Source organism: Blennius ocellaris (assembly GCF_963422515.1).
Source record: "Blennius ocellaris genome assembly, chromosome: 17".
Classification (NCBI taxonomy): domain Eukaryota; kingdom Metazoa; phylum Chordata; class Actinopteri; order Blenniiformes; family Blenniidae; genus Blennius; species Blennius ocellaris.
In genome coordinates, this window is record NC_137666.1 from 19,524,891 (window position 1) to 19,593,781 (window position 68,891).

General features: G+C 45.2%; 7 protein-coding genes across 8 annotated transcripts; 6 read left to right on the top strand and 1 right to left on the bottom strand.

Moving 5' to 3' along the window:
- The first annotated feature begins 1,229 nt into the window (after nt 1-1,229).
- Nucleotides 1,230-14,973, top strand: LOC308142342 (oxidation resistance protein 1). Its single transcript, XM_080512691.1, has 15 exons — nt 1,230-1,320; nt 2,097-2,275; nt 5,411-5,478; nt 7,329-7,430; nt 7,848-7,961; nt 9,171-9,302; nt 9,450-9,634; nt 9,736-10,025; nt 11,143-11,293; nt 12,028-12,196; nt 12,366-12,482; nt 12,952-13,104; nt 13,183-13,278; nt 14,166-14,239; nt 14,328-14,973. The coding sequence occupies exons 1-15, from the start codon at nt 1,259-1,261 to the stop codon at nt 14,461-14,463; spliced, it is 2,028 nt and encodes a 675-aa protein (XP_080368817.1). The 5' UTR covers nt 1,230-1,258; the 3' UTR covers nt 14,464-14,973.
- A 2,040-nt stretch (nt 14,974-17,013) lies between these two features.
- On the bottom strand, nt 17,014-36,098 carry rlf (RLF zinc finger; the record flags this gene model as incomplete). Its single annotated transcript, XM_080512707.1, has 8 exons — nt 17,014-21,929; nt 22,833-22,974; nt 23,055-23,191; nt 27,342-27,544; nt 27,637-27,772; nt 29,285-29,366; nt 32,405-32,559; nt 35,919-36,098. The coding sequence occupies 8 exons, from the start codon at nt 36,096-36,098 to the stop codon at nt 17,397-17,399; spliced, it is 5,568 nt and encodes a 1,855-aa protein (XP_080368833.1). The 3' UTR covers nt 17,014-17,396.
- A 1,492-nt stretch (nt 36,099-37,590) lies between these two features.
- On the top strand, nt 37,591-39,150 carry znf593 (zinc finger protein 593). 2 transcript variants are annotated; one of them, XM_080512708.1, is made up of 4 exons: nt 37,591-37,648; nt 37,833-38,047; nt 38,677-38,739; nt 38,822-39,150. In XM_080512708.1, exons 2-4 carry the CDS (start codon nt 37,848-37,850, stop codon nt 38,946-38,948), a joined length of 390 nt encoding a protein of 129 aa, XP_080368834.1. In that variant the 5' UTR covers nt 37,591-37,648; nt 37,833-37,847; the 3' UTR covers nt 38,949-39,150. The 2 variants fall into 2 exon arrangements, with proteins under 2 accessions (XP_080368834.1, XP_080368835.1); XM_080512709.1 differs by lacking the exon at nt 37,591-37,648 and adding an exon at nt 37,721-37,733.
- A 1,887-nt stretch (nt 39,151-41,037) lies between these two features.
- selenon (selenoprotein N) lies at nt 41,038-49,389 on the top strand. The gene is made up of 12 exons (XM_080513136.1): nt 41,038-41,402; nt 42,565-42,682; nt 42,772-42,902; nt 43,499-43,711; nt 43,791-43,915; nt 45,705-45,842; nt 45,932-46,013; nt 46,584-46,772; nt 46,883-46,988; nt 47,176-47,288; nt 47,418-47,519; nt 48,144-49,389. Exons 1-12 carry the CDS (start codon nt 41,214-41,216, stop codon nt 48,306-48,308), a joined length of 1,671 nt encoding a protein of 556 aa, XP_080369262.1. The 5' UTR covers nt 41,038-41,213; the 3' UTR covers nt 48,309-49,389.
- A 2,033-nt stretch (nt 49,390-51,422) lies between these two features.
- zmpste24 (zinc metallopeptidase, STE24 homolog) lies at nt 51,423-59,581 on the top strand. Its single transcript, XM_080513148.1, has 9 exons — nt 51,423-51,756; nt 52,475-52,621; nt 54,018-54,221; nt 54,335-54,487; nt 54,610-54,751; nt 55,750-55,925; nt 56,077-56,181; nt 58,028-58,171; nt 58,304-59,581. Exons 1-9 carry the CDS (start codon nt 51,649-51,651, stop codon nt 58,526-58,528), a joined length of 1,404 nt encoding a protein of 467 aa, XP_080369274.1. The 5' UTR covers nt 51,423-51,648; the 3' UTR covers nt 58,529-59,581.
- Nucleotides 59,582-59,971: 390 nt separating this feature from the next.
- Nucleotides 59,972-60,999, top strand: atp5if1b (ATP synthase inhibitory factor subunit 1b). The gene is made up of 3 exons (XM_080512453.1): nt 59,972-60,097; nt 60,522-60,634; nt 60,713-60,999. The coding sequence occupies exons 1-3, from the start codon at nt 60,029-60,031 to the stop codon at nt 60,852-60,854; spliced, it is 324 nt and encodes a 107-aa protein (XP_080368579.1). The 5' UTR covers nt 59,972-60,028; the 3' UTR covers nt 60,855-60,999.
- A 1,861-nt stretch (nt 61,000-62,860) lies between these two features.
- Nucleotides 62,861-65,498, top strand: rpl13a (ribosomal protein L13a). Its single transcript, XM_080512410.1, has 7 exons — nt 62,861-62,912; nt 63,399-63,471; nt 64,120-64,185; nt 64,391-64,492; nt 64,839-64,924; nt 65,094-65,153; nt 65,243-65,498. The coding sequence occupies exons 1-7, from the start codon at nt 62,892-62,894 to the stop codon at nt 65,450-65,452; spliced, it is 618 nt and encodes a 205-aa protein (XP_080368536.1). The 5' UTR covers nt 62,861-62,891; the 3' UTR covers nt 65,453-65,498.
- The last annotated feature ends 3,393 nt before the right edge of the window (nt 65,499-68,891 follow it).

Below are 68,891 nucleotides of genomic sequence, written 5' to 3' on the forward strand. Positions count from 1 at the left end.
GGGTGGAGCCCGTCCCTCTCTGCTGCTGCTGCTGCTGCTGCTGCTGCTGCTGCTGGCTGCAGTGAGATCAACACTGCAACATGGATGGAGATGCTCGTCTGACTGCAGCCACGTCTCCACCACGACTCACTCGCAGGTCAGTTTACCTCCTTCTCTGTCCGCTGCGGGCTACTTCGTGTCGTCACACCTGCTTCGTGTCGTCACAGCTGCTTCATGTCACTCACACCTGCTTCATGTCGTCACACCTGCTGTCTCTATCAGCGTGATGCGCTGCAGTGTGACTGATGCTGGGAGGGTTTGCAGGTCTGAGCTAAGATTACCATGATTCCAGTCTCTCTCTCTCTCTCTCTCTCTCTCTCTCTCTCTCTCTCTCTCTCTCTCTCTCTCTCTCTCTCTCTCTCTCTCTCTCTCGCTCCCTCTCCCCTTTCAGTAACGAGTACTCTAACGTGTTGCTATTTCCAAAATAGCAATCAGAATAAAGTTGCTTATCCAAATCGCTGTACGTTACTCTAGCAGCATCTTGCTGGACTAGTTTCTTCACCTCACTGGTGTCAAAACCAGCTACACTATGCATATTAGAGCAAACTACACGGATTTCAAAATAAAAGTGACGTTTCAATGAACAAGATCACGCCTACATTCAGGTAGTTAATAAAACACAAATGACCTCTGATCAAGATGAGGATGAGGTGAAAAAAATAATCTTCATGCACTTTTTTTTTTTTTTTTAGCCCTAATACTCTTCCGTACTTTACATCACTCTTACAGATCTTAAAAAAGTTCCACAGGTCCGACATGTTTGTTGTTGATGTTTGCAGCCGCGCGCCTGCACAGTGTGAAGGAAAGGGGGCGGGTTTTTTTTTTGTGATCGGCATTAAAAGGCTTTAATTACAGATATTTTGCACGAAGATCGGCCGATAACTATCGATCAGAGCACCACAAGCGCTCGTACATTTCTCATAGGAATTCCTACGCGAGGTTTTATAAATGAGGCCCCTGGTCCGTAGACCAAACTCTGAATCTGACTCCATCGTTCGGCTTCTCGCTGCAGGTCCACTCAGTGTTTTCTCACATCTCCGCCTTGCTGCTCTGCTCTTGTCTGTTTGTGCCTCACGCAGGTGAATGTAACTGAAGCTGCAGGGTGGCATGGGGGAATAAGAGGAGGAGAAAGGCTGCAACCTGAACTGCTATCCTCTCCTCCCAGCTGCAAACGCCAGAAGATGCTCGTCTGCGTGGAGCAGTGAGAGTCGAGAGGGCCATGGACGGAGCATCGCGGGGAAACAGGGCGAGGAGCAGTTACTTAGGCAACATGAACGCCAGGTCAGGGTGTGAGTTTCTCCATCGTGGGTGTGTAACGACAGACGTGACCCATCACACTCTTCAACACTCAAACTGTCAATAGCAGGATGCAGGATGCAGGATGCCCGTCTGGCTCCGTCCACTCAGTCACTACTAAAAGTGCCCTGCTAGAAAGAACTTGAATTGGTTCTCGAGTGTGGGAGCTGACCTCTGGTCTCCGTGGGGACTAGTGTATATTTAAAGGTTGGTGGACTGTACAGCAAAGCTGTTCCATCCGCCATCAGCATTTTAATAATACGTTTAGAAGGCAAACAGTCGTATTTACTTATTTTTGGATCGCGGATTCAGCAGAAACATGAATGACTGTGATATCTGTGTGGACTCTACCCTATTTAAGTAATTATATATTTGACTGCATCTCAAACACACAGCACGGCTTTATGCAGGCAGCTGCTCATCACAAGATTCATCACGAAGGAATTAAACAAATATCAGGTTTATTCGTCATTAACATGATATCAACATTCATAATATACATGAAAAAAAAATCATGTTCTGTATGTAAACCAACCTGTACTACAATCGCAGTTCACTTCATTATTTCAACATTACATGAGTCATCAAGATCACCTCAGCTTTTTTTTTTTTTGCTGTGTGCGGTGGATTTAAATCTGCTGAGTCATGTCTCATGTGCTGGATGGAGCCCCGCTGGGTGACTGGTGTGTGTATGGTATGTCATCGTGTTTTCTGGTGAAACACGGTTGTGTGGTTGAACCTGTGCTGAATCTGTGTTGAAGGTTTGGATCCAAGCTGCCCCCCGGGGTGACTCAGCCTCCACAGTTTGCCAAACGGCCCTGGGAGAGACCGGAGCCGGCCCCGTCGCTGCAGGGGCCTCGCAAGCAGCCCGCGGCGTGCAGCCCGCTCAGCCACACCCCGCACATCAGAAACCCCCAGCTGAGGCAGTACTACCTGCAAGGTGTGCCACCACGGGGGGGGGGGCGCACAGTGGGGGGGTCAGGGTTAGGGTTAGGACTAGGGTTAACCCTGACTTTAAGTTTATCAAGTTGATCAGTATGATCTAGTTTTATAGATCTATTGGTTTAAGTTTGAGAGCCAAAAGTCTACAGACGATAACACCATTGATACGTCACTCATAAAGGACGTAACAGACTGTCTTTAAACCCTTCACTTCTAACAAATCATTTCAAACTGGTATTTTTTTCCAGAGAGGATGAAAATGGCTAAGGTGGTCCAAATCTGTTAAAACTAAGACAAACATATATTATCAAACATATCCACCTCAGTTTTCAATAATACTCAAAAGAACTGTTTGTAAATAGATTGAATAGAGAAATATGAGTTATTGAGTGACCATCAATATCGGTTCAGGAGTAACCGATCAACTTCCCTCGCTGTGATGGAGCTGTGATGGAGCTGTGATGGAGCTGTGATGGAGCTGTGATGGAGCTGTGATGGAGCTGTGATGGTGTTTTTATGGATCGACGTAAAGCATTCGACACAATTCATCATTCCTTACTTCTGCAGAAACTGAATCATTATGGCTTAAGAGGTGTTACACTAAATTGGATAAGAAGCTATTTAGACAATAGATATCAGTATGTAAAAATTTACAATACAGTGTCACATTATTAAAAAAAAGAAAGTAAAACTAAGTTATTTCTACTTTATTTAAATGATATTTGTACAGTATTTAATACATTGACATGTCTTATATTTGCAGATGATACAACTTTATAGTCCACAGGACCAGACATTAAAGAATTGTTGACAACCGTAGAAAAGGAGATGATCACATTAAAAGAGTGGTTTGATGTTAATAAGTTATCATTAAATGAAAATAAAACAAAATCTCTGGTGTTTGGTGGGACTCGGCCAAATTGTGACATTCAATTAATCCTGAATGAAGCAATTAAACCAAATTCCTGGAGGTAATCCTCAATGACACATTCAGTTGGAAGCCACATGTGGAATATACTGTATAAAAAAGATATGATCTAGAACTGTTGGTTGTGGAGGCTGAGAAAGAGGAGTCTTTCTTTAGTGCCTCCAGCAGCATGACAGATCACCTGTCAAACATTTCTTTATTAATATTTGTGCATGTTGTATTTCTCACTTATTATGCCACATATGACATATTGTGTTGAGGTTTGGAGAAATACATATAGACCCTATCATTAAACTCCAGAAAATAATTATTAGAAAAAAATCGACTCTTGCACCTTAAAATTCATAGATATTGTACTAAAAACATTAGAAATACTATTTCAAGTGAAGAATAAAAGTCTTCCCACAGCTATTCATTTTTTTTTTTTTTTTTTTTTTTAACTGAAGAGAAAATAATTAGAATTTAAGAGGATTGTATGTAATTGGTGGTGAGAGAACCAATGTTAAATATAGATGTGTTTCCTTTCTGGGAGTCATTTTATGGAATATTAGTGACGACTTAAAATTGTGTAAATCTTTGTTGTGCTTCAAGAAAAACAACCTAAAAAGTAAAAATAATTCATGGTTATAATGAAACATTATTTCTGTTGCTTTTGATTTGTTTTTCTCTTGTGTGCATAACTTGGTGTGCTTTGTTATGCATGTATTTTATTTAAAAAAATTTAATTGTTCTTCTCTCTGTTATGTTTAGTTTTTTCTGTTTGTTTGTTTTTTTTAATCTTGTATCACTGGTAACCTTTATGAGTTTTTAAGGGAGGAGCAAAAATAAGCCTTGGCTTCTGCCTCGACCCATTTCGGCTCCATAGTGTTAAAAAAAAAAGATGTGTGCGTGAACTTAAAAGCACTGTGAACTGAATGCACAAAAGTTCAACTTTGGCACGTTTAACTGTTTAACTGTCACCGAAATAAACCGTTCATTCGTTCATTTGTTCATTCATTCATTTGTGTGTCATCTGCATAGCAAGGGAAGTTTTGTTTGCTTTATACATCCCATGTTTCGCTGTGTATGTATACATGTTGATTCCTTTGTTTGTTTAGTATGTCTAATTGTGGATCATTGCTGGATTCAGGTTGGATATTAAATGTAGCAAAGTGCTCCATCATCTTCAACAATTAGGAGCTCATATTGTCTTTCTTCATAAAACTACAACATAAAGTTATATAATTTGAATAATAGTATGACGCAATGCCACATAGCTGGGAAACTTTGTCTTTGAGCTCCTCGGAAACCAGAACCAGCAGCTCCAAGCAGGACTGATCACAGGATAGAAATGTCCAGAGGTTCTAGATGATTCAACTCTACATTCATGAAACTGACCTGAACTTTCTTTTTAATAGTTTTATCGGCTTTAGGGATTTCTTTTTGAGCAGTTTTAGCTTTTCTTTGCTCTTTTACCCATTGGAATTGTTTCACCTTCAAGTTGTTGCTAATGCTTTGTGCCGTTTTAGAGCTTTTGACTTCAACTTTTTGGGGGATTGTCTCTCCAGTGAAATGAAAAGAATTGACTCACTTTGAATGAACCCTTCATAGAAATTCACAATTTAAATAATAATTATGAAACTTCTTCTGTTCTTTGTTGACTTCTGATTCTCATTTGTTTCACTGTCATTACTAAAAGTCTTCACATTTGACACAAATTATTGCTCATGACTCAAGTACAAAGGAAAATATCATTTTTTTCTTTAATTTAAATGAAACAGACATTGACTTTTATGGTTACCACATATATCTAAATGGTTTTTTTTTTGCATCTATTATTTTATCAGTCAACATGCAGCTGCAGTTATAACAGTCAAAGAACTAGTTTATGTGTAGCAGGTGTAGAAATAAAGCAATACATGTTTCAGTATATTTGAGTTTGTTGTTTTAAGAAATTCTATTTATTTGAAAACCCTGACTCAGGATTTTAAACATGAGCCCATCACCATGTTAGAATATGAACAATATTGTTTTTAGAGGTTATAGAAGGGGGAAAAAAGACATTGTACTGACAGTTTGTCCCCTCAGTGAAAAGTGAAAATGTGCATTTTCTTTCTGGGCCACAATCATTGAATGACATGGTGACCGTGTAACTCAGCATCGCTGGACCGTCACTCTGTTGTTTATCGTTCAGCACGTTCAGAAAGGTGTTTTCCTTCCTCTCAGGGACGTCCTGGGACCCCGGCAGAGCGGCAGCGACCAACCTGGCTTCAGGTGGCAGCACAGGCAGCCAGGTGAGTCCCACGGTTCGATTCCGGGAAGGTGGGCTGTGGGAGTTGAACCACAGATGGGAGTCTAGGCGGAGAAAGTTTTGTATTGACAATTATTCAGATTAATGTCTGACTGTACTCTGAAGTGAAAGCATTGAATTGAATGAAATAAACAGTTCTGGGTCACTATCTTGCTGTAAGATGAACCCCTGACTATCTGTCCTGGTCCTGGAGGACTGCATGTTACGTTCTGGACATGAGCGAGCAGGATGCTGGGCAGTAGTGGTTGGTGTGCTCATTGCCTCAAAAGCCGCCGTTCCTCCGGGTATGTACCAGAGCGGGATGAGCCACTGACAATAGATGTGGACAGTACTGAATGTACCATTATTAACCGTTACCGTTTTTTCGTAACCCCTTCGTTGAGGCACCATGCACATCGGTACGGTCCCATAAGGAGGAGCGTCAACGCTGCTGATTGGTCAGTGATGATCGTCAAACTGGACAAGCGCCAATATCTATAGAGCTCATCTGCCGCATAAACCCTCCCGTCGTTGTTCACATACGCTGCTTGTGTTTTGTTAACTGGTTTAGTGAAATGCCAGAAGGACCCCACAGGATTTCGTTGGGCCAGGATGCACTGGGTGTAAAAAGTAGTATGGCGATGATATTCACCAGTGTGTCTCTGTCAGATTTGCAACGACCAGAACGTGACATGGTGAAGACGGTGAAGGAGGTTAAATAAAAAGTTAAGTAACAATAAAAATAAGTTGTAAAGGTGATGGAACGGGTACCACAGCGGCTGCACTCACCAGCGCCGCCTTCCCACCTTTGGTATTGCTCATACCACAATATTGCTCATACCAAAGGGTATTGCGTGGTGCTGCAGGATGCTGTGGGAGCTGTTTTAGTTCAGGGTTCCTCTCAGTCTGTATCAGTCACTGACCCTGGATTCAGAAAAGCATCTTGCACAACCACTTGAAAATGGATATACATGCAAGGACCTGTGGAGCATCCATATGTACTTCTGTAAACAGCGTAGAGCCACGTGTTGCTGTGGAGCTATTTGTTGCTTTGGAGCGAATATGTGCAATATGATAAAATCTAGACAAATTTATGAGGGAAAGAAGGAGATTGAGAAAAAAAACAGCAGAGCTTTTAATGACGACTCTCAGTGGAGCAGCAGCTGTGGAGCCACATGTTGCCATAGAGCCACATGTTGCCATAGAGCCACATGTTGCTGATGAGTTACATTTTGCCTTAGAGCCACATGTAGTGTCACATGTTGTTTTGTCACATGTTGCTGTGGAGCCACATGTTGCTGCAGAGCCATATGTTGCCATAGAGCCACATGTTGCTCCGGAGCCACATGATTCCATAGAGCCAGATGTTGTCGTAGAGCCAGATGTTGTCGTAAAACCACATGTTGTCGTAAAACCACATGTTGTCGTAAAGCCACATGTTGTTGTTGAACCACATGTTGTGGAGTGTCACATATTGCCATAGAGCCGCATGTTGTCGCAGAGCCACATATTGCTGCAGAGCCATATGTTGTTGTAAAGCCACATGTTGCTGTGGAGCCACATGTTGCTATACAGCAGTCCTTTTAAAATAGTGGCATTGCAGGGGCACGATGCAATGCTCGGGGGAACCTCTGTACTTTTTTGCCACAACATCTTGACAGCCATACAGGCACTGAGCCCATGAAAATGTTGTACACTGTAAATAGCCAATTAAAAAGAAAGCAAATGTTAGGAACTGAACCTGCGTCTGCTGTTTAGAAGATGAAACTTCTACCAGGAGACCACCAGCAGAGTGACACAAGCATGAGCTGTTCAGGTGAGTGTATGACGACGTCGTTGTGTTTCTACACACAGGGTCTCCCCGGGGACGCCGTCTTCAGGGTCACCTCAGCGTCCGCCCATCAGTCCCCCAGCCAGCGGTCCCAGACCCAGTGTCTTCCCCTGGTCCACAGCGAGGTGAGCCGGACACTCCTCACGCCTCGTGGCACCGCTTTGTCTTCATCAGACACAAGTCAGACGAGGAAAGCGGCAGGGTTTACTTTCAGAGCTGTTCACTGAAAAGGCTTGTTTGTGTGTGTTTTGTGTCTGTCGCTCCTCAGAGCTGCAGCCCTCATGTTGTGGTGTGAGATGTGACGACAAACAAAGAGCCGCGTTGAAATGCAGAACTGTGTAAAGAGGAACTGATCTGTGTGTGTGTGTGTGTGTGTGTGTGTGTGTGTGTGTGTGTGTGTGTGTGTGTGTGTGTGTGTGTGTGTGTGTGTGTGTGTGTGTGTGTGTGTGTGTGTGTGTGTGTGTGTGTGTGTGTGTGTGTGTGTGCGTGTGTGTGTGTGTGTGTGTGTCACCGTTCCTATCATGGCGTCCTCGGTGAAGCAGCTGCTGCTCCATACGGAGGAAAACACTCCAGCAGTCCCTGACCTGGACTCTTGTCCGAAGCAGACGGAGGCAGATCAGTTGCCCTCACCAGAGGCAGAATATGACAAACTACTGGTAAGAAGGAGACACTCACTTCTCAGTCTGGGTCACCACAATCTGTAAAACAAACTTTCTGAAAAGGTAAAATTGTCTCACTGTTTCTAACCCACAGTTAAAGAAATTACATTTTTATCCCTTCCTTCTCTCTGAGCACATGTTAGATCCGCCCTCTGACCGAGAGGACTGACGCAGAAAGTAAAGATAATCAACCACATTTGTCTCTAGTTACAGTTCTGACTTTGATTCCGATTGCATAACAGCTGCAAGTCATTTATAAAAGTGACAGGTTTTCATATTTATACGCTGTTTCACATCCCCATTAGCACAGCTGTCGGCAAATCATCTGGAGCTTCCAAACATGTTCAAACAGCAAAATAAGAACAATGCATTTCATAAACCTGCAGTGTGAAGTTTGCGAGACGGAGCATGTTGGATTCTCTCCATTCTCTTTTTCACGAGTCACATTCATCACCACAAACTGAGAGAAACGCAAAGTCTAACAATCTGATGAAAATGTTTATCGACACCTGGTTCAGTGAGAGCTCCATGGAGTCACGACAGAGGACATGTAGAGTCAATAGAGGACATGTAAAGTCACTAGAGGACGTGTAGAGTCACTCAAGGACATATAGAATCACTAGACACGTAGAGTCGCGAGAGGACATATAGACTCACTAGAGGACATATAGAGTCGCGAGAGGACAAGTAGAGTCACTAGAGGACATATAGAGTCGCTAGAGAGCATGTAGAATCACATGGGGACATGTAGAGTCACGAGAGGACATGTAGAGCCACTACAGTGGGGACATGTAGAGGCACTAGAGGACATGTAGAGACATTAGAAGACATGTAGAGTCGCTAGAGGACATGTAGAATCACGTGGGGACATGTAGAGTCACTAGAGGACATGTAGAGTCACTACAGTGGGGACATGTAGTCACTAGAAGACATGTAGAGTCACTAGAGGACATGTAGAATCATGTGGGGACATGTAGAGTCACTGGAGGACATGTAGAGTCACTACAGTGGAGACATGTAGAGTCACTACAGTGGGGACATAGACTCATTTCCTCGGTGGCTCCACAGCTGCAGGTATCAGACCTACTGACTTCAATAAAAAGTCCCCGAATCCAAATTTTATGTTGCGTCCCAAAAGATTTAATGTCAAACATGTTTCATGAAGACTAATAAGGTTTTTAAAAAGACACATTTTGTTGTGGACAGGACGTGGAGGCGGTGCCAATGCCTGACGGACAGCTCTACCTATTGGCCCTCCCGCCTGAGTGCTGCCGGGGGGAGGGGCCAGAGGCCACGCCCTACCTGAAGCTGTTCTGTAGATACATCACCGACCGCAAGGTGGCGCTCAACAGACCACACACCCAGCACATCCAGGTCTGCACACTCACCGGACACTGTGTGTGTGTGTGTGTGTGTGTGTGTGTGTGTGTGTGTGTGTGTGTGTGTGTGTGTGTGTGTGTGTGTGTGTGTGTGTGTGTGTGCCAGGGTGTCATTTCAGGGATCCTGCTGGTGACTTCTAATAAGATCTTCTTTGACCCGTGTAAGACTCATCCTCTGGTGAGGGAGCACGGGTGTGAAGAATATCTTCTGTCCTGCTCTGTGGACGATCTGCAGTCCGTCTGCTTCTTCTCTGACATCTCACATGTTCACTTCAGCGCCTCCCAGCGGAGGTCAGCAGACAACTCACTTTCATACAACACACACACACACACACACACACTCTCCCGTCAAACCCTAATGCACACACACACACTCTCCTCTTTCACTTCAGGAGACAAGAAAATAACATTTTCCAGAGGTTTAAAGCTCCCAGAAGCTGCAGAGGCAGCCTCCCAGACCTCCCAGACGATCCACATCCGGATTCATTGGACCTGTGTGGTTTGGCCGAGAGGCTGAGGCAGGGGGAGGCGGAGAGCGGAGACATGCAGGAGGCGCAGTGGGAGCTGGACGACGGCCCTCTCAACTTCTGCTGTGGAGGTCAAGAGGCTGCCAATGAAGTGAAGACAGACCTGCTGCAGGCCGGTGAGGCAGAGGAGTCGTCTGTGAAGGATCAGACCTCAGGTTCACTTGAAGATCGTCTCACACTGCAGTTGTGTTCATGCTGGTACTCACTGGGGGCTTTTCCTCCAGAAAGAACCAGGAACCAGACTTAGCACCAGTTCTTTGTCTTTCCACCGCCAAAGGCCCGGCCTGTCAGGAGCTAAACCGGTACTACGCTGGCCCTACTTTGTTGCTGGGCCAGAGCAGGGTCTGATGTGTCATCAGCTGGGGGCGGAGTTTTCTCTGGAGTTCTCGCTACTTACAAGGCAGAAGAGACGCTGAACGGGCTTTCTGAAATGTACAGTGAACACAGAGCCCCGGAGTGGTTATAGAGGAAAAATTCAATAAAAAATAACACATGGGAACGATATAATAAGTCGTTCTCTGAAGTTAATAATAAGGGGGAACGAGATAATATAATCTGTGATAATTGAATCCGTGATAACGGCGCCGAGGCTCTCGAGACGCTCCGCTACGAGATGCTCCAATATGATTTTGGAACCCACAGAACTTTATAGTGAAACCACACTTTTGGTTCATCAGCAACTAAAAACCAAACTACATACTACATGTAAATGAAAAGCTGGATTTTGTTTTTGACCATAAAATTAGATTTTTAATGGTTGCCTGTAAAAGAGAACTTTAATCAGCATTTGTTTATGTAGGTTGCCATGGAAACAGCTGTAGAGCCACGTTTTATCATTGTACACCTCCATTCCTCCTGATGTTGAAGCATTTGATTCAGACACGTCCAGAAATAAAGTGAAAGGAGCAGAAATTCACTATGTAATGTTGAACTCTGACGTGAAAAAACACAAATAGAGCGACGAGGAGACTCAATGTTTTCTGTCTCTTTGGTCTGAATCGGAGGTTCAGGACTGACTATAGATGGAGTGACCCGGACCGAACAGATGAATACAGTCACAACATTCTTTGAGCACTACATTGGTGAAATCAGTGACGTATCACGTTTTTGGAATGATGTAACGACGTGGCTCTCATTTGGCTCCGTTAACGGTGGAAACAGAACCGGTTCTTTGGCGGCGCTCATTTAAGAACTGGCCCTGAACTAGAACCTGGTTCTTTCTGGTGGAAAAGCCCGAACAGCGAGTTCACGTTCGTCCTTTTACCTCCACAGCTCCCCCGGCGGGCCGCGCCGGAGCTCTGATGTTTGTGCGGCTGCGAGTTCATTCCTGCACAGGAAAACGGACTGGAGGAGGCCTTCACTTCGGCCCAAATAAACCTTCGTCCTCCAGGAGAGACGCCTGGCTGACTCTGTCACAGGAGAGGTAACCAAAAGGTTTACAAGAAAGGAGAAGGTCGGCACCAAGGTCAGAGATTAAAGGTCAGGGTTACACCAGAGGTGTGCAACCTGCAGCAGCTAAAAATTACTACAAAGTCACAAACACGATTAAAAAAAAACGTTGTTTTTTTTTAATAACAGAACTACACTTTAAAGGTTTGAACATGTTTTGATGTTCCAGATGGATATTATGTTTTATTTGGGGGAAAGATTTCAGATATCTTGTGTTTTTCCAGCCAGTTTGAGGTCAGAAGAAGAAGAAAAAGTAATGTTGGAACCTGAAATGTGTTGAAATCTCTTCAGCCTGCGATTTATCACACATGATCAACCGTGGTCACTTTTTAACTGGGCTGGAAAGCTTCATATATTTTTAAAGTTTATTATAATGAAATGAAATATTGTGTTTTATTGAAGAAATGGATGAATGTAACATGTTGGCGGGATTACAAATAGATGGAGAGAGTAGGATGTTCAGATGAGGAAACACGTGACGGGAGACTCTAAGAGTTTTAACTCCTGTGACGTCTGCAGGATGTGTACTGAAAGGATTTCCAAATATTACCGTTTCATTACCGCTTGTCAGTCGTTTATACTTTGAGCGCGTCTCCATCACCCTGGGAATACGTCACCCATTGACGCCGGCGAGTTACTGCTTAACTCAGCTTGAGGGAGCCCTGGCGCTCCGCGGCGCCTCGTCTGAGTCGGTGCTTCCTGCTGCAGCGCCGACGAGCTGCAGGCCTTTCTGAAGCGCTGCCGGCCCGACCTGCAAACCCGGCGGGGAGACCGGGAGGCCGGCGCGCTCCCCGACGACGAGGAGTTCGTCCTGGTGGAGGACAGCGACAGGGAGCAGATGTCCCAGCGGCACTGCAGCTCAGGGGAGGACTGGGAGGTGAGATTCACCGGACTTCCTGCTGGAGCACATTCAAAGCAGGCGCCCTGCTTTCTGTAGACTCACTCATTCATTTGAATCAGGCGTGGAGGAGCGGAGACACTTTGACCACAGCGGATGGCACATCTGAATTCCTGTTGGCGTTCACTATTGTCCTTGCCATTTTCAGATGGTGTCAATGGAAGACAGTCGAGAAAGACCACCGCCGCTTACTGACCGAGACCCCGAGGGACTCCATCAGGTCGTGGAGAGCAGTCACATTTTAGAGGCTTCACATGTCAGAGAGGTGGGGCACTGTGTGTGTGTGTGTGTGTGTGTGTGTGTGTGCATGCGTGCGTGCGTGCGTGTGTGTGTGTGTGTGTGTGTGTAGGTGGGTGAAGATTGTAAAAAAAAAAAAAAGGCATTCCTCATCCAAGATGGCAGACATACTGAATTTTGTGTGTGTGTGTGTGTGTGTGTGTGTGTGTGTGTGTGTGTGTGTGTGTGTGTGTGTGTGTGTGTGTGTGTGTGTGTGTGTGAAGAGTGAAGTGAATGAAGATTGTTAAAAAAATAAATGGCAGTCCTCATCCAAGATGGCCGACATACTGAACCTGCAGTCAGTAAGGCGTATGCCGTACTTACATTTTGACTGACTACTTTGTGCTGCTGACTATTCAAAAAACATTGAACATTTTCTGCGAGCATGAAAGACTTTTCCAGACATCGTGATCTCAGCCTTCACAGGTTGTCGGATGTCTCTTTATCCCCCCCGTCAGCTGTGTAAGGAGCTTCCTGCCAGGAACGTGAGTCAAGCATGGCAGCTGACCTACAGCACATCCCGCCACGGCGCCAGCCTCAAGTCTCTGTACAGGAAGCTTCAGGCCACGGACTCGCCCGGGCTCGTCGTCATCAAAGACGCCGGCGACGAGGTTCAGATACGATCCGCTTCGGCTCCGTTTGGCCTCAGATGGTGTGTTTTCATTGTGACTGCCGCTTGTCCCCACCAGATCTTCGGAGCCTTCCTCTCTCATCCTCTGAGGCCCAGTGAAGAGTTTTATGGGACAGGAGAAACTTTTCTCTTCATGCTGCATCCTCGCTTCAAGGTAATTCCCTCGGAGTTCACCTTTCAACACCCAGCTCGGGTCAGAGGTCAGAGGTCACCCCGTACTTCAGGTCTTCCTCATTTTGTTTCATTCTAATGATTAAAAACTCTTTTTTTTGTCACAGGCCCTTTAAAATCCACTTTCTTTTTAATTTCATGTCATGTTTCGATTACATTTTTGAAATACAATTAGTTCAGCATTTACTTTTCTAAGTGTGCATCAAATTATTTTTTAAAAGATTACCATGATGCTTAGATTAGATGAGGTGAGATGAGGTGAGATTTGCGGTGCCTTTAGTCAGGTTCACGGATAATCAGGCCAATTTTGGCCCATAATTCTCTCCTTCCAACAATCATCATAAGATAATCTTATCAGATATTGCTGCCGTGCGTTAAGACTGCTCTCATCTGCTCGGAAGGGGCCTAATAGTTGGATGAATACTAATAGGATGAATGGAGAGAGACAGAGAGAGCTTTATTCCTCCCCAGGGGGAAACACAAACTTACAACAGCTCAAGGTAAAAGGTGCAGAACTTATTGAAATTTTAAAATTAAAATATTTCAACATATGTAAATATCTAAACAAGAGCAAAAAAGAGCACAAAAAGTAGAATATGTAAAAATAAAAATAAAAATAAAACAATCCAGTAAAAATGGTAATGTATTTTTACACATAAAGACACTGTTTAAAATTGCAGTTGCAGAAGAAAAATAATGTCGGAGTAAAAACATTTGGACGACTTAATATAATAAGTGACATTTTAGTGGCCTAGGATACAAATCATTCACTTATTATATTAAGTCATCGAGCTGGGAATCGTCTATCTGGGAATCGTCTATCCGTGTGTTGCAATGCTTCCTGGGTCAAATAAAGTGCTTCTGTCGCAGTGTTTCAAATGGACCGGCGAGAACTCCTTCTTCATTAAAGGCTACATGGACTCCTTTGCCATCGGAGGAGGAAGGTGATTCTCTTCACTTCCACTGTCGTTTGTGCACGTTCTGGTAGAAACGGATGGTTTTGTGACTGACGTGTGTGTGATCTGTGCGCAGCGGCCACTTCGGCCTGTGGGTGGACGAGAACCTGTACCTGGGCCACAGCAGCCCCTGCTACACCTTTAATAACTGCTGCCTGTCGGAAACCAACGACTTCCGAGTGATGGAGCTGGAGGTGTGGACGTTCAGCTGACGGGACTCCGGCGCGTCTCAGATTAATCCTTCATTTGCACACATTCATCACAGGGCAGGATATCCTTAATTTCAACACCGCGACACAAACAGATGACAGATGTTCATCATTGTAGATGAAGGGACTGGAACAGAAACCCACAGCAGGATCACAGGGGCCCATTCGGAGCCCGAAGAGGGCCCACAGAGGGTCACGGGGGCGTAACAGGGCACTTGTACAAAGAAAAAAACGACAGATGGAGGCAGGAGACTCAAGCCCGTCAACACAAGCTAAAACTTTGTTCTAATAAAAAAAAAGTTCTCTCCTCTCATCACTACGAACAAGGCTCAAAATGATGTTGTACATATGCCAAGCCTTTAGGTGGCACTGTAACTCTGCCACAGAAATACACCAGGAATGGAGAAAAAGACGATGAAAACAAATCCCCGTATTGGAGAAATCCAACGTCTGGCCTTATTAAAGCGACTAGCATCAGTAGCTTCTGCAGCGCCACCTGGAGCATGTAGTCCGCCGCCGTTGTTGTTGTTGTTGTTGTTGTTGACAGAATATCTTTATTGTCATTGTAGTTAGGCACAGCGAGATTTGAAAGTGCCGACCCATCTGTACATCATAAAACCAATTAATAAAAACATACAGATAAAAGCTGTGCATCTAAAATCCATCCATGAAAACGTACAAAGACAAACTGCTGAAGATATAAATACGTGACGACGTTGAGTTTATTAACCGCCGGCAGGACTCGTGCAAATATGCAAGTCGCCATGAGACCATCAAGAGACTCAAACGTTGAGCTGCTGGTCCTTCACATTGATCGGAGCCACTCGAGGTGGTTGGTCTGATCAGGACGCCCCCTGGTGGCCTCCCTTTCCAGGTTTCCCAGGCACGCCTGACTGGGAGGAGGCGGGAGGAGTTCCCCCGGGGTCAGCTCAGGACTCCAAGAGGTCATGATCTCTGATTTGGCCTGGGAGAGGCTCGGGGGGGGGGGGGGGGGGGGGGGGGGTCCCCCCAGAAGAGCTGGAGGGGGACCTGTGGGGGACAGAGACGTCTGGACTTCACTGCTCTCTGCGCTGCTACCGAGAACCCAAATGGAGGGAGAAATTAAAGAGGACGGACGAATGGATGGATGGTAGGAAAACAAAACTATTTTCTTTCATGTGCGACACATAAAAACAAATGGATACTATCACTCATTCACATTTTTTCTGTGCTAAATAAAGTGGCTGCAGTATCACAGTTAAATATAATCTTTTTGATAAATGGAACTGCACCATCACATAACTTGCAATCATCCTCTGGCCCTGCTGTACACCTCTACTCCAGGTCCAGAGAGGAAGCCTCCAGGAGTGTGAGACAGGAACCGGTCCAAACGGGCCGGGACAAACTGACGACGGCCACCAGGGGAGCGGAGAGGAGCCACACTGGGAAGCTACATGTTTCCCAGTGTGGTGGAGGAGACGTTCTATCTATTCTACAGTCACATGTTGTCAGTGTTCCTCAGTCGGTGTGGAGGAGGAGACATGAGAGGAATCTTACTTCTGTTAGGGTGAAAGAATTACATTGAACCATCCAGCCTGGGCCACCTGGTAAAATGTGCCGGTCAATATCTGGTTTATTTCTACAATAGCATTATTTTTGTCAGTTGTGAACAAAGTCTGTGTTCTGGAACATGTGATGTTATAAAGTCAGTTGGACTGACGGCAGGTGAACCGACTAAACAAAGTGTCGCTCATGGTGGACAGAACAATACGTTTATATTCGCAAAATTCAAATAGTAATGTTCCATCTTATCTGTGAAAAGTAATCCCCCCCCTGAGAACTTGGGGTACGTCTGAAATGTCCCTCCTGTTCTCATCGACTGACTTTTCCTCAACACAAGAAGTGTTTTGCATCCATGAGGACCGTCTGAATTCTCAATAAGCAAAGGAAAGGAGACTTGTTGCTTCCTTTAGAACCTCCTTTTTAAATGAATTGGTGCCTTAATGAATTGACATTTCTATATTTAATTCCAATTTTAATGAGTGACATTTAATTATCTAATGGTGTATTTATTTATTCAGGGCACATTTAGATTATTTTTTTTTAACATAAAATGAATTGGTATTTTAAAGAATTCACATTTAATGACACATTTATATATTTAAATTAAATTTTCATAAATTCATGAGATTTAACTATTTCAATACATTTTGTCCTCCATACAGACCTGCAGTCAAATAACCTTTATATATTTCGAAGCAGTGTACGCCGAGGTGCTCATTGAAAGATGATTCACTGGAGAAAAATAAAAAAAGGTCAAACAAGAGAGTAGAACTGATCTCAGGGTTCATCTCATCATGGATCATTTTGCATCTGAAATTTAGGGAAAATACTGCAGGAAATGTTGAATTGACCAAATATGGCAACTTGCTCTGTAAACGAATCAATACGTGAATCTGCTGTCGGAGTCAGTGAAACACATCGGAAACAGGAAATGACACAGTTCAGACAGGCTCTGAAATAATTTACATCATTTATTTAGAAATTGTTACATACAACATCTGGCATCAGTCCACCGCAACCCAAGAGACTGAACAGAAACTGAGGTGGAAAAAGAACCAAACGACTTTGTCGCCAAGAAATATACCTAGTCACGATTTTACTGACGTGTTTCGATTCGCTACCGACGACTTCCAACAAACTGAAAAGCTGTACTTCAAATGTATCTTTGAGAACTACAATATATACACATGTGTGAGTTAAAATTGACATTTGTGCAGCGCTTCGACTTCATTAAATCCTAAGACTATTTCCTACAACTTTTGATTTTGGCAACTTGGGAGAAAAAAAAAAAAAAAAAAAGACCCCTGCAAAAAGCAACATCATCAATGTTGGAAGAAACGAAAAATACTGACGCCTCCAGAAATCGATCCTTCATAATTCGCCAGGCGGCGATTCTAACTACCCAGAAGCAGTTTGCTGCCGCTGATGTCAGGTGGGAAGAGGTGGGGGGGCGTGGTGGTGCTCACCGGCCGGCCCAGCACCACCACCGGCCTGAGGTACTGCAGCTGCTTGATGGCCAGGTCTCCGCACCCGGCCAGCGCCTTGTCCAGGATGGACTTCAGGTTGTCCACCGACGTGGGGTCCCCCGCCATGGCGAGGGGCTTCAGCAGGGGGGAGTGCGTGCGTCTGCTGCGGGTGTGGGAGATCCCCAGCTGGTTGTTCTCCTTCACCGAGCAGCTGCGCCTGAAGGCGTCCCGCCGCCGGGCTGGCATGGCGCTCTTGTCTTTCGGCGTCGTGTCCTGAATGAACTTCAGGAACGACGACTCGAAGCCGATGGGTTTGTAGGCGGCGATGTCGAAGGGGCGCGAAGGGGACGCGCTGCGAGCCTGGGGGTCTTTGATGTTGGGGGGCGGCTCGGCGAGTTCGTTTTTCCGTTTCAGCGGCTGACGAAAAGGCTGCGTGGCGAAGGAGAGCGACCTGCTCGGCGCCCTACCGCCCTCTCGGTTGCCGGACGGCTCTTGGAGGCCGTCTTCGGCGGTGAAGCGCAAGGAACACGGCGGCGACAGGTCCACGGTGAGCGGCCGGAGCAGCGGTGTGATTTTATCCAGACTTAAGCGCTCCTCCTGTTTCTGGGCGCTGGGGCTCGCCGTGGCGGTGTGCCCGGCCGCGCTGGCCTCGCCGTAGAGCACCTCGTCTGCTCCCACCAGGACCCCGTTCCTCTCCGCGGGGGGCAGCTCCTCCTCCTGCTCCTCCGGGAAGCCCAGAGCGCTGCAACCCTCCTCCTCCTCCACCACTGTGCCGGGCTTTAGAGGGTGCAGTCCGGCGGGGGCCGTCTGGCCCGCGCTGCCCGGCTCCCCCGGGTGCTCCGGTTTGCGGACCCCATTGGGGACGGCGGCTCCCGTCACGGCGGGCCGGGCCGACTTTCTCTGGATGAGCTCCTCCAGCTGCTCGGCGTTAAAAAGCAGCTTCTCCTGGTTCCTGGCCAGGTCCTCGCGGAGCATGCGGTGCACCTTCAGGTAGTGGCGGTTCAGGCTGTGTGCGTAGGTGACCACGGAGTCGCAGTCCTGAACCATGCAGGGGAAAGTCACCCGCAGGCCGCGGTCCTGGCACATCTGCAGCGCCTCCTCGTGAGATCGAAACACCACAGAGCCGAAGGAGATCCTGTCGGCTTTCCTCGCTTTCTTCACCTTCTCGCCGCTCGCTTCCCGCGGCTCTGCCGGCACCTCGGCGGTGGGACCGGACTGCTCGGGCTGCGCGGGGGGCGACGGCGGCGGCGAGGAGGCGCGGTCTTCGTTCTCGGGCGGGACGATGAGCTTCTTCTGGCAGCCGGTGATGGACTTCTTGTGGGTGCTCTGCAGACGCACCACCAGAGAGTCGTAGCACTCGTCGTGGCTGTACAGCGTGTGCTTCTTCAGCGCCTCGTTGTGGCTGAACACTCGCGTGCAGCCGTCGAACGTGCAGCGGATGAGGCCGGGCGGCTTGGAGTGATAGTCCCGGGTGTGACGCACCAGGCTGCTCTTCAGGTGGTAGGATGCGCTGCAGTTCGCAAAGTGGCACTTGAACTGGGGCTGGGGCTCGTCCGAGTTCGGGGGCGCTCTCTTTTTCGCCGGTTCTTTCCTGACTTCGGAGGTGCACTGCACGTCGATGTCCTTCTCCAACAGCAGCTGGGAGCGGTTGTAGTGATGGATCAGCTGCAGGTGGCGGACCAGGCCGCCCTGCGTGGAGAACGCCGCGTCACAGTTCTTCGCCACGCAGTGGAAGGGTTTACTGAATTTGTCCAGGATGTAGCACAGGTTACCTTTGGCCACCAAACGTCTCGTCCTCACCTGCGTGCTTCCGTCGACTTTTTTCTCCTCCTGCTCGTCGTCTTCCGGTCTGCTCTGCCCGTCCTCTCCAGACGGAGGGGTGTCAAACTTCTGTCCATTCTCGCTTACGGCCGTGGAGTTCTTTGCCCTCGGTTGGCGCTGTGCCTTACCGACCTCCTTCTTCGCTTTCAGGCTGTGGTGTGAGGTCTGTCTTTTTTGAGCCGAGGCTCCTTTGTTCCCCTCTTGCGCGGATGTGCAAATCATGGAATCCACGGAGGCGGGACTGAGCTTATGAACCTGAATGTAATGAGAGCGCAGCACGTTTTTCTGTCTGTGACTCTTGGAACAAAGCTGGCACACGTAAGGCTTAAAGGAGGTGGTTTTCAGAGAAGTCAGTCTTTTAGCCTGCTCCAAGGTGCGGCCGTGTTTGGTGTTGTAGTGACGGAGTAAACTGTAGCTCTGCGCCGTGCGGAACCCACAGCTCTTCACCTGACAGACGTACGGCTTGGCAGTTGCCAACAGCTCCAGGCTCTCTTCTTCTTTGACTGAAACTGTACCTGCCGACAGGTGTGGTCTCTTCTGAAGCAGCACGACCGGAGGCTTGGCCATGATGGCTTGATGAAGAGCCATCTGAGATGAATTTGGGTACACGCCAGACTTTAAAGGCTCTTTAGGCAAATTGTGTGATGGTGTAGAATTGAGGTTCAGTCTCCTGAGGCCGAGCAGAATTTCTTTTAGAGGGTCGTCTTTTGTCGTTTCGCTGCTTTTGGGCTGAGCGGACACTTTTCTTTCTTGGTTTGGTTCTAAAGGATCCGAGAGCGGATTTTTCTCAGAGTCCAGCAAGGGTTCAGTCTTTATGACTTTGGACTTGGCGCTGTGCTCGTTGTCATGTTTCTGTTCTTTGTTCTCCAGCTTTAGATGATCTGGGTGAGCACATTTCAGGTGCCGCTGCACATCTCTGGCTCTGGAAAACGTCATGCCGCACTTCTCAAAACCACAGGTGAACTTGCTGCCGTCGAAACACACGGCCACCAGGGTCATTGTCGCTTTGGGTTCTGCGTCCTCGGACTGCAGCGGTGTGTCACAACTCCCCGGGTGGAGGTCCTCTCCGTTCACAAGTCCCTCCGAATCTAAAGACTTGAGGCGAGGCGCCGCTTCGGGAACCATCTTGAAGAGTTTCCGCTTTGCCCTGCGCTGAGCTTCAAAGTCCGACTCGGAGAAAGTGATGCTGTGCGAGGCCAAGTGCTTTATGAAGTCCTTCTTGGAGAAGTGGTACTGTTTGCACTCGGAGCTGCTGCAGGTAAAGGCCGCGTCTCGAAAATGCTGTGCTTCGTGGTGATAGATCTGGCCCAGGTCGGTGTATGTGATGTAGCAGCCCTTGAGCTCACACTGGTAGTTGAGGTGATAACCGTGGGTCTGTTTGTGTGTGACCAGCTCGTTGGAGGTGCTAAACTGAGCGCCGCAGCCCATCACCACACACTTGTACGGCCGATCGCCGTAGTGAACTCTCCTGTGTTTGCGGTGATGATACGCTGAGACGAAGTGGCGCCTGCAGAAGACGCACTTCTCCCTCTTGTCCCTCATTTGATGGAAGTATTTGACATTATTGTCACTGCCGTGCTCGGACTTTAAGTGCACGTAGAGGTACTTTGAGTGTTTAAACACGCGAGTGCATCCAGTTCCTGGACATGGATACTCGTCTCGATTCTGCAGCTTGAAGTGTCGGTCGATGTACTCAAACGTGACGTACTCGTCGTCCTCCGCGTGCTTCTCCTTCACGGTGCTGGCTTGTTCCACGATGTGGTGCAGCACGTCGGGGTCATGTGTGGATTCGTAATACAACATTAAGGAGGGGTCGACGGTGATCTCGCCTGGTTCAACATCGTCGTCGTCATCCGGACGCGTCGCCGCCTCCTCTTTTTTCACATTGATCGCGTCGACATGCGTCTCGCTCTGAATGTGTTTTTTTAAGTGCGGAACCAGCTCTTTCCTGCTCTTGAACGTGTCCTTGCAGACGGGACATGGGTGGTGATTTTCCTCGGCGTGCCTTTTCGAGTGATGGACGATTTGAGAGTCGGACACAGACCTCCGGCAGATCTGACAGCACAGCTTGAGTTTCTTAGCCTCGGACTCTCCTCTGGCTTCTTTCTGCTCGTTAATCTGCTTTTTACGCTGCTGCTCATGATCACCATGCCCTCCATTAATTGCATAGTACTGCTTGGATTCCACTTTCACGGCGGCAACTTGCGGTTCCTGTGGTTTCAGGCACTCGTGTCTGTCTGCTGCCTCTTCCTCCTCGATGTCCGACTCCGGCTTCAGCCCAAGAAGAGATGTGCAGTGATACTTCAGAGTTTTCCAGTCCCAGAATTCAGGGTCGAAAGGCCAGTAAGCTTTCAGTGCTAGAAGCAACTCGCAGCGCAGCGAGTTGGGAATCGTCCCGCTTTCCTGGTCATATTTCTGGTCCGGGCGCAGATAGAGCTCCTCCAGACATCTGAAGGACTCGTGAGAGGGGCCGAGGAGGAACTCTGTGAGCTGGCAGGCTCGGGACACTTCAAGGTCGCCCTGGAGAAGGCATGACATGGTCTTACAGACGGAGATCCTTGTTTCCGAGTCATCTGCCTTTGGAAGTTGTAGAGCTTTAACACACAGTTCAACTGAGGCGGGCGTCCCAAGTTCCTCCGCCTGGAAGAAATAAATAAATAAAGGAGCTATAGTTTACTTTACATCTTTACCATCTTATCCAATGAAACACAAGATTCAAAATCAGTCAAAAATAAACATCTGTTGGCCAGTAATAGTAATAATGAGTCTTGTGTTTGGGTTGTATGCAGCTGCGTGCGGAGGCACAAGAACACCGACGAGAGCTTTAGCTTTAAATCTGTGGAACGTTGAGGCGTGGGAGATTGGCAGGTGGTCAATATGACGCCAAGCACAAACATTTGAGCTCATGTTCCGAGTCTCTTAACTTTCCAGGCAACAGCAGCCAACAACCAACCATCACAGAACACTCCTGAATAAAAGCTGCAAAAGTGGATTCTGCTTCCAGACTCAGCTTTTTCCTTTGTCACATAGATGCTTCTAGTCCAGAGGTCTGAAACCATCATAGACAAATAAAATTCATCTCGAGCTGGCTCACCTCAAAAGCTAAGAGAGCACATCTTGTAAAGGTATAATATTGTTTTGATCACTACACAAAAACTGTATCTTGTGCATTACCGAGGTTTCATATCTAAGATTTAGAACAGAAGACCTGGAATTATTTGAGAATATCTTGTTAGTCTTAAACCAGTTTTAGTGTATTTTAATGTTTTAGCAATTTTAGCCGTTTTGCCTAAATTTAAGCTTCTGCCATTTGAGCCGCCCTTCCAGTTTGAAGAGGTTTTTATTCCTAGAGACTGAAGTAAGTTGTAAAGATTCTGCGTTTCATTCAGCGGAGCGTTCGAGCTTTCAAAGCAACCGCCATAGAAACGTTTAGAAAACCGACATTGCACAGTGTTGCAAGTGTTAAACCCATAAGGTTATCAATATACTAGAAGAGTAATAATGTAATCTCTCTACAGCGTACAGCAGACGGATCACACTCACCTCTGTGTGAATGACACGAACCAGGCAGAGCAAATGATGGACTGTTTTGGCGATGGCGCCCAGCTGGAGGCATCGTTCCAGGAGAGACACCAGCGAGGGGTCGAGTCTCCTCTGAAGTTTACTCCACAGAAGAGTCAGCTCCCTGTCAAGCGAGAGCAGAGAGGTCGCGTCAGCACATCCAGCCTGTTGGAAATGGCCCGCGGCGCGAGCAGAGGAACTCACCAGGAGCTGTACAGACTCTGCTGCTGCAGCTGCTGTGTGAGGAATGTTGTGCACAGGATGAAGGCCGTGTTCTCCTCTCCCTCCGTCTCCAGGGTACTTGTGATATCCAGCACATCTTTACAGTCCAGTCTGGATATCTGTCGGACAGGAAGTCTAGTGTTACAATCTACATTTACAATCAAAAGGCTCTGATGACTGTGCCCACGCAGCAGTGGCACCACATTGTAATGGAAAACCGACAAAACCGAGTCGAGTGGAGGCAAAGCGAATGCTGAAGTTTATTTGTCAGGCCACTAGTGGGCGCTGTGTGGCAATACAGTACAATCAATTCACGCAACTCGTTCTTGCTCTTACAAACAGCAGCCTGTGTTCTGGCGTCTTGTCTGTACATATTAAACATGTGGCACTACAGCCACTTCTTAAAACCTGGACTTGATCAGGCTGTTCTAGTTGATTTAAGGCCCACCTCCAAGCTGCCTTTTATTTCTACAATCTTGGCGAAGGTTGTCTACTGGCAGCTGAAGTTTTACTTGAAGGAACACAATATTTTAGAGCAGGGGTGGCCAACCCGTGGCTCACGAGCTGCATGTGGCTGTTTGCCTGTCAGTTGCCTGTCTTCCATCTTTTCACAGCCGATCAGAAAAACAAAGGGGGGGGGGGGTATTCAGAACCCATCAGTAGAACCCTCATCTGTGTCACTCAGTTCAAATTACACAATTACTGGAAAGTACCTGAATTAATGTTGCTGATATGAAGCGACAGAGGGAGGAGTGAGAGTTTTTTTTCTACCTTTCTGTTACGAGTGTGTGTAACATGTAACAGGCAGATGTGGAGTGAGCATTAGAGACAGGAGTGCTGCATGAGGGGAGAGGACGAGGGTTCAGGAGGAATAACGGAACAATGCTGTTGTGGTATTACACAATAACAACAAAAAAAAGTCAGGGAAGAAACGCCTGGTCAAACCAAAGCATGAAGCTGAACTCAGGACATTTCTAGCAGAGTGGTGTGTGTGTGTGTGTGTGTGTGTGTGTGTGTGTGTGTGTGTGTGTGTGTGTGTGTGTGTGTGTGTGTGTGTGTGTGTGTGTGTGTGTGTGTGTGTGTGTGTGTGTGTGTGTGTGTGTGTGTGTGTGTGTGTGTGTGTGTGTGTGTGTGTGTGTGTGTGTGTGTGTGTGTGTGTGTGTGTGTGTGTGTGTGTGTGTGTGTGTGTGCGTGTGCGTGTGTGCGTGTGCGTGTGTGCGTGTGTGTGTGCATAGGGAGGCAATACAATACAGGGGGAGACTGTGTGTCTATATTCAGGGCTATTAATTTGTGTGTGTGCGGTAAATATATCTGGCTTACAAACCGCATGGATTTTCATTTGATATCATGTGAGTTTGTGTGGGAGGGAGTTGGTTCGTTTCACTGCTACATGGACAACAGCCAGATGTGTCCCGCTGAAGAAGAAACATGCCTTCCCACCACTGTTGCTACGTCTCAATGACATTAAAGCAAGGATGACCTTCCACTGTATAATTCTTAACAGGAAAAAGAACAGAGGTGAAACGCTGTGTGCTGCGCATGCGTGTTCCGGAATTATCTTTACGCTAAAGGAGGAGAATAGTTAAACAGGTGGGGGCAGCGTTTGCAAAACGAGTGTCTCAAGGGGTGGCAGAAAAACCGGATGGGTTCAGCGCTGAGCTGCAGCGGAGAGGAGAAGTTAATTTAGAGATATCTTTCGACATAAAATAAATTGTCGTCACCGAGTCTTTCAAGAATGGTTTTTTTCCCACCCTACTTGTTCCAAGCCTGTTTATCTCCACTAGGGTTGATCTGTGATAATGAGGTTAATGATCACACCTGACCGAACTGCAGAACTACTCATCCCATCAAGGTGATTAATTCATATTCCAACACAAAAAAAAACTCACGCAAGAGAAGCTCAGCCTGAAAACAACAGGATGGAGAATTGAAACTAAAAGAAGAGCAGTGAGGAAGTTCACCCCGACACATTTCTGCCGTAATAAAGTGAAACTGAGTGATCACAGAGCCGTGCTGAATTAATATCATATAATCTCACCAACTCAGCATTAACAAGCTATCAATGTTGTGGCTTTGGCTGCAGCAGCAGTGTTGCTTTTAGCTTCTGGATGTGTTTTAATTCTTCATTCCAGAACAATCGCTCCTTCAATAACCTGTAAACTGCGCAGCAGGATTTCTCCGTGTGTGTGATTGGTCAGATGTTGCAAACTCCACCCCTTTCATGTGAAGGCGAATGTCGGTCTGGGTTGAACCAGCGAGTTGATATAACCTGCTTCGTCGTAACGGTGATCAGGATCGCGCACATCTGGATCAGTCAACCCAGGAAACAGAGAGATCCTGGATATGTTGATCACGGTTCGTAGTCCAGGCCTCAGGCGTATCGCTGAGAGTTTTATTGTTTTTATTTTTGTCTTTATTTGTCTTAAGAAGCCATGTGTAACTGGCATCTTCCTACATTATTCTAGTGGGGATGCTATTATTTTATGTTCATTCATAATATTCTTTATTGGAGCTTTCCAAAGTCGTTGAGGTATAATGTGACTTTTCTGTTTATACACGGGAATAATTTCAGATATTTGCACCAAGTTGCACTTTTATTCTATTTCAAACATGTGAATAGTGCAGCTGGTTTGTTGTGTTTACAAATGCTGTTAAGAGCCAAAGCAGTTATGCATAACTTTCTTTCGGGGACCAGAATAGTTGTGCAGTGAACGTGATGTTTGTAGACGTCAGTATCAAGCAAATTACACCCACATACTATTTACAACTTTTAGAGTGACAAAAAGAATCGGATGTGTATCGGCCAATCCTCAAGGCTGCAGTATCGGTATCGGATGTGAAAAAGTGGCATCGAGCCATCCCTAATATTTGAGTCATATTTAGCTTGTCACCTCACTACTGTATGAACCTCGCAGCTCTTTAAAACATCTGAACGCGGGCTCACGTTAAAACCAGACCAGCATCGCGGCTCAGGCAAAAACTCTTATCACTTAAACAGTTCAGAGAAATGTGTTTCTGAAAACACTGGAATAGTTAAAACGTTGCTTCACAGATGTGGGCCTGCCCCGAGGGGCGTGGCCTGCCCCGAGGGGGCGTGGCTTATGAATTCTACAGCTTCTTAGAGTATGAAGTCTCCAGCTGGCTGCCGCCAGAGCCCAACTTTTCTTCGTGGCCTCATTGTTTCTTATGGGAGACTGCAGGGGCCTTAAAGTCCTAGTGAAATGAAAATTCGACCTCCAAAACACTCTGGCTGTCGCTTCTAGGGACATTTTTTATGCCAATTGGCCCAAGGGTAAAATGTTAAAACATGACAATCTGCTAGAAAATAGCCGATAAACAGCGGCATTTTCGCTGCTGGGCGGAGCTTCTGACAATAATAGAGTAACGTCACGAGTTGTGCACACGCCCAAGTTGTGTTTACATTATGAAGGATCAGAGTTTTGACGACGAAGAGGCTGAATTTAACCATATTTCATCATCATCGGGCATTTCAAACCCAGTGATTGATGAAGAAGACACAGAAGGGTCGTTCTGCCATCGGTGACCCCGTCTGGAACATGTTTGAGGAAGCAGAAGACGCTTCGTCCTCCATTCGTCCTCGTCTCCTCAGCAGCCGCCAGTTTACACCGCGGCTTTGAGGCGTCCTGACTTTTGGAAGAACGACCCGGCTTCGTGGATCACGTCGAAGCGCTTTTCTGACTGCGCAGAATCACCGAAGACGAGTCCAGGTATTACTTGATCGTCTACTAGCCGCCTGAGCTAGCGGCTCCCGCTAGCCGCGCGAGCTAGCCGCTCCCGCCGCCTGTGCTCCTTTTCTCCTCTCTCTGGTCTCTTCCAGGCTCAATCTTTCGTCAAGGCTCATAAAACGCCGACTATAACTTCAAAACACTGTTAAAACTTTGATATTTAAGAGGGAAACAAGCCAATGTAAACACAACAGATGGAGATCTGCACAACTCTTGACGTCACGCTCACGAAGAAGGATTCCCCCGACTTCGTCAGCTGGAGATTCAAAATTGAAGTAACTTTGTTATGTGACAACAGTGGTGGGGCAGAGTCGGAGAAACCTTAGAAGTAGTCGCCCAACTATCGTTTTTTGCAAAGTAGTGTTTTACATTTCACTAGGACTTTAAGGGTCATAAAAACCAGCACCTTCATAATGTCTGAAGCTAGTTTGACCTAATATGAGCCCAAGAAAGCCGCAGATGACTTCACGTTCGTAAAAACCACCGAGCCTCATGTTCAAACGTCAGACTCCAGGTGATTTACCTCCATTATGGCCTCTTCATTGGGCAGCAGGTGGCAGAGCAGTGAGATGTACATCTGACGAAACATGGCCTGGTTGGAGATGAAGCTGCACTCCGTGCACGCTTTGGCCAAAACCACAGCTTTGGCAACTTCCCCCATCTTCTCCAGATGTTTCACCCTCATCTCCATGAAGCCCTCGCCCTCCAAGCTGATGTACGTGTTCACTGAAGACACAATTCAAACGACACGTGACGTCTGGGCACGGAGAGCAAAATGAAAATCACAGTTTAAGTGGGACAGGAGGTCCAGTTCTCACCTTCCTCTGGGTTGGTGGTCTGTCCGGTGAGGAGGGACGTGAGGACGGGGTTGCTCCATGCGCCTCCTTCTCCTGTAATCTGCAGTAAAGCCTGGAGGTCTGTGCTGCCGTACCGTAGCAAGGTATCATGGGCAATCTGCAGGGATCATCAGAAATAGCAGATTAAAAACCAAACAAACAGCTTAGGACTCAGAAACATCACGAATTCCAGCCAGAGAGAGAGAACAGCAGTTTTCTCCTCACAGTTCTGAAATATGTGAAAATACCAGGACTTCTGAAGTAAGTCCCGCATTGCAAAGTCAGCAATTTTCCGGCTTTGGCTGCAGCAACAGTGTTGCTTTTAGTCTGGGTAAGTCAACTCTGGAAACAGAGATATCCCGGGTATGTTTATAACCCGTCGTCGTACAGGAAGCTGGTCATTTCTATCGCTTCACTTTGTTGCAGTATTAAGGTTAAATGATGTTCATAGTTTATGCGAAAAGTTAAAAAAGTACATGCATACTAACCAATAAATAAATCCACGGGGACAAAAACATACCCTTCACCCCAACTTTCAGTGCTGAAGGTAATTATATAGTTCATCCTAAACCGTTGGCACGAAGGCCTGGAAGATGGTCTTGTCAAGACCACAGGCTAATAATACAAATTAAGTCAATATTTGACAACACCGAGTCCTGGTGAACAAAACAAAATGCATTGACAAACTGTATTTTAGGTCCCAAATGATTGCAAATACCAAAACCTTGATTAGCGACACCAACCACCTCCCGAGGTTTGAGACACTTGAGTTTTAACAGCTGATGTGCGACTCAGTGCTGTTTACAAGTTGTGCCACTTTATAGCTCAAAAATGTTTGTTAATCAATATAGTTCACACGTTTGTATGCAAATTATCATGCCCATATTATAGATTTACAGTATCTCACTAAACTGAGCACACTCCTCACATTTCAGCAAATTCAAAGATGAGGGATGACCTTCATTTTCTAAATAAATACTGAAAGAAGTCAACCAATATTTATTGAATAACTGGATTTGTGAACATTGCAGAGAACTATATTGGTTTGTCAGCTTACAAACATTAAAAAAAAAATCTTCATTTTTATATAGTGTAAAATGTGCTGTGTTCTGTTTTTTTTTTTACATAAATGTTTTGATAGTTGTATGAAAATGGCACCTAAATATAAAATGAGTATTTGGCATTTCTGCAGAGAGAGAGAAAGAGAAATACACAATCACTGAGGGTTTTATCTCTCTGGCTCTAAGAATATCAAGGTATTGATAAAAGGCCATATCGCCCAGCCCTTCTCCGCCCACACATGCCCACCCTGGGATAAGGAAAAAGAACTCCTTCTTGTGGTGCCATGTGCCAGAACAGAGCTGCCCAACTGTGGGAAGGACGAAGGAACGACCAGCCTCGATTGGGATTGACGACCCACCCAATTTTGCATAATGTGACCCCTTTAAAAATCCTCAGATATGAAAAACTGCTTCAAGCCTGATATGAGGCAAGCCAAGACTGCATTCATTGTGTGTGTGTGTGCACTGTGATGTGAAGGTGCAGGCCACCGGGGGCGGCCCCCGGGGGCCAACCACCGGGGGCAACCACCGGGGGCAGCCACCAGGGACGGGGCACAAGCAGACTGTACCTGAACTGAATGATGGAACTGAACCCAGGCTTCATACGGGATTTCATTCTCAGGCACTGACAGCAGCAGTTCAAAACAGCTCCTGGAGAAAAAAGAAAAGCTCATCAAACCTCCAAACAATACATTTGTCAAACATACATCAAGAAGAAGTAAGGCAGCACAATGTCACTCCAACATGTGATTATAATCAGGATGATGACCTGCGACAAACACTTCAGTAGATCATTTGAGGTCTCGGTGCTTTGAGCTTTGTTTCTCTTTCCATAATGAAAAAGAAAAGCTGTGATTGAGCCGTTTTTTTTGCTTTATTTCTGATTACATGTGTCTTAAGTTTGACACAAGAGTTATTAGTTGGATAAGTAAAGTTGCAGTACTGTCGTTATTTTTCCTCTGTAAACTCAACGTAGCTCAAGTGAACAATAGACAAGCCTGCTATGCTGTCAGTGTCGTCCATCTTCATGCACACGTTTCAGAACGTTTCAGTTGACCTGCTCAGACGGCCACAGAGAAACTATCAGAAATACATTACCTCACAGAATTGAGGTCACACCCCCCCCCCCCCACACACACGTTCCGGAACTATTCATTTCTATCCTTTCATGGGACAACGCTGAAGAAATGACACTTTGACAGAAGGTAAAGTCGTCTCTTTACACTCAAAACGCCACAAAGCAGCGTTCGCTGCAGCCGGGTGTCACCGTTTTAAAACTCGCCGAGGAGAACGGCGCCGACCGCAGCATCATAACAATGAACAGCAGCTCCTCCAGGCTGTAGCAGGTGATTCACTCCTCCGTGAAGCTCCAGAAAAAACTCCCTGAAAATAGTCCTGATCGTTTGTGCAGCTTTAGAGCTGTAAAACACCGTGTTGCTGCTGCGTTGCTAAAGAATTTCTCCAGGGATTAATAAAGGGATTGTGAGGTTTTAAAGACAGAACTAGTTTATTATGAGATGATGACGTCACTCAGACCCCCACATTGTCCACATGGAACTAAAATACTTTGTACTGCTTCCTTTTCTCACCTTCTACTAACCTCAAGTTGTCTGTAGAGAGAAAACATGCAAACAGAGAGGAGTTTATTACAGCCTCCTAAAATCAACAATTATAATAATAATAATAATAATAATAATAATATTAAAGCAAGCAGCTCTGGCATCGACAGATATCCAAATCCAGGTATCGGGATCGGATCAGAAGTGAAACAATGCAGATCGGTGAATCACCAAGACAGTGAAAATGTACCCTTGTTTCAAAATAATCTAACACAGCCATTAATATCTGAACCGCTGGCACCTAAAGTGAGTACACCGCCAAGTGAAAATGTTTCTCTCGGTGTCAATGGATTCAACAGTGCTACTCTGTACACCAACTATGTCGCATCAAAGTCTCATTTTTTCCAGTGTTGTCCCATGAAAAGATAGAATTAAACATTTGCAGGAATACCCGGAGTGTACTCACTTTAGTGAGGTACTGTATGACGGTGCAATTGTATGTCGCTCATGTTGATTTCACAATGATACATTTGTGATATACTGTGCAACCTGTAGTCTCCGGAGGCTTTGCAGAATTTTTAAAGTTTTAGAACTTTACTTGTTTTGGACCTTTTGGTTCCTGTAACGAGAACATTGGTGACAGAGACGGTATTACTGTCCGACAGCGATGTAATTTACTAATAACTGAGCTGAAACCACAGAAATAATCCACCTGAGGTCAGAAGAAATCTGCGTGACTGCAGTTTGAAGGCTCAGCAGTAAATGAAGATCAGGTGTGGTGAACGTCTTCAGACAGGCGCTCATCTGCAGGATGACCCCCATTAAAACCTCTGACAGTCCGTCATGAGTCACAACCGCTTACCGTCAGTCTGCTTCCCTCTTTCACGGTGTTTGGCTTATATTTGAAATGTTACAGGTTTTAATTACAGCTTCAGCTTAAAGATCATTTCTGCAATAACACACATACAAAATAGCCACGTCGCGATTGAGAAACCAGGCGATGCTTGCAGGACGACTCCTCTCACAAATGTTTGCATTGGCAGATGACAGTGCGTCACTTCAGAAATACTGTTTTAAAAATGGTCTATTTTTAGCAGGACTTGTCTTTGCTTCAATAGAAAATAAAGATTAAAAATAGTCTCACTCCTTTCGCAAACACGTGACCCCTTGCTCTGCCACACAAGTTCATTTATTTAACACGGTATACTGAATGATCCACTAGAATACGTTCAAGGCTTGCCTTGAATTCAAAGTTGATCTCATTGTACCTTCACTATATGAGCTCATAATATTTTTCTTTAAAGCTGAATTGAATGGCATCTTTAGGAAATATGAACTTCATTTGCTTGGGTGTTCGAGTAAAAGCCTACCACACAATGAGCCGGCATAATATATTAAAAATCCACAAAATATACACCACAACTTAATGAAAACGCAGCTTTCCATGCGTGATCCAAAAGTGTTTTCGCCATGAAATCCGCTCCCTCCTTCTCCAATCTCCGACCCCCTGGAGTGTTTCAATGGCACAAGATTCTAAACGGGGTAACTATGTAAAAAAAAAAAATGAGCACACGTCTAACGAAGGAAAATATGCCTTTCACTGTTATTTTTCATGGCAAAAATACCAAAATTAACATGAAATACAGCGTCGTGGGCACTTTAAATAAGTGAAGTTTAAATTTAAAACAGTCTGACGCATACAGAAAAGCGCAGAGATCTGCAGTGGAGAGAAGAGTCACTGGAGGAAATGTAGAACCCCGTTTGGTTGCAGATGTGTGTTTAAACTGGTTCGCAGAGACGACAGAGGATTGAAGCGGCACACATTTGCAGGGTGGAGATAAGGATTCAGGCTGGAAGAGTTCATTGCCCTGCGGTTGGAGATAAAGAGTTCCCTACGCAGGTTATTATGACCACTTAAAAAGCATTTTGGTCCGAGGCCTCATGTTCACCGGCTTTGCAGGTATTGTTTTGAATCACAGCTAAAGTTAGTGTTTGCTGTTTTTCTGTCGAGCCCTAAAAAGATCACTGAAGGTGAAATAATCTTAAACGGCGACAACGTCAAACCACAACACATTGAAGCCCGCCTTGGCAGGCCTGGTCGTCACGGCGCGCTTCCCCCCCGGTACTCACAAAGCCAGTCTTTTCAGGACCAGCGCCACTCTGTCGGACTCGGCGGTGAGGTGCGAGCGCGCGGCGGCGAAGCAGTTGATGGACAGACAGTAGACCTCCAGAAGAGGCAGGCCGTGCTCCATGGAGTTCCTGCTCCCGGCATAGTGCATCAGAGCCTGCAGACAAGAACACAGGGGAAAACGCACGTGAACAAAAAAAAAACAACAAAAAAATCATCAGGTGGGAGGAAAGGCTCAAACGAAGGGGGGGGGGGGGGGGTTCCCCCACCTGGGGGAGGTGACAGGGTCTGTCTGAGTGATCCCAGCTGACACTAACAGTGTGAGGGACACCTGATTGGACCAGAGGGGACCGTGGAGCACCTGATCACCCCAAACCTGCACCGGAGCACCAGGGAGGGACCCCAAAGGACGGCGATACAACACAACTCTTTTCTGATTAAAGTGTTTTGCGTGCGTTAGTGTGTGGCTGGATGTTTTGGTGGCGCTCGCCTGTCTCCAGGTGTCACGGGCTTACAGAGGCACCTGTCACACATGGCGCTGGCAGACGTACGATAGAAAAATCTCCACGTCCCGGGAGTCTCGTTTACCAGGCAGCTGGAGCCTTGCAGGGTGGCGCTCATGTCCACAGAGACGCTAAATTAATTCCCCTCTGCCTAAATATACCAAAACTGTGAAAGGAAGCTGAGAATAGAGTGCCGACCCCGGGGAACTACATCAGTGTACTAATTACAGCTGGACTACTTCCGAAAAGATTGGAGCGCTCTTGTTTGCATTTATCTGGTATTAACCTAAAACAAAGAGTGCCGCTGCTTCGAGTGGGGAAACGTTGAAGCAATATCAAATGTTTAATCGGTCCTAAATGCAGGTGTATCGAGGTACTTCTCTTCTCCGGACTGGGGATTTCTTTCAATCCACTACAGTCGGAAACGCTCCGTTCTGCAAACATGCTTTCAAACCTCAAATAGCAAAATGAGAGAATCCGGGTGTACGATTAGAATGATTACAATTCTAGAATGTGTCTGTGACACAGCGGATAGTTTAGATTTGTCAGGTGTGTTAAGACAAACATTGAACAACATCTGAGTCCAGAACAAGCAGAAGATTGATTGATCATAAACAAAATGTATTTGTAAATCAAATACAAACACAGAGGAAACCAAAAAGATGCGTCGCATCAGTTATTATAGAAATGTGTTTGACGCAAAGGACACATTGTAAATGTATTTCAACCATTGCTATACTTGCAATTTAGATCTGCTACGTCTCAAAGCCCAAACACACTTTTCAACAGAGGGAGAAGTGAAAGACTTAGAAATCTGTGGTCGCGGCTCTAACCGGTCGCACATGGTGCAAGGCTCGCGGACGGCCAAGGTGTTGGTCGGAAGGCCGGGATCCAGATCAGATAAGACCGAGAGCGTCCCGATCGCATGGCGGTGCAGCGTTATGCACAGCGATTACCTCGCTATTCCGATGCCGACTCAGCAAATAGACCAATTGCTACACACGTTGTCACAATTGATTATTAATCAGAGTTATCCAGTGCTCTGCATCGTTTGAAGGTGGAAGTGTGACGTGAACGTCGTGCTGCTAATTCGCTAGTAATGTCTTGCTAAAGGAACATCTGGAACATTGCAGCTTGGCCATATACGATTGCGTGGATCAATTAGTCTGATATGTGACGACATTAAATGTATGAGATCAATCTGGTTCAATTCACCACCTCACCATCTGCACCGCCACTTTCTCCCGTTTCTAAAACGTGTGTGCCTAGCACTGAAGTTACCGTACCGGGGTGTACGCTCTTCTCAGACCTTTTCTACGGCTCTCGCTCTGTTTACATCAGTGACGACTTACTGATGATCACTTGTTTGTTTTCTCGTTAGTGAACCTACTACTGTGATGAACAAATAATAGTATTTTCCTCCACCTCTACCTCGACAATTTCGCACTCTTTGAAATTAATTTTCCTCATTTTTCCTGCCAGGATTTAGTGTAAAATGCCAGTGATCTCCAGATCTTTTGAGATGCAAAAATAATCCCGAGGTACTTTACATTGGCCATTTATAGTACAATCTGTGTGTAGAGGAGGGATATGAAATATGCAACCTTTCAGATAGTCTGGGATCTATAAAGGGAAAGTGTGTACGTAGGCGCGGCTTTACAAATACGAATACTTTTTTGGCACAAACCAGTTTCAGCTTTTTGGTGCACGTACAGTTTTAGGCCACGTTTACATACCCAGACATTTACAAAAACTGTGATATTTCTCAAGCGGGACGATTACGTTTTTGGATTTCTCCACTCAGGTCAACCTGTGTTTAAAAAAACAAACCAAAACAGTTTTCATGCTTCTAAAACAGCTCATGTGGCTGATCGGCCAAAAAACAGCTCTGTTACGTGAACCGGCGTTGTCCTTAGAAAAAGCCCGTGTCTCTATTTGCATCTAAAGAAAGCAGATGGAGATTTACATCACAATATGTGACGGAAGCTTCATTGGCGACCGTGTTTACAGTTTGACTACTGTGATGGAAATGGCTCCAGTGAAAGCTTTTTCTTCTTACGTGTTACGTTCAATCCTGCCACCACATTGAGGATGACTTTCACTTCTTTATCAGTCCAAATAAACTGAACATGTGCTGAACAGGAAATAACCCAAGCGATTCATGACTCCGATTGGCTGGCATGGCTTCACGCTTCTTGTTACACTGTCCCCCACAAGTGTAGCTGCTCATAGTATTAGTTTATATGCAGTCCGTGTAAATTAAATTGTAAATGAAGATTTTTTTTTTTTTTGTAAAAACACGGGTACTAATAAACGTGGCCCGAGTATAATGTTTCATAAATGAGGCCCCTCCAGTCTGTTACCCGGGTGAGAGCCATGGATGGTGGAATTAAGTCACAAACATCCAGACATGGTAAAGACATATCATGTAAATAATGTCTTCACTGTATCGACACTGTGTGAGTGTGGGCACTGGAACTAAAGCTCTTGCATAGAATTGGTTGATAGGTTACGAGTTATGTTAGAAGATGAACCAGATGAACGAGATAAACCAGAGAAAAATCTACAGATAAACCAGAGGAACCAAACATCCTGAGATGACCATCATAAAACACACTGTACCGAACCCAACACATTGAGCACGCACCTCCGCCCCGCCCAGGCGTGTTTGTAGCATTGCCAGGTGTGTACATGTCCTGAACGTGTAAATCACATTTACAAATTAAACTTGGTGACGAGTGAATCCAGCTCACTGTGAACTTCGAGCAGCTGACTGCGTAATTAGCACCGCCACACTGACATGTCAGGACGGGTGTTATTGGCGGACGTGGGTCTGGAGAGAATGCACAGTGTGTGCAGGAGCAGGGCGCAGTTAAAGCGGTTGCCAAAGAGAGGCAGGCCGACCAGCAGACACCGCGGATCGGACCCGCTTTGCAGGCCGGGGCAGGGGGACGGAGCATCGGGACGAGCTAACGCAAGCTAGCCGAGTCGCGGAGCTGCTTGTACACATTACCTGACAGAAGTTGTCGCAGTACTCCGTAGACGAAGCTGTGGACACGTCCTGTTGCCTGAGGACGTCTTCGAAAGCTCTCAGTGTGGCCAGCAGGGTTTCCATGGCCACCAGGGTGTCTTCGGCCGTGTCCAGGGCCCAGTCGCTCCATTCGTGCTCCGCTTCCACATTATTCTCCGCCATCTTCGTTCTACAGCACGGCGCGTATGCAGCAGGCAGCGGTGCGTTCAGGGACCGTGGGATTCTTTAGGGTAACGCGTCTTGACGGAGGGACACGGGGAAACTGTGGAGGGCTGACTGTGCCGAAATTAAATAATTAAATACGCCATAAAATAATTAATTAAATGTGTCATTAATTAATTAAAGTTGGAATTAATTTTATGTATAGAAACATATATAATTATTTCACGATTTATTTATTTATTTATTTCATGGTCCGGTGTTGCACGGATTCATGACTTAATTTTATCTGTCAAACTCACCCGTCAAACTCAATGGGCGGGGCTTATGCTCACTGCGTTAAGCCCACTACTTTAGTCTGAAGAGTTTATGAACATGACGCTCATGGCAAGCCCTTTTAACATTTAATAGCCGCTATGGAGATATAATACAGATATCCGCAATCCAATTCCTACTAGTTTAAATGAACATTTCAGATATAAACAACGTCCTTCCTACATGCAGGAATGACGTCACTTCCCCCATTCGTTTGTATGGGGCACGTGATTACAGATACAATGAATTCAATTACGAATATCCGGAATGTGGGATCCTGATATCTACAATTCCATTCTGACAAGTCACAATTTCAAATCAAGATATCTTCAACTCCCGTCCATTAAAGATATCTGTAATGGAAATTGTAGATATCTTAAATTACGTTTTAGCGTGCCAGAAAGACATTACAGATATCTTGAACTGGAATTACGTCTCGTCAGAATTAAATTGTAGATATCTCTAACTTGTGTTCTGACACGTCAAAATGGAATTAGAGGTGTCTTCCCCTCCTTATGAGAACCTTCCTTGGTGCTAGGTACCTCAATGGAGGGGTGATTCAAAATTGTAGCTGATGGTTGTGTTTTTCTTTCCATTCCAACTACAACCTTTTCAGTGGGACCACATGAAAACCCGTCCCTCGCCACGGCACAAAAAGTGTGGTAGGCCTGCGGCTGTCATCCACCCATCACTAGTGCTTGCTCCTTTTAATAAAGTGCGCTCCATATTTAAAATGGGCCACCAATGAAGTGGACTCACCACATGTGTTTTTTTTTTTTTTACATGGATGTGAAAAGGAGGAAGTTCAGACTCATGTTTTCATATCTCATAACTCAATAATACTATGATGTTAAAGAAATGTCAATATTATCGTTATAAATTATTATAGATTGTAATTGTTATTGTTATTGTATTTCATTTATAAATGTCCCGTATGCTATATATTATGAGTATTTTAATTTATCTGGCACTGTATGCATAAATGGCACAAATGAATGGCTCTAAATAAATCGTACTAATGAAACGATAATGAATAAATGATACTGTATAAACGGTCGTAATGAAATGGGTCCGCGAGAGAAACGTAGTGGCGCCCCCTACACGTAATCTGCGGTACTCCGCTGACAGCTCCTCAGCTGACCCGGAAGAACACGTGACTTCTCTCCGCTGCACGTGCAGGTGAGCGAGCGTTTCAGTTTGTTGTTGATTATAGAAAAGGATCCGCGATTCACTGAGTGGCAAGTAGAATTCAACTTCCAGGCTCCGAGTCAGCCTCTCGTGAAAACGGCTTTTCTGCGGATTGAAGAGCTGAAGTGTTTTTATGTTTGTTTGTTTACTGAACAGTTCCACGGTCGGTAAAAAAAAAAAAAAAAAAAAGGGCTGACGTTCTCTCCTGTTTGTGTTTTTTTTGTTTTTATTCAGGGCTGCTGTGTTGTCATGGGCAAGTCCAAGCAGACCGGGAACCACAAGAGTGACAAGAAGAAGAACATCTCAAAGACCTGGAAGACCAAACGCAGGACCAGAGACCTGGACCAGATCCACTCCGACATGAAGCCGGACGTCGCAGCCAAGCTGCTGCACCAGGAGCTGGACTACGACGTGACCGGATGTGCTCAGCACTACTGTTTACACTGCTCGTAGGTCTGCGCACCTCCACACTGCGGTCCGCGAGGGGCTGCATCTTCATCTTCATCTTCATCACTCAGTCTGACTTGTGTCAGAACAGTGACGTCACCTTTATTTAAGATGTTATTCACCATCCATCCACGATCCCACTTCATCTGGCTCACAGATGCTGGAGTTAATCCCAAATTGTACCTCTACACAAGGTATTATGGTAATTATCGATTTAAAAGGTGAGATTTTATATATCGTATTAATTGATACGTTCATTTTGTTTTTGTTGACTTTGAAAGAAACATGTTGACAAAGAAATTTTGTTTCTTCTCATTTTGACACCCAGCTGACACGCACTTCAAAAGACCATTATTCTGTAAAATCACACGTGAAATCATTCATTGAATAGTGTTTATAAACTTTCCTGCGAGGTGTGGATGTACAGATGAAGTATAGGTGTTTAAACTGATTAAAGATGAAACTTTTGTATGTGTGGCATACTTTTAGAAAACTTCAATAACACGTCTCCTTGTCTTCAGTTCTTTGAATGCCGTGTTACGGCCGTACATTAATAATACATTTTTGATTTAACAGTGTTTTGCAGATTTATTTATTTATTTTCAACTGAGTATCACTTCATGTCTTGCAGGAGATATTTCGTGGACGTAAAGGCTTTGAAAGAGCATTTTAAAACAAAAGTGCACAAGAAACGGTAAGCCTATCCCTGATAATGCCTCATTGTCTCTGAAGAGACGAGTGGTGAGCAGAAACGAGTGTGATTTGTTGTCGTGCAGCTTGAAGCAGCTGAGAGAGGAGCCGTACACCCAGGCCGAGGCAGAGCGGGCAGCAGGGATGGGCTCCTACGTCCCCCCGAAAACTGTGGAGGTGAAGACGCAGCCCGTAGAGGAAGACATGGACTGATTGAGTCAACTGCAGAAGCAAAAGACGTGTGTCAGTGAGGGTTTTTTGTGTGGGGGGAATCACAGCAAAATGTGCTTTTTTGTTGAGAGCGTTCATATTCATGTGTGTATCGCTTCGCTTGAAAGCATCAGAAAGTTGTATTTTCCATAAAGCCAATGGGACACGTGCTGATGTAAATAAAGTGTACAATGGAAAATTAAAACACTTTGTGGAGGGTGAAGTTTCTCAGCTCATGATCAAGATCATCTTTTTAAACGAGCATTGCCGTTTTTATGCTGTTTCCAGGTTTCTCTCATTGGAACTTTTCCACCTTTTAATCTGATTTGTTTGATCTTTGACTTTTATTTGTTTAATAGGTAAGTTTTAAAGAAATCGGTCTGGGATTTTTTTTTTTTTTTTTAAAGCTTGAATGGTTCAAATAAGTTTGAAAAAAGGGATTACATAAAATTCCTTGCATTGTGGTACAGTGGTTAGCGCTCTGACTTCACTTTGACAAGGTCTGGGTTCAAATACTGTCTGAGCCTCCAGCACCCATGACACTGAACTGAATAAAGCGGTTTACAAATTAGATCAGGTGCCTGAGGTAAAATCACCTGGATCCTTCAGTACTGAGATGTAAAATGCGGTTTATGTTGATCTACATGATTTTCCAGAAATCAATAAAGCGGAGTTCATTATTTTTGTTTTAAAACTGCTTCAAAATTTTGCCTCTTTCAATGTTTGTATGTTTTCTGCCCCAAAAAGAGCTGATTGATTCAAAACAAAACAAAAAATCAATTTATGTAGTAACTCTTGGAAAACAGATCAAACTAACCCATCACATTACAGAGCAGCACCAGGGACAAGATGTCTATATATTATTTTTATTCCTGACTTTAATCACCGAATTCAAACTTCCTAATTCAGATTAAAGTTGGAACCTGCCAACGTGTCGTTGCTTTCTCTCTCAAAAGTTCACAACAGATTTACTAATACATTGACGTTTGAATTCCTGGCGCTGGGTTTTTTTCCTGAATTCCTGGCCCTGCGGTGTTTCTCTCTCTCCCGGGAAGAATAATGATAGAACCAGAGGATGTGGGCCTAATTATGGGTGGGAGACATTCCTGGATAAATAAGCCGACCCTGTCTCTAAAGATTCTTACTGTAAAGTTTTTACCATCTGCACAAAACTATGACTTCCTGTGAACACTTTCACAACAAAGCAGCTGATTTTTTTTTAAAAAGAAAAAAAGCTGAAATGGTTAAAGGAAAACACAAACCCTTTAAAAGAGTGAAAACAAATAAATAAATAAATCAGCTTTAAACCCACTGAAACTGCTCAAAACAGTTGAAATGTGATGAAATGTTCATCTGTTCCATGTTATCCCGACGCAACCAGCATAACATTTCCACATTAACACTTTCTGTGTGCATCAAAAGGGAATCTCAAACTTCGTCAGCTGCGTTTTATTCACTTTAAAGTCCAATATGTTTTGGAGGTCCAGATGAATTTTATTTAGTGGAAAGTGTTTTAAAAAATTAAAAAATATATATGTTTTTGCAGACCTCTCTGGATGAAACACACAGAAACTAAGCTTATCTTTAGGACAAATGTTAAACTGTTGAACTATCTGATGCATAACAGGAGCGTTTATGTTTTTAATGATGTTATTGCTGTATTTTTGGTGAAGGATCTGAGCTGTTTTGTTTGTTTTGATCCAGGATCTCAGTTATTTTGGATTTGGTCCAGGATTTCAAGTTGTTTTGTGTTTTGGTCCTGGATCTCAGTTGTTTTGTGTTTTGGTCCAGGATCTCAATTGTTTTGTGTTTTGGTCCAGGATCTCAGTTGTTTTGTCTTTTGGTCCAGGATCTCAGTTGTTTTGTGTTTTGGTGCAGGATCTCAGTTGTTTTGTGTTTTGGTGCAGGATCTCAGTTGTTTTGTCTTTTGGTCCAGGATCTCAGTTGTTTTGTGTTTTGGTGCAGGATCTCAGTTGTGTTTTGAGATGAACTGATCCGTTCTGACGCATTCACGTCGTACTGAGTGTGAGCACTGAGATTTCCGAGCTGATATTGAACGTCTCAGGCATGAGATCAGCGGGGCAGAGCCCATTGCCCAGCCGGGGAGGAGGCGTCCGGTCCCGGCCACAAATCAGCCCGACTGACGGGTTATCTTTCGTCTTTTTAACAGAAAACATCTCACCCCGAAGGATCGTCCTGCCGAGAACATTTTCCGGACGTTATATGACGGCCATGCGCTCGTGTGAATAGCCGCGGTGGAGGTCGAGGATGGCCGCGGACGTCGATAAAATAGTGACCGGGGAGGAGAGCCACATCACGCCGCAGAATGAGCCCCGAGCCCGGGACTCGGGGTCGTGGAGGTCCTGGGGGCTGTGGACCCTGCTGCTGGTCGCTGCTGTGCCTCTGTTGGCTTTTGGGATCAAGAAGCATCTGGATGCTCAGCTTCTCAAACGCCATGTGAGAACATTTGTTTGATAACATCTCCGTTATTTTTTTTATCATGTGTTTATTCAGTGGTTTTTATGAGCCTTTTTCACGATTTAACAGGGTGTGTTCACAATAGTGAGTCAGACATGAGGCTGCTCCCTGCAGCACGTTGTCACACTCTGGGGCTTTTCACTGGAGGGTGGCTCTGTTTGTTTGTTTGTTCATGCCAAACAAACGGGTCATGCATTGTGTCCCGGCTGGGAGGTCTGATCCGGCATGTGCAGTGTGTCGTGTGTCCCCCCCCCCCCCCCCCCCCCCCCCCGGACTGATGGTGCTCCAGCTTGGGGGGGGGGGGGGGGGGGTTGATGTGTGTTTCTTCCTCTCATTCATCAGTGGTCATATAAAAACTGCAGATCACATCTGGGTCATATAAACCTGCAGCCTGGAGCCACATGTGGCTCTAAAGCGCCTCTGTAGTGGCTCTGTGAAGCTTTCTATTCATGTCACGCCAAGTCTTTCACTTCAGCTGGGAAACGTTTCCTCCTTGAAAGAGCCACGATTAAATCCAAATAGAAGCAAAGTCTCGGAGGGAAATTAGTTTACTTTTAACAGACAACCTGCTGCTTCACCTGGAACTTGGAGAAAATACTGAAGGCTGATGATGGAGCAGATAGAACTCACGAGAAAAGAATAGAGAAAGGTGGAAAAACTACCAGCAAGAACCAGTGGAAGAGATAAAACGACAAAAATGTAGTGCTGTGAAATAGTTAAAACGGATATAATGGCTCCAAAAGTTTCAATAACTTCACAAAAACCGTCTCAAAAGATAAAGGGCTATATATAAGCAGCTCCTCACAACAGAATAAAATGGCTTAAATTGTACTTTTGAAACTTCACAAATGCAACCTACGATTATTTTTTATTTATTTATTTATTTTTAGGAATACAAAATATATTTTAAGTGAAAAAAAATCATAATCAGGATTATTTTGGGGCAATATTGAAATCACGGTTATTTACACGATTATGTCTTTGAATTTGGAACCGCATTTATTGAACATGTTTAAAAAAAAAAAAAAGAGTCTCCTGTTAAATATATAAAAAATATCTTGTAGTAGTAAAAAAAAAATGAACTGTTGTATTGCAGTCAATCTTTTGAAAACGTTCAATCTCTGTCCTGCTGGCCCAACAGGAAGAGAGCGTCCGCAGTCTGGGGGCCGAGGGTCTCTTCCTCTTCTCCTCCTTAGACACCGACCACGACTTGTATCTCAGTCCGGAGGAGTTTAAGCCCATCGCGGAGAAGCTGACAGGTGAGTCCTGTCGGGCCCCCACCGTGTGTCCCCCCCCTCCCCCCTCCTGGTTTAACCCCTCGCTGACCGCCGGCTCTGCTTCCTCCCAGGAATCTCGGCTCCCGTGGACTTGGAGGAGGACCTGGTTCACGACCCCGATGGAGAAACGCTGACTCTGGAGGCCAAGATGCAGCCGCTGCAGCTGGACTCCATGACCAAAAGCAAGGACGGCTTTCTGGGGGTGAGGCGACTTCAAATGTGTTCTACTTTTTGAAACGGCTGTCAAATACAGACAGGGGTCGGGTGTGTAGTATTGGAGATATAACATCACAATTACAGGACCGACATTCACAATACACAAATCACTAAAGACCGATTAAACCGTGATAAATGGTGTGTTTCCAGTCACTGTGCAGTTTCTTCCCTCCCCCATCTGTTTTGTATTGGACTTCTGTTTTTTGTTGTTGCAGCTTTGGGGCATTTATTCAGAAACGTTTAGCCGTTATCGTCCCAATATCTAATCAATTGGTCCTTGGATGATGATAAATCATCCCTGAAAATGTCATGCAATTTGGGTGAGTAGCTTTTTGCGAGACGTTGGTAACGTACATGGATACATACCAATGGACTAAATTAATAAACACACGCAGACGAATGCATTTTTCCCACTGGATCACTTGAATCCACTGAAGCCACAGAGATCTCATTTCATGACGTCGAACCAGGACAACAGGACGGGAGTCACAACATCAAGAAAAGTGACTGAAAACAGCAACGTGAACACTTGTCTCGAAGCTTTGGAGACGTTTGACCCGTCACCGTCTGTGTGTCCTGCAGGTTTCTCACAGCTCTCTCAGTGGACTTCGCTCCTGGACAAGTGCCGCGGTGCCTTCTTCAACCTTCTCGGCCTCGCAATTCAGAGTGTTCCTGCCTCCGAAGAACAAGAACGCGGTGGGAGACACGTGGTGGCTGATTCCCAGCGAGCTCAACATCTTCACCGGATACCTGCCCAACAATCGCTACCACCCGCCAACGCCGAAGGGCAAAGAGGTGCACAAAGGACTTTCCCTGCTCGGTCGGGTCGCCGCCGTCAATCCGCCTGCTCACGGCTCTTTCCTCCTGCTTGCAGGTTCTCATCCACTCCCTGCTGAGCATGTTTCACCCTCGGCCTTTCATCAAGTCCCGCTTTTCCCCGCAGGGAGCCGTCGCCTGCATCCGGGGCAGCAACGACTTTTACTACGACATCGTCTTCAGGTGGGGATTTCAGACTTCTTGTGATTGGGTCAAAGCTTGGTATTTAAGGTGTTTTAATGTTGTTTTCCCCTATTGGGGATACGGGTGTGATGATGGCGACACATGGTGAGTGAAACAGGAAAGAAGCTCAGTGTAGATCCTCCATCAGTCTAAACCTCCAGCAGCCGGACTAGAAAATGGTCCAGGGTGTCTGAAGCAGCTGTAACTCTGAGCCTTATTACATAGAAAAGTCTTGAGCTGAACCGTCAAAGTAGAGACTGAGTCAACCTCCCTAACAAACTGGGAGTTGGTTCTTCCTCTCCATTCGACTTGTAAAAGACATAAGCACCTCCAGGGGGCAGCACTCTCAGGCCACATCAACACCAGGCAAAGAGATCTTTTTTTCTCCCAGAGGTTCTCAAAAGAAAAATCCAACTCCGTCCACACATCACTATGAACTCAACTGAATATAAGCTAAAGGTAAACCTAAGCTGGACGCCTCAAAGCCGTTATTACATTATAATATACCAGGAGAACAACAGTCACAACACTGTAAACGTGTAATAACTGGAAATAGACACTCTAACAATATTGTCAACACATTTATTCACTTATTTTGCCACTCAAAGGGCTACAAACAAATCACAGGACGTAGAAAGGTCATTAGCATTCAAGCTCATGAAGCTGGGAGAACGTGTAGCCATTGGTTGAGTGTACAACATCTGCTCAGTGACAAAGTATAACTGAAATAATTGTGCCCCCTAGAGGCCTGGGGGATTAATCAAATAAATGAACAGTTACAACACAGCATTAGTTTACCATCTTTATACAAGTCCTCAATATGCCATTAAAACACCACTTCTGTCAATACATGGGCTTTTTCTCCAATACAAATAGCAGAATTATACCACAACGAAGAATATGTCTGCATATATCGTGATGCTTTGTACAATTGGTGCACTTTCGTCCATACTTGAGTGAATGAGAAATTGATTTTATATCCTGTCCTGTTGAGACAACCCCTCTTTTGAACCTATTTAGCCATCTTTTCCGTTTCAAATGATAAACAATATAGTTTTGGGTCTGGTCAATTTATTCCCTCTTTGTCAGTGGGAGCACACAATTTACTTAATTTAACTTTGGCTTTTTCTCCCTTTCCAAAGAAATGTTTTAAATAAATCATCATACTTCTTCAAAATGGTTGGTGGTATTGTGATTAGCAGCGTCAAGATTATATAATTGAACTGAGGGGCTGTTTGACATCTTTATAATGTTAATTTTACCCCAGAGTGACAATTATATTTTCTAGCACTTCTTGAAATTTGTTTTAATGTTTTGTAGTAATGGAATAAAATTCACAGATAGCATGTTCTCCCAAATCCTGAGTGAGTTCCACTCCCAGGTATTTCAAATCTTCTGGAACCCACTTAAATTGAAAAGTTTCTACCATGTAGGAAAATCACGAGGCAGATGGAGGCATCGCTTCAGACTTATTCTAATTTACATTGCTCCTCTGGGTTATGAAGGAACGGGACATTCGCATCATAAATTCACAGGTTTCAGTACTTTGTTCATTCTGTGATACTGAGAGTAAAGGAGGAGGATCAACCTGGTACTGACAGGCTGTACCTAGTGAAGTGTCTGCCAACTGTCTGCATCTGATAGTCCAGTCTGACGCATGTGACGTGAACATGATCTCATGTGGACTGCAGTTGAGATGAAAGTTCTATACAGAACTTCCTGTGAGTCTGGAGCCGGTCAGTAGTCGGTACTGGAGCAGTGTGAGTGAGGAGGTCAACTGTGTCTGCAGGATTCATGCTGAATTCCAGCTGAATGAGGTCCCAGACTTCCCCTTCTGGTTCACCCCGGGTCAGTTCACCGGCAACATCGTCCTCTCCAAAGACGCCTCCCACGTTCGCCACTTCCACCTCTACGTCCCCAACGACAGGTGAGTGACTGATCGACCGACTGATCGACTGACTGACCGACTGACCGACTGACTGACCCTTCCATCTGACGTTCCTGTGCTTGCTGCAGGTCTCTGAACGTGGACATGGAGTGGCTCTACGGAGCCAGTGAGAGCAGCAACATGGAGGTGGACATCGGATACCTGCCGGAGGTACAGCTGCTGCGTCCCTGCTCACGTTCATCTCACGAAAAAATATAGCTCATGAAGACGGGTTATATTCTTCTCACCCAGTCAGGCTCACTAACCAGGATTATAGAGAATCTTAGAGGAAAGTGGGGAGTTTCATTCTGCTTTACCTAAAGCTTTGAGATGTGCACAGAAACTACTGGAAAGTCATAGTCAACAATCAAATCTACTGGAAACCACCTAAAACAAAAAAGTGCTAAGAAAGTTCGAACAGCTCCAGTGATTCAAAAGCCAAAATTGGTGAAAGCTAAATTTGCAGCTGAGAACCATAAATAAAATGCTAAAATGTTTAAAACCAGACAAAACAGCTGTAACGGCAAAAATAACAAGAATAATAAACCTGCTGAATCCACCAAATCTGTTAAAATGATGAAAACAACTGAAACATGACGTCAATACAGCTGGAAATGCAATAAAAGACACTTTTTACCCCCCCGTATAGTTGTACCTTTTAGATTGACCTTTATTCCACATGTGGATTCAGGAACCGTTAACATATTAAAGTGGCGTTTCTCCTTCAACATGCGGTTTCAGTTGGAGCTGCGGTCCTCCGGTCCGTCCACGCCCTCCATCATCACCGACGAGCAGGGGAACGTCGTGGACCGTCGGGACGGCAGTCGGGAGCCCATCCACTTCGTCTTCGAGGAGATTCAGTGGGCCGCAGAGCTCAGCCGCCGGGAGGCCGCTCGGCGCCTCGAGGTCGCCCTCTACCCCTTCAAGAAGGTTGTCCTTTCATAAATGTCCGAGTCGTTTGTGTATCTGTTTTTTCTTGCCCCCCCCCCCCCCCCCTCCTCCCCCATTCGGAGACGTCAGCTTGTCCTGGTCTTCCACAGGTGTCCTACCTGCCCTTTTCCGAGGCTTTTGAGCGAGCCCACGCAGAGAAGAAGCTGGTGCATTCCATTCTGCTCTGGGGGGCTTTAGATGATCAATCCTGCTGAGGTGAGTTGAAAAAGGAGCACATCTGAGCAGAAAGTGGAGAAAAAAGTCACAGCTGGACACGACATATGACCCCTGAGTGCAAAAACCAGTCAGCCAAAGTAAAACGTTACTGGAAGCCCGGTGTGTGATTTAATAACACCAGCGAGTCAGTTTGACACCGTCAGGCCTCCTGGTTTCTCCTCTGCAGGTTCAGGGCGAACTCTCCGGGAGACGGTCCTGGAAAGTTCGCCTGTCCTGGCGCTCCTCAACCAGAGCTTCGTCAGCAGCTGGTCCCTGGTCCGAGAGCTGGAGAGCATCCAGGTGGGCGAAAAGGATTTAGAGTTTTTGCGCAATGACTTATTCTTTCAATTCGTTCAGGCTGTGTTCTGAATTTTTTTTTTGTGGGAGCAGCTGAATAGTTGGTGCGCATTCTGTGTTTCTTTCTTCCAGGCTGATGGTCAGAACTCTGTGTTGGGAGAAAAAGCTCGTCTGCACCTCGCAGACTACAACTTCCCGGTGGAGATGATGGTGGCTCTGCCCAATGGTACCATCGTGAGTGTCTTCAACACGTGCCCACGTTGCTTTGTCTTCCTTTGAATTTATTCATTAGAAATACACACATCATTAGATATTAGCATTTTTCCTCTGTTAAGTAAATTAAAGCAAAATTGTTATTGTTATTTCATAACAGTTTTCTTACCCCGGGGAGTGTGATATGGGCGAAAATAAAATAATATATATTTTTTTTTTTTATATTCCGATAACAGCATTCTCACGATATCCTAGAAAATGCGATTTGTTTACAAACAAATGTTAAAATTGTTCTTGCTCTTGTTTGTTTTCTTTAAACATTTCAACTTTCAAGAGAGTGCTTGAATTTCATTTCATCAGATTTATAGAGTAGAATGGAGAAGTACAAATGTGCCAAAATTAAATAAATAAATACACCATTAAATCATTAATTAAATGTGCCAATAGTTTATAAATTAATATAAATAGAACTTTGCTTCATGGCTCAGCTCCTCTTTATCACTACGGTCGGTACAATGACTGTTCCTGCAAACCGCTTGTCTGAATAGTGAGATCCTGCGGTTTTGTTTTGGTTTATTTTTAATTATATGACAGATTGTCGGTAAACTCACAGGAGCAGCACTCGTGTTTCTCGTGGGGTTTCAGGTTCACCACATCAACGCAAACGTCTTCTTGGACCAAACGGCCATGAAGCCAGAAGAGGAAGCGGCAACTTTCAGCTTCTCCGGCGGATTCGAAGACCCGTCCACCTCCACCTACGTCAGCTTCCTGAAGGAGGGGCTGGACAGGGCCAAAGAGTACCTGTCCTAGTGTGTGTGTGTGTGTGTGTGTGTGTGTGTGTGTGTGTGTGTGTGTGTGTGTGTGTGTGTGTGTGTGTGTGTGTGTGTGTGTGTGTGTGTGTGTGTGTGTGTGTGTGTGTGTGTGTGTGTGTGTGTGTGTGTGTGTGTGTGTGTGTGTGTGTGTGTGTGTGTGTGTGTGTGTGTGCACTGCTGAACATTTCTTGCTTTTTATCAAGTTTGTTGCTCTTGGTTCAAACGACGATTTGCGAGCAGGATTTGTGTTGTGAAGTGGTACGTTTGACACGAGCAGCAACAAACATTCAAAGCTGCTCCTGCTTGCTGCTCTTTCAGCCACGTGGCTGGAAGACCGGTCCACGGGGTCCAGGTCTTCTCATTGCGTGTCTGTGTCCAGGGAGGGGAGTTTCTGTGCTGGTGTTCCCTCCAGCTAGGCTCAGCTGGTAGTGAAGGCTTTGCCTGAAAGCTCAGTTTGAGCGGGTAAGGCCTGATGTTCATGCTGAGGCTGCTGCAGGGACACACTCCTGCAGGGACACACTCCTTGTCACTCCTTGTCACTCCTTTTCTTCTCTCTCTATGTGGTGGAAGTCGAAACCATACCAAAGGTCTATTTTGAATTCAGCAGATTACTCTTTGTCTTCATGTTGACTTGTACCGAAAGACAATAAAACCTGTTAAAATTTTTTGGAGGTTTTGAATCAGATTCCAGTGTGATCCAAGTGTCACATGGTCTTTACCATCAGATTAGTATTCTGTCTAAATGGTTGTAGGCATGTACACGAACTGCAGTTTCCACTGTACGTTTGTTTTATTCCTATATCCTGCAGGCTTTGTCATGTTAGTGAAGCTTTCTGTTTTGTTTTTTTATAAACAGTGAAATATTTACCGTTGAATTATTGCTTCCGGATGTCCAACAAATATTCGCCATTTGATGCCTAAAATACGAGTCAGTTAACCATTCATGTGTCAACGTGCGCTCATATTCTTTATATCCAGGATATCATATGTACCATGTCTACAAATGTCTTCTTTTTACCTTCAAATGTTTTAATATTTTTGGAATAATTAAATTCTGGTGTAAATCCAGGATGATCAGATGTTTTCATTGTTTTTGAGACCATTTTTACTGCACTTCATTTCACTTCAGCGGTAAAAAAAAAACAGAAAAAGTGACGCTGGACCAGAAGGCTGATGTTTCTCTGAAAAAGAACACTAAAACTAAAGTTTTATTGGACTTATTTTTTAATAAAATCTGAATCTATTGAGAATTTTATATATTTTCTATTGTGTTTTTTGTTGTATTTTAACAAACAGAAGAACAAACAATGTTCCAATCCCATCCAACAGACGAAACGTAAATAAATAATACATAAACAAGATTAAGTACTGACAATACTTTTGTACAACAATAATTAAAAAAATATAACTTAAAAGGAATAACATAAATAAAACAAATGCACAAATACATTTAAAAAGGCCAAGCCGACACAAGATTCCATATACTGATACATGTGCTGACTAAGTAAGTAAGTAAGTAAGTAAACTTTATTTATACAGCGCCTTTCCCAGACCAAGGTCACAAAGCGCTTCACAGTTTCAGTAAAAACATAAACAGGAATAAAATGCAAATACAGATTTAAAAGGCCAAGACAACACATTGATATACATAACATCCCTAAAAGAACTAAGCGAAAGCCTGAACAAATAAATAGGTCTTAAGTTGACCCTTGAAGGAATCAACAGACTCAACAGACTAAACAAATGACATCATACCAAACATTGTTTCCAGTCCATTCCATCCCATGATTGAGTTTTCTGTCCTTTAAAAGTAGTTTTTTTCATTTTCTTCAAATCTCCTGATAGATAATCAACAAGACGTGACCCAACATTCATAAACAACTCATCTTTTCCCCTTTGAACAGCCTGGAGCCTCTTGTGAGGGACGATGTAAAAAATGTCTTTGTCCCACGTAGTGATTGGCCGGGAAGTTTAGATCCAGATTCATTTAAGCAGACTCTGAACTTTGGAAATCTTTGGCCGTTTTCCAGTACCAATACTTGTCCATACTTGTGTTCTTGTGTACCCGTGAAACGTCATCAGTGGGACAAGTACTGACCCAATTCATAGGCCGTTTCTCACCGAGTCCACAAGGAATACCTGGATGTATTCTCAGTCCGCCCACTTTATCGGGGATGCATCTCCACTGGACCTGTGTCGGCTTGGGGAGACAAATTACCCATAATGCATTTGGCAAGAGATGGCGGAGGAGATACGCAATTCCGAGGACGCCCTACAAGTCGTTACTCATGACGCTTGCGAGTACGCACTGGCGTTCTAAGAATTGGTAAACGGCCATTGATGTGACAAAGGTCAATGGTCGTGGTCCCACACTTCCTCGTGTTCAAAGGAATTTGTAACTTCTTTGCACAGAAGCACAGTATCAAGTTTAATTTTCCTGATAGAAGAGCTGCTGTCCATTTTGTCTCATACTACATCAGATCTTCTGATAACAGCATTTCACACCCAGGCCCTTGAGCTCATGCCACACAGTAATAGTACTGATTTCTACAAAAGAAAATAAGCAGAAGTGTGAGAATTTAGAGACAACACTTTTCTGACTGTGTATTACAATGTATGCAGATGACTGATGATCCGTAAAGGTGTAGATATTGGATTTAGTGTGTGCATGTGGGTGTTTCCTCTGATCAAAACTGAAATATGGAGATAACAATGATTGTCAAACTGCCAATCATTGTTACAAGGTGGCCCTTTCGTTTGAGAAATGAAGAAAATAACAGTTAATTCAATAGTTCAGAGGCCTATTCTGCTGAAATGCTTGAAGACATTCTGTAGCTCTAATATTGGTCCGTGCTGTCGGACTTTGCAACACAAAGCGGAACCAAGTTTCAGTTGACGTTTTCGGCCAATCATTGTTACACGGTGGCCCTTTCATTTGAGAATTAAAAACAACAACAGTTAATTCAATAGTTCAGAGGCCTATTCTGCTGAAATGTTTGAAGACATGTAGCTCTAATATTGGTCCGTGCTGTCAGACTTTGCAACGCAAAGCGGAACCATTGTTTCAGCCGACGTTTCCGGGGGGACAGAAGTGCTGTGTGGGGTTCCGGTTTGCATGAACGAATGGGATTTTATTTTAGAAGCTTCGTCTCTGTAATGGGAACAAGACTCGGAGGTTTAGTGTAAATCTGTTTGGAGATTTTCCTTTTTTAGGAACTGAAGGTGTGGGGCGGAGCTAGCGGTTAGCCTGAAGCTAACAGCGGAGCCACACGGTTTCTGCCTTCCTCTTGTCCTCCTCTCTTCGGTTCTCCTCTTCCTCCTCCGTCCACATTGCAGACATGCTGGACTCGGTCTCGGACCTCCCGCTGGACAGACACATCTTCTACGCGGTCCTGGGCTTCTCCTGGACGGTGTACCTGTGGGAGGCGTACCTCTCCTACAGACAGGTGAGGCTCCATCACCTGCTGTGTGGTCCACATGAACACTGGCCGGACTGGGTCGAGCGGATGTGGTCTGTAGTTTAGAGACTGTGCAGAGAAGACTTTAAAAATCAACGTAATGTGCCTCACAGCCACGAGTAATAAAACCAAGACGTGGAAGTCAGGAAGTCACAGAATCACGAAGATCTGCCACCTCCTGTCCAGGAGCCTCAAAACATGTCCCACCTTCACATTTAACTACAATTCACCATTGGAGACACTTTTAGAAGTCTTTCAATTTAAGACGTTCCAGTTGTACTGCATTTTTTTTCTTCTTTCACATCTATTTTATAGCCTTTGAGCCAAAGTGGTCTTGTCTTGTCCAGTTTGTGTGCTCATCTCAAAGTGCAGCCAGTCAAAGTGAATGAATATTCCTCTGAGGCTTTTCTTTATTTGGATTTGATCCTCTCACCAGGAGGAGACTTTGGAAACTCAACATTTCTCAGCTGAAGTGAAAGACAGCATGCAGGAGACTTAGGTTTTTGTTTTTACCAGATCTTACTTTAAATGGCACACGTGGCCCTTCGGCTGAAAGCGAAGAGTCTGTCTCTGAATCCAGAACTGCAGGTCCAACCAGAGTAACATTAGCTGTTAGGAGTTGTATTATCAGAACCAGTCGGTGGTATGACGCTCGTGGTGATTTCTAAAGCAAAGCTAACACTGTGCTCCTGTCTCTCCCCTGCAGAGGAGAATCTACAGAACAACAACTCACGTTCCTCATGAGCTCAGCAAGATCATGGACTCCGAAACTTTTGAAAAGTCTCGTCTTTACCAGCTGGATAAAAGCAACTTCAGCTTCTGGTCTGGACTTTATTCGGAGACTGAGGGGACGGTAAGACATGCTTTCATGAAGAGGGGAATTCAGGACTGTGCAAAAGTTCCAGTCTTCTGCAGGAGCTCTTTCAGAAATGGATGTTAATTGTTCGTTTGATCTCTTCAACCTATTTTTGGTCGAATGCAGACATTTAGTCCTTTTGTACAAATCCTCCCGTTCTGAAGTTTCATTCGGCGAGACTGGATGCTGTTGTTGTCTCTTCCCTACAGCATCTTTTCTTCAGAGTACCTGACTGATGCTTTTAACTTGAAATTATCCCTCAGAAAACCAAATTGTTGTTAGTGAGTATTTGAATGTCTCGCCCCAACGGTTCCATTGAGTCATATTTAACCCAACTTTATAATGTAGGACAATGACTCTCAATGTTTCTTGTTTCCTGAAATGACACAAATTTGTGTGATTTTATTCACATCGATGCTTTTAAGCAGATTGAACAAATAATTTGGAAATTTGTGTTTTGGTAACACTATTTTTTTTACCCTTATAGTAGGTCTAGATGTATTATGAATCCACATTCGAACATTAAGGGCCAATCCCAATTCTATTTTTAGCCCTTCGCCTACCCCTTTGCCCTGCACCTCCAAAACGAGGGCAAAGGCAGTTTCAGCCCTTAGATTTGGGACCCCCCCCCTCTGCTCACCCCCACCCCTCTCGCTCCGTCTCACAGTTATGACGTCATAACCTGGCGCCTTTATATCAGCAGAGCTGAACCACGGACGTTTGTTGATTTTCCAGCAGGAGCATCGTCCTGCCGTCCCAAATTCAACGTGTTGCAGTAGCTTGGCTGCTTTGTTTCGTTTTCCGCCTTTCCCCCATCAAGGTGAAGGAATAGACGGAGACATGGATTACTTCAGTTTTTGCGCTGTATTTGGACTTCAGAAATATTTCCTCATTCACCATGTGAAAGCGGAGGAGCTTCCTTGTTTGCTCGGGGTCCCTGTTTTCAAAACACCCATATTAGAAGACTTTGGAACACTACAGTGTAATAATAAAATGTTATAAACACGGTCTCTACGAAACAAATACACACGGAAGCTGCATACGACAGACGGCAGCGCTACTGCCGTTCTTACTAGTATAAAACAGAACAGGTTTATATAAGTTTAGAAGCGTATATATGTGAAATGCGAGTCCTTTGGAGCCATGTCCTCCTACCCCTCTGTTTAAAGTGTGCAATCTGGAAACGTTTCGTTTTGAGGGGTGAATAACCCTTCCCCTCACCCCTCCGCCTCTGCACAGTAGTGAACTGGGACACCCCTCAGACTCTCGTGAATGCACATTTCAAAGGGGTAGGGGTAAGATGAAGGGCTAAGGGGAGAATTGGGACGCAGCCTACACTTTGACTGCAGAGAAGTTGTTTGTTGAAGTTTCTCGTGTCCCCCCCCCCCCCCAGCTGATCCTTCTGATGGGTGGAATCCCCTTCCTTTGGGCCGTCGCTGGCACTCTGACCGCTCGCCTGGGATTGGGTCCAGAGTACGAGATCAGCCAGTCCTTGGTGTTCCTGACACTTGCCACCCTGTTCAGTGCCATAACGGGACTTCCCTGGAGTCTGTACAACACCTTTGTGATCGAGGAGAAGCACGGCTTCAACCAGCAGGTACTCGGACAGATAGGCCCCTCCCACTGCAGCCGGCGCCGTCACACTCCATCGCTCCAGCGTGGCTCTTGCTCTTTGTTTTGCTTGAATGTCTCTGCTGGTCGTCCTCTCAGACGCTGGGCTTCTTCCTGAAAGATGCCGTGAAGAAGTTCGTCGTCACGCAGTGCATCCTGCTGCCCGTCACCTCGCTGCTCCTCTACATCATAAAGATCGGCGGGGACTACTTCTTCATCTACGCTTGGCTCTTCACCCTGGCCGTGTCTCTGGTTGGTGCCGCGCTCTTTCAGCCCCGCCGCTGTGCGGAGGAACCCCGTCTGTGTCGTCTGGTGACGACGAAGTCACTCCGGGAGTTCATCATGTTCCCCCGTGTGTGCTCTGCCTCTCCCAGGTTCTCGTCACCATTTACGCGGATTACATCGCTCCCCTGTTTGACAAGTTCACGCCGCTGCCCGAAGGCGAGTTGAAGACGGACATCGAGGCAATGGCGAAGAGCATAAGCTTCCCCCTCACGAAGGTTTATGTCGTCGAAGGTAAGATTTGCTCCTCCACTCATCCCTCCAGAGCAGGGCGCCTGAGAAGAGGCACACGGTGTTCCCCCAGGCCCCCACAGGGTTCCCCCAGGCCCCCACAGGGCCCACCCAGGCCCCGACAAAGTCCACTCAGGGCCCATCCAGGCCCCCATAGGGTTCCCCCAGGCCCCCACAGGGTCCCCCCAGGCCCTGACAAAGCCCACTCAGGGCCCATCCAGGCCCCCATAGGGTTCCCCCAGGACCCCACAGGTCCACTCCGGCTCCGAGGTTCACTTTACAAAGTGTAACAATGGAAAGTCAAACAGTAACTCAACATTATCGATGGAAGTAGAAGAGCAGTTTTCATGACGCAGCATTCATGAAGGCGGCTCCTTAGCAGAGCCATGATGTTGGCGTGAACGTGTGAAAGGTTCCAGATATCCTGTGTCCTCATGTTGTCACCAACTTGTTGTCTTAATGCTTTTTTTAGTGTTTTTTAAGGTCTTATTGGTTTTCACATGAACTACTCAATGTGCTGCTTTTCAGTTTCCCCCGAGAATCAATCAAGTTTTAGTTTTTTTTACTTTGACAGACCGCTGCAGGTCACATTTACTTCTTTTTGATAAATTAAGCTCAGGGTTTCATGTTTTAAGTTTCAAAGAGACCTGTCCCGGTGTGCTGTCCTCGCACATAATTGACCAGGACGAAGAGGGAAAGACGGTGGACAGACGGAAGTTTCAAAAGCCACGATAGGAGAATGTTGTTTGAAAGATGTCATGTTGTGTAAATGTTACTTACTTCACTGGTTTTGTTGAGTTTCCATAATGTCGTCAAACGTCTTTCTACTTAAAAGGCTTTACAGTTTTGGCTAATTGGTTAACAACCTTTTGGTGTGTGGCCTCTGAACTGGAATTACTCTGACACCTCTGAGAAGTATTTATAAGTTTTATTGAGATGTAAAGAATGAGATACAGATTCAAGGTCGCGTGACGTTATTGACCAACGTTGAATCCTTTCAGGCTCCAAGCGTTCCTCACACAGCAATGCCTACTTCTACGGCTTCTTCAAGAACAAGCGCATCGTGCTGTTTGACACCCTGCTGGAGGATTACTCTCCGCTCAACAAGTCCGGAGAGCCGCCGGCCGAGCCGGCCGAGAGCGAAGAGGCGTCCAGCGAGGCCAGAGTCAAGTCCAAGGTCAGCCTCACGCTGTGGACAGGCTCCTCAGGCGTCCTTCAGTTGAATTGACGGGGTTTTGTCGTCTTTTTTTAGCAAACTGCTCCTGTTTCATCCATGTGCTTCACACCAGAACATTGTTCAGCCCAGATGTTTTCATCAACTTTCACAGAACAAGAAGCAAGGATGCAACAACCCGGAGATCCTCGCCGTGCTGGGTCATGAACTGGGCCACTGGAAGCTCGGGCACACCGTGAAGAATATCCTCATCAGTCAGGTGAGGTCTGCTAACCCTAACCCGTTTACCTCTGTGGAACCACGGCGACGTCGCTCAACTCTCTGGCCCAAAAGCTTTGTTCATTTTTTTATCCACAAAAAAATAGCCACGTGGATATTATTAGTTTAAACAAATGACATGTTTTGAGACGGCAACGTCTAGGGGACCAGGGGTCGGCAACCCGCGGCTCTTTGGTCCGTCCACTGCGGCTCCTTGAGCCTCGGTCCCACTGCAGTTCATCCCGGAGGGACGTAAGGAGGCAAAGCCACCCAGAGCGCAGTCCCGCTACAAAGAGTGGTAAAATGTAGGCGGGTCGTGAACGACGCAGCGATGTAACGTCATTACGCAACAATAATGGCATGAAGATCGTAGAATTGCGGCTGCAGGTCATGACAGCGGCTCAACAGGTATCTGAAGCTGGGAGCTTCCTGTACCTTTCACAGTAAAACTGCTGTGCTGCTGAGCGCCGACAATTCCAGGAGGTTCATTGCGGACTTGTTGAGTGACGGACCATTCTAGTGAATTACACAACAACTACAGGACATTATAGCCACACCACTCACACTCATGGTTCTAACAACCCAGATCTCCCACATTTATCTTCCATTTTAATAATGTGTAGCAATAAAGGAGCTGATAGCTGCAATGCATCATGGGAGTTTCTGTTTGTCGTGTTTTAAATGTAGTTATTGGGGGTTATATTAGGTTTGTAGTGTTGGTAATAATTGTGTTGCGTTGTGTTTTTGTTGCTTAGTTCATGTAGTTTAGTTTCTTAGTTGTAAGTTGTCGACCAGCAGTGAAGAAGATTTTGTGTGTCGTGTCCTCCTGGCATGGTCTGCCTGTGGGAGTGTCAAAATAAAATGTGTGTGGCTCTCTGGATGTTGTGTTCAGTGGGAAATGGGACCAAATGGCTCTTTGAGCATTAAAGGTTGTCGACCCCGGTCTAGTCCATGTGGACGTCCAGCCATCACATGGACGGCAGGTTTGTTTTCAAACACCAATGTTCCTTCAGCAACCCTCTAAAACCTCTTTTGTTCCGTTGACGGACTCATTCTGTGGCCAGAGTTCTGAACTTCCAACATAAGACAGAGTTTCACGAATTTCAGGCAGTTTACACCAATGGGGACATCGTCCTCACCGTCCACACTCAAAGCCGAGCCGGCGTCTTAGGATTTCTGCACTCCTGGACCCATGTTGAACAAAAACCTGTTTTCGGGCTCCTAAAGGAGCGCGCCGTGTGGACGACTGGACAACAATGGTGTCGCGTGCTTACGTGAAACGGAGTCCTCGTATGGACAGGCCCTGAGACTGACCGTTTGTTCTATTTTCTTTTTTATATATTTTCTGAAAAGGACTGCTCAAAGGACTGTTGTGTCCTCAATTTGACTGTCGAGAGCTGAAAACCCCATTTTGGATTTTGTGTGAATTAGTGTTTCAAGGTTGTTGTTTTTTTAAGTTGAGCCTCATTTATTAATTAAAATGTACTTATTACACATTATTGAATGCAGACCAATGAATGTAGATCATAGATATGGAACCTGGTCATTAATCGGACTACAAATGGGATTTTTCTTGTTTGGGGGGGTTTCTATATTGGCCCTCAGCTAATAAAACCTTGAGAACCCCTGCTCCAGTATATCGGGTCTGAAACCGTTGTCAGATGGTGTGTTGTTACTCAGCTGAGCTCTCTGATTGGTTGAGAGGCAGCATGAAGCCCAGCCTCCGGTCTGCGTGAGCTTCCGGGGCCGAAGAGCAGCGACAGTTTGTCGAAATCACCGTGAGAACGATGGTGAAGCGACGCCGCCTCACACGGCCTCCGGCTTGAACAAGTGCTCTCCCTCTGCAGATGAACTCCTTCCTGTGCTTCTCCCTGTTCGCTGCTCTGATCGGACGCACGGAGCTGTTTGTGGCGTTCGGCTTCACGGACAGTCAGCCCACTTTAATAGGCCTGATGATCATCTTCCAGTTCATCTTTTCTCCTTACAACGAGGTGAGCCAGAGTCCACTCACACACACACACACACACACACACACACACACACACACACACACACACACACACACACACACACTCTGCTCCGCAGTTTCAAGCCATTAAAACCCCGTTTTCTGCCTTTTGCAGCTTTTGTCCTTCTGCCTGACCGTTCTGAGTCGCAGGTTCGAGTTTCAGGCAGACGCGTTCGCTCGTGGTATGGGCAAAGCCTCCGAGCTCTACTCCGCCCTCATCAAGCTCAACAAGGACAACCTGGGCTTCCCTGTGGCGGACTGGCTGTTCTCCATGTGGCATTACTCCCACCCTCCCCTCCTGGAGCGCCTGGTGGCGCTGGGCAACGTCAAACAAGACTGACGCGGATGGAAGGAGGAGCGGCGAGGGGCACCTCCTCCCGAGGGCCTCCGCAGACCGCTGCTGCCCCGCTGAAGGAGGAGGAGCAGCTCGGTGCGCCGCCTCCTCCTCTCTTCCCCCCCCTCCTACTTTTCCTACTTTTCTCTTACTTCAGCCATTCTTATCTTGCCATACTTTTTGGAGTTTTCCCCTTTTGAGAGTTTTTTTTATTTTTTATTTTTTATTTTAACCAAACCAAAACATATCAGCCTGATATATTGTAAACCTCTCTTTATTGAAGTCTTTTTCTCTACAGACTCCTGTTGGATACCTGCTGTGAGCAAATCATCTGGACAATGTGTGTTTAGAAGAAAACTTGTCAGTTCTGTAAAAACAAAAAAATGTATATGTATATATATGTGTGTGAATTATTCTTATTTTTTTAACAAATTTGATTCCAATATTGTTTTTTCTTTATAATTGATGAAGTAAAACGTCAAAAACAGACTTTTCAAAGGATACCGCCACATTGAAGTATTGCAATCAATACTTAATACAGCATGAAATGAATATTGTCAGTTTATTCTTGGAAAATAACTGGATTACACTCTGGAAACTTTTTTTTTTAACACACAGGTCAGATTTGTTGCCCTTCAGCATCATTGGTATTTGTTAATCTTGAGTCTTCAGTTCAAACTTAAGAGGAACCTGGATGTTTTGTCACAGTGGCTACATGCGAGGCCCTCTAAACCTCTTTTTGTTCTGATAGTGGACACATTGTGACCAGAGCAGTGCAGAGAGTTTCATTTGAAATTAGCTTGGATTTTTATTTTCCTAAGTGTGTTGGAGGAATCTTATTTAAATAATTCTAAAAGCACTAGCTTGCCACCAAGGGTCCAAACGGCGCCTGTAAATATGTAACTTTGGTGATTAAAGAGTTATGAAGTGACTTGAGAAAAATGTTGAGTTGCCTCAGTGTTTCTTGGTTTCCTCTCCTCATTTGTAACCGTTGTTGCCTGACCGAAGGAAGAGGAAGTCCGGCTGTAAACTCTTTTTTGCAACAATGATTAAAATATCTTCAGCGCATTTTATTTCAGCCTGACTCCTTCATTTGCTATCGTCCTGGATCATAACTGCCTGCCCGAGGTTTGTAACAGAAGTTCTTTAATTCAGTGAGTTCTGACTATTTGAGCAGTTTTAAAGGCTCGTCCATTGAATGAGCTGGAGGAGAGGGCGATCCTCATCCAAGATGGCGGAGATGCTGAGCTCTCAGCCTACTCTGTCTCGTCTGCTTATACATGCTTTACGATTAGTAATAGACTGTGTATAGTTTGGATTTTATGTTTGGGTAAAGGGCAAAAGTATGCTCAATTGATGCCCCGTCCCCACTGCTCTATCCTTCCGTCCCCACAGTGGTACGGTCCGCTCCCCCTCCCCCGTTCCCCCGGTGGTACGGTCCGCTGGTATATTTTGGTGAACAAGGGCAAACCACAGTATAGCGAAGCTGACCGGTAAAGCTCGACCATGTTGAGGTTTCTGCGTCCTAACATCCGGACTGTCTTCACGTCACAGCTCAGAATGTCGTCGGACCAGGTAATAAACGAGCCGCAAGTTAAAATTCTGCCGCTGGGGTCGTTCCTCAGCCAGAAACAGCCTCACATTCACTCCATCGTAGTTATTCACGTGACGTGTATCCTAGATTGACCCTATAGTGATGGGAGCTGGAGCCCCTCGGGGTTCATTGCCTGTATACAAACACTTTCTGGACTCTTCCAAACACCTCCAACATAACTCAGTAAACAAACAATGAGGCCTTTTCTCCCCTGGAAAGATTTGGACGTTGACCTTTTGCACAGCAGTTGAATAGGACTGAGCTGATGTTTAATTATTACACCAAACAAAGATTGTCACTTGATCTTCAGTGTCAAGGAAATGTAAACACAGCAGAGCTTAAATGGATCTGGACTTTACTTCTCCTGCCTGAATGTGTTTCCTAAAACATGTTTTTGTGTTTCAGCTGGGCGAGCTGGGGAAAGGTGCAGGAAAAGGTGGAGGCGGCGGAGGCTCCATCCGAGAGGCAGGAGGAGCCATGGGCAAGAAGCAAGCTGCCGAGGAGGAGATGTACTTTAAGTATGGAGGCTTTCCTCCTCAGAAACCAAATTGCTTTCAGTACCTTAGTAAGGTTTCTTCATTGTCTGTGTCTGCCAGGCGTAAGGAGAAGGAGCAGCTGGCCGCTCTGAAGCAGCACCACCAGGAGGAGATTGACCACCACAAAAAGGAGGTCGAACGTCTCCAGCGAGAGATCGATCGTCACAAGGGGAAGATCAGAAAGCTGAAGCACGACGACTGAGTCGGATCTGCACTGAAAGAGTTTCCTGAGGCCTTTGATACATTCTCCAATTGCTGCATGCACTGTGTCACTGGCCAGTCATGAATGTGTGAGCGATGGTTGTTACGTTGATGTTTAAATTTATTAAAACCATTTGTGAACAGGTGCTGCAGGTTTCTTTAGGCTTCTTTCCCGCCCCCCCCCCCATTTTATATTCCAACATTGTGTCATATGCTGCAGGCACAAGTTCAAAAAGATGCTTCACATGGTGAGACCAGCTTTTATGTGCTGCATCAATAATTTCGGACTTTGGTAGGTCACAGTGGTGTGTTGAGTAGAAAATGTAATATATTGATTGATCATCCATTTTCTTGTAAAGTAATTTATTTATTAAAAGAAAATCAATTATCATTCTCTGATTGCAACTTTCTCACACGTTGGTATGTTCCAAAGACATACCAAACATATCTTCGAGCAATTTCAGGATTTTTACTTTGACTTGGAAACATTTTTTAGTTCTGACTTCATTTGTATAAGTTTGATTAAAAAGGCTGAATAAAATGATTTATTTTTAATTTGTATTTAAAGACATGGCCATAATAGTCCTGTAATGAACAATGATGGAGACCCAGTACATGAAATGATAAAATACAGTTGTTTACAATTATTTTTGAGGCAACTGAATCAAATATGCAGGTCATCTGTAAACCATTGAGCAGGGACATGTGGATTGAGACGGAATACACCTGGATCACAGTGAGAGCGTTTACGACAATTTTATTAGATTATTCTTGCAAGAAGAGACAATGTCACAGTACAACCTTTGCATGGTCGTCCGGGAGTTTGTGTAACTGAAGTCGGACGGCGTTTTCTTAAAGGCTGAGTAGTTTTAAGAAAGATCCACCTGTAGACTGTCAAGGTTACAAAAAGTAGCACAGAGGATATCAGAATGTTAGCACAGGTCTTCCTTGAAACTCCAACCTCAAAATTACACATCATACTTTATGACACAAAACAGCCTTCATGAATGTTTTTTTCTCTCCATCAAGTCAATTTGTCAAGAGACATTAAACACATTGATCTTGTAAATTGAAGATGAAAAAAACTCTCTCCTTTTCTCTTCACCCTCTATATCAGGGGTGGGAAATCCTGGTCCTGGAGGGCCGCAGCCCTGCATGTTTTCACTGTTTCCCTGCTCAGACACACCTGAGTTATCATGATGAGGCTCTGCAGAAAGCTTGATGACATTGAAAACGTGCAGGGCTGCGGCCCCCCAGGACCGGGATTGCCCACCCCTGGTGTACAGCATGAAAAGAAAGGGAGCGAGGATGGTTTTAGTTCCAATATCCAGATTAAAACAGGCCCCGCCAGAGGATCTAATCCGGCCCGCCAGGTGATTTTTTTAAAAGTATAAATATGAAAACTGACAGAGGCTGATCTAAAAACACTAGATTGGCAAAAATGACATTCAAAACCATCGTTGGTCAGAATTTATTAATGCGTCTGGAGGTCACATAACGCAACACCTTTCACAATAAAGGTGTCCAATTTATGTGAAGGGATACTTTAGACAAAAAACTCAAAAAACTTTCCAGATGATGACAAATTGTTTTAATCCTGAATAAAAATACGATATGCAGATACAGCTGATTGGAGTTTTTTTTTTTTTTTTTGCAAATATAATATCTGATTTCCTTCAATACGTATATTTCAGAATAGACTGGCAAATTCTTGCCGTTACAAAAGGATCAAAAGAAGGAAAGTCTTTGACATTTGTCCAGATCTGCAGTTTAATATGTTATGTTTGACTTGTTCGGCCCTCCAGAGGTCAGATCATGTGGCCCCTCAACTGAAATGAGTTTGACACCCCTGCTATGGAGGGATCTAGGGTGCTCAGATCTTGGGATTTTATTAATTTTTGGAACCTAAAAAATGTTAATAAAGTTTCGCTTTCAAGCTGGTGTTTTAAAAAAACACAGGAAGCTGTACGTGTCCTCACTTCCGCCCGCCCCTGCCTTTTACTCCGGGAAGCCCCGTGGCTCTCTCTTTTCGCTCGTCATGGCGGACCGCTTCAACAAGGTGAGCTCCGGCTGGGTGCGCTTTCTGCCCATTTGTGATCATTTCACGGCATTGCCTTGCGTTTTTTGGGACTGCTGTGATCGGGAAACCTAGTGGCACTGGTGAGATGGCGGTAGTTTGGCTGTGTGTTCTCTGAAACAGCAGATTTCTTTTAAACACTTAGCAGGCGAGCGTGCCTCCATCATGGCTCCGGGGTTTGGCTCTGTTGGCCGACCAGACGGAAGCTTCTGGATTAATGTTAACCAATATTCTAGACTAGGAATGCAATCATAAAGTAACTTACATTTACTCATTAGCATTACATGCGTGATCGCAATTTACATTTGACTATCATTCATTAGCGTTTATGCTAAGCTAACATTAGCATTCACCCATGTGCTTGTTGATCTGAAATCGCCACAGATTGAAACGGCTGAATATAATATAGGTGTATTTTCCAGGTGTTTCTTTACACTCGTGCCTATAATGTTTGTGTGCTGTGCCCAGGTTCTGCTGCTGGATGGCCGGGGTCATCTCCTCGGTCGGCTGGCCGCCATCGTGGCGAAGCAGGTTCTTCTGGGTGAGTTTGAACCGTCAGAAGTAAATGTTTCTGTAGCGTTTTACGTTTAACTCGTCATCCGTGGGTGTACTGTCTAACCCGATTAACTGACTGGAAGAGCAAAGGATTTGCATTTGGGGAGATCTATTCAGATCATTTAAACACTCCAGCGGCGTCTTTAAAATCCGCTCTATTACGAATCCTGATGTTAAATAAAAATATACAAGCTTTTAAATTCTGATATCCAATATGGTTAAATTGATCCACAGTTCTCTCTCAAGTCTAGTTATGCAAAATGTGTTTCGTAGATAGTCTGCAGTGTTTAAACCCACGTTTTGCTCCGGGGCTCAGTTCAGGCCTTCAGGAGGATATTGCGATTTCAGAGTCCAGTGCAGGAGTGATTCTTAAATGAATCTGTCAGGATTAACTGGCTCAGTATAGTGAGAATTGGAGCTTTTGAGTCTCTGAAGGACAGAGTCCAGGTATGACACAGTACCAACTTTGCCTCTGGTCGGTGATGATGCTCTTTATCCACCTTGTTTGAGTGTCAACACTGAGAAGACTCACATGCACTACCATCTGAGACCGGAGGCAAATTTATCACCGACTGGACCCGTTTTCCCCATTGTGACAACGGCTCCGATAACTAAAATGTAATTTCTTCTTCAGGGCACAAAGTTGTGGTGGTGAGATGTGAGGGCATCAACATCTCTGGAAACTTCTACCGTAACAAGCGTAAGTTCTCTCTGGCCTCCTCCCAGCCTCGCTCGCTGCAATGCTCGCTGTCTGTGATGTTTTTACCCAAATATTTTTGAGTTTCATTGACCATGAGAAGATTTACATGCACTCCCATCTGAGACAGCATCATTCATTGACTAGACACCCGCCAGTGTCTGGATTCTAGAGCCCCGTACCCATGCCCTCTCCTGTCCCACCACAGTGAAGTACCTGGCTTTCCTGCGCAAGAGGATGAACACCAACCCCTCACGTGGTCCGTACCACTTCAGAGCTCCCAGCAGGATCTTCTGGAGGACAGTCAGAGGTGAGAATGGAGTGAGAATGTGCTCAGATTCCTGACCACGTTACTCTGCACGGATGCCACTGCTCCTGATGAACGGGCGGTTTAATGTAAATTAAACCCGTGTGGGTTTAAAATGTGATTTGTCCTTCCGGGACTCTGAATCACTGTTGAACCCTGCAGGAGTGCATTCTGTTTGTGCAGAGTTAAATGTTGTCTTTGCTTGACGGTGATGAGCAATTTATCCCGAAGCTGAAACCAGTTGATGCCACCAAAAATTACGGATCTGAGTGCTGAGTCGAGCAAAGCAGCGCGTTGACGTTTTCCTTTAGTTCCGACAGAAGTGGTAACCTCAAATGTCTCCCACCAGGCATGCTGCCCCACAAAACCAAGAGGGGCCAGGCGGCCCTGGAGAGGCTGAAGGTGTTTGACGGGATCCCCCCGCCATACGACAAGGTACATGCTTTCCACTGTGTGCCTTCGTGCTTCCACTGTCTGTGATGTGATGCATTATCCACCTTGTTTGAATACTTGCTGAAATGAACCAATGCCTGAGACGAGTTCTTCTCCACAAAGGAACTCTCCTCTTCATTCCCTGTGTTGAAGTTGTGATTTTGATCCACAGAGGAAGCGCATGGTCGTCCCAGCGGCTCTCAAGATTGTGCGTCTGAAGCCTTCTCGCAAGGTGAGTGACACTCCGCAGACACAGGCCGTCCTCATCCCGAAGAGCTTAAATGTCTGTGAAGTCTTCTAACGGAGCTGTGTCTTCCTCAGTTTGCTCACCTCGGCCGTCTGGCTCACGAGGTCGGCTGGAAGTATCAGGCCATCACGGCCACTCTGGAGGAGAAGAGGAAGGAGAAGTCCAAGCTCCGCTACGGCAAGAAAAAGACTCTGGTCAAGCTGACCAAGCAGGCGGAGAAGAACGTGGAGAGCAAGATCTCCAAATATACAGACGTCCTGAAACAATTCGGAGTCCTTGTCTAAACTGGTGTTCTCTGGCTAATAAAAGAGAAATAAATGTTTATAGAAATGTTCTGCTTCGTTGATCTGCATCTGAGCGGACCGGGTTCCTTTGCTGAAACTTTTTCTCAAGATGAAAGTATGAGACTTCATTTGGGTTCAGGTGTGAGGTTTGTCCTGGTTCTTCTGGGTGCAGCACACCCTTCCATGCTGACACATGCAGTAGTCTAAAAAAAATACTAACGTGGATTGAACAACCATCTTTACTCATAGATCATTAGGGTTTCTTTTGCTGTTCCGGGTTTCGCCAGCAGGTGGCAATGTGACTTCGCTAGTGTCTCACTAGACTGGATATCATTGAGATTCAGATTCACAAAGGTTGGAAAATTAATTGAAACATTCACCAGGTCGCCGTGTCTAAAGCCAGACCAACTTAATGCGAGACTTGAGAGGTTAATTCATTGGACAAAATTGAGATTTGTTTCAAAGTATGGATATTAACTATCAATAGATGCATACATTCACACATATAGGGAGTGAGAAGTGAACAAACACTTAATCCCACCCCGTTTCCATCAATTGTTTCATAATTTGATAATTTCCAGCTTCCTAATTATATAATCAATTTGTTTATACATGTAAGATACAGTAAAGGTATATACAAATATGGTACTGCTTACTTTATATATGTATATATATATATACATGCACACATATAAACACGTATAGATAAGTTAAATAAGATAAACCGTAACTCCTGTAATCACCTGACAGTCAAACCCCCCTCTTCATCCTTATATCGTGTAAAGATATTTTTATACTGTATTTTAAGCTGGTGTATGTTTGGACATTGCTTCAGGTCCTCATTCAATATAAATGTACAGCACTGTGATCACTGTCACTTTATTACAGCAGAAACACATCGGGAAGAACTTCCTCAGTATTTTTCTTTCAGGTGCATCTAAAAGAAATTGTGTGTGTGGTAGTAGTAGTAGTAGTAGTAGTACTTCTGCGTTTCATACATTCATTATTAACCTCATAATGTCAGAGCCATGTAAATGAAATTGATATATTGGTAATGTCATTTATATAGAGTAGAAATAGTTTTGGACCCAATACTGACCCCTGGGGGACACCACAAGAAAAGTCCAAACTGTTTCCAGCAAGTACCATGATTTCACCCAGTGCAGATCCTTCCCCTGATCCCATACCGCTCTAACTTAATGATTAATATGTCATGGTTTATTGCATCAAAAGCTTTTTTGAAATCGGCGAATACTCCTACTGTTTTGGATCGACAGCATTTGTAATCAATCGATTCTATTAATGCCAGTGATGTAGAACCGTTTGACCAAAATCCATACGGACTGTCAAAGTATTTTGTGTTTGTCTAAGAATTTATCTAATGCGTTGATAAATAATTAGTCTTAAAATGTTGGAGGACTGTGGAAGCAGAGAGACAGTGAAGTGGTGTTTATCCCCCAGTCTTATACAGCGGCGCGAATTTAGCTATTTTCATTCTGAATGGAAATTTACCAGTTTGAAATGAGAAATTACAGATGTATGTTACTGACTCTGAAATCCCCTCAATGACCATTTTAATATATATATACACACACACACACACACACACACACAGACATATATATATATACACACACACATATACATCTATCTATCTATCTATAAAATTACATTTCATGTAAGACTTTTAATGAGGTTTTGCTTCATGTACAAAAACTGAACTTTGCATCTTGGAAGCTTTAGCTTTTGTGGCTATTTTAAGGTTTTGGTCCACAGGGAGAACATGCAAGCGCCACACAGCATCCCAGCACCCACGCCCCTCTGGTGATGAGGAGTGAGTCCATCACACTGGCACACCGTGCCAAAGCAGTTTTATTTTTTGTCTTTTTACTCCCAGTCAGCGATCGGCGGGAGCCTTCGGGGTTTTATTGAGGAAAGTGAGCGCAGAGAAACATTTCATCAACAAACTGAAAAAGGAACAAAAGCTTTTGGCACAGGCTTAATGAGGGCAGTTTAGCGGCAGACTGACTGTGATGTCGTTTCTGCTCGGAGCTCGGGGAATTTCAGAAGGCACACACAGAGAGTGAGGGATGAATATGTCTGCATCCAGAAGCCCACACAGAGACGATCGTCTCTAATGAGCTTTTCAAGCTGGACAACAAGCAGCGGATCCTGGAGCTTCGAGCAGAGCGAAGCAAAGCCTCGCCCACGTCGGTTACCCACCTGAGAGCTGCTGGGAGGACCATGATGCAGATCTGCTCTCGTTTCTGAGGAGTTTGGACATGATGTCTAACGGGCAGGGATGGAGGAAAGAGGGCAAGGTGTCAACAGAACCGTCAGTTGATCTCGACAGGCAGTGAAGAAACCGAGATGTACGTTCAGTATCGATGACCTCGCCTGTAACACAGCTCGCTCAGGCACCGACAGACATATTCAACCCGGGGGCTGGACGGTCGTTAATGACTGAATAACAGTACAGTCGCAGGGGAGCCTCTGCTTCACCATAGTCCCTGTATCACCATGAATCAACCGTGAGATAATCTAACACACCGGGGGTCTTGTGTACAAAGACTTCTGGGGATTTCCTGCTGAAAAATGGAGGGTCCCTTCAATGGAGGGCAAATGGAATTCGGGCCCAACGTTTCATCGACAAGCTGAGTGACTGTTAGTGAAATCTTGCTTTGTCTCATAAAGAATGACGTGTAATTTTGCAGTCTGAGTTCAAGGACGACCTGTGTCAGCACTTTTGGAACCTCTGTGCTACTCTTGGTGTCCTTCAATGCAGGAAGCAGGACGATGTTTCTCAAATTCCGCCTTTAAGAAGACGCATGTGTTATCGCCGAGGTTGTGCTGTGACTTTGGCTCTTCTTGCAAAGAATGGTGGAACAAAATTGTCTTAAACTTTTTCAGATCGCTCTCAGTCTGATTCCTGGTTATTCTGCCTTCCTTTTTATGAGGAACATTCTCCTGCCAGTGACAAAAGCCTTGGCGGTTCCTTAGTCACACCTGAACCACTGGTGGTGCAGCAGAGGAATTCTTGCCTGTCATGCGAGAAGGTTAGGGTTTGATTCCAGGCCAACCGCTGGTTTAGGTTATTCTTTTTTTTTCTTTTTTAAACTCCTATCCCCTAGTGGGTGCTCAACCTTTTCAGGTGCAAATTAAAGCAGAAGTGCGCCGGGGAAGAGGAGATATTACCCTTGGATAACTGACAGCCTCACTCTTCAACAACGAACACTAACCTAAGTTAAGACTTTCACTTTAGTTCCTGTTCAATTCTCATTTTTATAATAAACTCTTGACAGAGCCCCTGACTGTCTCCTGCTGGTTTTGTCCTCACCTGAGTCTCAGAAGTCACACCTTAACATTGAGTCTACAAACAGGATCTTGAGACACAAAGAAAGCTATTGGACGCATGTTAAATATGTACATCAACCACTGA

Excerpts from the sequence above, each read along its gene's own strand:
- LOC308142342 (XM_080512691.1), top strand. The coding sequence starts at position 1,259 with ATGGACGGAGCATCGCGGGGAAACAGGGCGAGGAGCAGTTACTTAGGC. Across the intron at positions 5,479-7,328 it reads GTGGCAGCACAGGCAGCCAG|GGTCTCCCCGGGGACGCCGT; the intron begins GTGAGTCCCACG and ends TTCTACACACAG. Across the intron at positions 12,483-12,951 it reads AGGCTTCACATGTCAGAGAG|CTGTGTAAGGAGCTTCCTGC; the intron begins GTGGGGCACTGT and ends CCCCCCCGTCAG.
- znf593 (XM_080512708.1), top strand. The coding sequence starts at position 37,848 with ATGGGCAAGTCCAAGCAGACCGGGAACCACAAGAGTGACAAGAAGAAG. Across the intron at positions 38,048-38,676 it reads CACTACTGTTTACACTGCTC|GAGATATTTCGTGGACGTAA; the intron begins GTAGGTCTGCGC and ends CATGTCTTGCAG. Across the intron at positions 38,740-38,821 it reads ACAAAAGTGCACAAGAAACG|CTTGAAGCAGCTGAGAGAGG; the intron begins GTAAGCCTATCC and ends GTTGTCGTGCAG.
- zmpste24 (XM_080513148.1), top strand. The coding sequence starts at position 51,649 with ATGCTGGACTCGGTCTCGGACCTCCCGCTGGACAGACACATCTTCTAC. Across the intron at positions 54,222-54,334 it reads AGCACGGCTTCAACCAGCAG|ACGCTGGGCTTCTTCCTGAA; the intron begins GTACTCGGACAG and ends TCGTCCTCTCAG. Across the intron at positions 54,752-55,749 it reads GAAGGTTTATGTCGTCGAAG|GCTCCAAGCGTTCCTCACAC; the intron begins GTAAGATTTGCT and ends GAATCCTTTCAG.
- atp5if1b (XM_080512453.1), top strand. The coding sequence starts at position 60,029 with ATGTTGAGGTTTCTGCGTCCTAACATCCGGACTGTCTTCACGTCACAG. Across the intron at positions 60,098-60,521 it reads TCAGAATGTCGTCGGACCAG|CTGGGCGAGCTGGGGAAAGG; the intron begins GTAATAAACGAG and ends TTTGTGTTTCAG. Across the intron at positions 60,635-60,712 it reads GAGGAGGAGATGTACTTTAA|GCGTAAGGAGAAGGAGCAGC; the intron begins GTATGGAGGCTT and ends TGTGTCTGCCAG.
- rpl13a (XM_080512410.1), top strand. The coding sequence starts at position 62,892 with ATGGCGGACCGCTTCAACAAG. Across the intron at positions 64,186-64,390 it reads AAACTTCTACCGTAACAAGC|TGAAGTACCTGGCTTTCCTG; the intron begins GTAAGTTCTCTC and ends GTCCCACCACAG. Across the intron at positions 64,925-65,093 it reads TCCCCCCGCCATACGACAAG|AGGAAGCGCATGGTCGTCCC; the intron begins GTACATGCTTTC and ends TTTGATCCACAG.